At 45.4% G+C, this 71895-nt stretch overlaps 1 protein-coding gene across 2 annotated transcripts; it reads right to left on the bottom strand.

Moving 5' to 3' along the window:
* Nucleotides 1-16541: 16541 nt before the first annotated feature.
* Slc28a3 (solute carrier family 28 member 3) lies at nt 16542-71125 on the bottom strand. Of its 2 annotated transcripts, none has more exons than XM_076938902.1 (18): nt 56406-56520; nt 49404-49493; nt 45807-45892; nt 43641-43732; nt 41703-41892; nt 39183-39327; nt 36752-36865; nt 35981-36058; nt 35168-35248; nt 33606-33686; nt 31522-31647; nt 29408-29538; nt 27031-27199; nt 26115-26312; nt 22143-22224; nt 21486-21584; nt 21142-21253; nt 16542-18864 (listed from the first exon to the last, which is right to left on the bottom strand). In XM_076938902.1, exons 1-18 carry the CDS (start codon nt 56478-56480, stop codon nt 18738-18740), a joined length of 2076 nt encoding a protein of 691 aa, XP_076795017.1. In that variant the 5' UTR covers nt 56481-56520; the 3' UTR covers nt 16542-18737. The 2 variants fall into 2 exon arrangements, with proteins under 2 accessions (XP_076795017.1, XP_034366367.1); XM_034510476.2 differs by lacking the exon at nt 56406-56520 and adding an exon at nt 70724-71125 and having other exon boundaries at nt 16543-18864.
* Nucleotides 71126-71895: the final 770 nt, after the last annotated feature.

Genomic DNA, 71895 nt, shown 5'->3' with positions numbered 1-71895 from the left:
CAATTTCAGGTTTAGTTTCATGTCAAGTATACACATATATGTAACAACTTCATGTATCTATATAAAATAGAGTAGCCATAAGTTAGAGAAAATGTGATATTGGTCACATTTAGTTTAATGAATATGGTTATGTCCAGTTGCATCCATATTAATTGCCTTCTTGATACTGAATAAAATGTGTGTGTGTTGTGTTTGCTTTACTTTTTCCTGTTAGTAGACGCTATTGTAGTGCAGCAATGAACATGGAGTCCTTGATTCACTGACCCTGAGTCCTTCAAGCAAACATCTTGGAATAGAGTGGAGCATCTGGAATAGAGTGGAGCATCTGGAATAGAGTGGAGCATCTGGAATAGAGTGGAGCATCTGGAATAGAGTGGAGCATCTGGAATAGAGTGGAGCATCTGGAATAGAGTGGAGCATGTAAATTGCCCAGGAGGTCTACTTTTACTTGTTTTTTTTTGGGCGGGGGGGTGACATCTATACGATTTCTGTAGTTGATGGGATAATTTATAATCATGAACAGTATATGAGACTTCCCTTGTCTTTGCATGCTGGTCAGCTTAATGACTGTTATTTAAGCCCCCTTTTTGCCTTAAATTAATTAATAATTAATTAAATTTACATCCCGATTGAAGCTTCCCCTTTCTCCTCTCTTCCTAATCTTACCCTCTCCCTTCCCCTCCCCTTTCCCTCCCTCCATTTCCTTTCAGAGATGGGGAGTCCTCCCATGGGTATCAACCCACCTTGGCATATCAAGTTTCAGTAGAACTTCTTCTATCGATGCTAGACAAGGTGGACCAGCTAGGGGAAAGGGAGCCAAAGGCAGACAACAGAGAGAGAGAGACGGCCCCTGCTACTGCTGTTAGGGATCTGTTACTTCTGTGTAGGGGCTAGGTCCGTCTTCTGCATGCTATCTGGTTGGTGGTTCAATCTTAAACCCCGGTTTCATACTTAACCTGTACCCAGCATTTTGTTATACTGTCAGGGCTCTCAAGAAATTTCTATTCCCCTGACACAGAGATGGCATCTATGAAGTGAAAACTTAAGGGTTCTTTGGAAAATTGTTTGGATGGTGTTTTTCTAGGGCAAACATGTGAAGGAGTGAGTGTTTAGCTGAAACACAGGTGTGAAAGGCTAAGGCAGACTCATGAAGGAACATTTCACTGAAGCTGACACGGGTGAAAGGATGTTCTGCTAAAACAAGCACGTAGAAGGACACGAGATGAAGGATTCTTTGCTAATGACAAGTACGTATTGGTCCACTTTACACTGCATAGCTGAGCTGCGTTTGTCGGGACTCTGTGGAGAGAAGCATACCAAAAAGCTTTTGGTGGTGTGCTGCAGTTTCTTGCTGCTTCCATAGATTCAGGCTGACGAGGCATACTTACTGGTCTGCTCTGTGTTACTTATTTGTGCTATAGATTTTGAATCAGGATATCCCAAACATTCATAGTCTGGAAAATAATGTGTCAATTTGAAGTTATTTCCTGTATAGACCAGACTGCCACCCCTCCTAATTCAGTAGCAATTTTAGCCTGGCTAATGGGAACAACTAACTGTTCAGTGTCTCCTGATATAGTTATGATATGAAGCATAATACATTTTTTCCTGATGTATTCTAGTGAATAAATATTATAATTTTGTCCTTTAGGTCTACTTTCCAGTTTGCAGATAATATGTGTCAGCTGAGACAGACATACATGCTGAGACAAGACCCATGAAGGATATGTGATGTTTGGAGGGTATAAATAGATCGACAGACAGTGACTGGAGCTGAGCGTGGCTTGCTTGCATAGCTAAACACCTGTTGGTCTCCTCTTTGCTGCTCCTCACTTCCCTGAGAGAGGCACAGCTGAGAACTTCTCCTGGTGTCCCTCCAGGTCCCTCCTGCTGACTCGTGCCTAGGCTGAGGCCTGGCTGTCTCTGCTGGGCAGTGCCACCGCTGCTGATTTGTGTTTGCTAACCAGACTCTACCAAACTAGATTGCTGATGTATCTGTGAAGTGTTTGTAAGTGGATCGAGCTGTCGCTGCTGACCTGGGAACTGAACTGCTGATTTCCAGACAACACAGACAGGAGTTGCTCCAAAGAACCTTTCTAAACAGGTCCACTTCCCCTGTATTCTTTCTTTTCTCCTACCTCTGGGGGGTGGTGGGCTACAAGGAAGGTTAAAGGGTTTAAGAACCACCATTAAAAACGGGGTTTGGAAAAATTAAAGTTACACATCTGTACTACTGCTAAGGGTAGAAAAGTCAAATTGAGAGGATTAGTTGTGGTTTGTTGGAAGCCTGTGAGGGACAAAAATGTACCTGGAGCAGTTCGTGTGTGTATCTGCCAATCTGCGTTGGGTCCAGCATCAGACGCCTGGGTAGAAACTTCAGAGACAGCTGGTTTGCTGAACAGAGCCAAGCACTCGCGTATAAATCACAAAGTCATTCCAAGTGACTACAGCAATCAGACAGGCAACCAGGCTTTAGTGCTCAGAACGAGAGAGGAGGTCTGAGGGGTGTGCACGAAAACATACAGAGCCCAAGCGAATATTTAAGGCTTATGAAAATAAGTCCTAATTAATAGGAAACAAAGATGGCCTCCGTGGACTTTAATTCTACGGCCAGTGGGTCCCAAAGGAAACTACTCTTCCGTACTGACCTCCTCTAGTTCCAAAGAAACCACCCTGTTCTTTATGGAAGAAGCCTTTTCTGAAGGCTTAAGTGTAGATTGGAAAGGGAAGGGTGCTGGAGAAACAGCGGGGCTGCTGGGTAGGGAGCCGGTGAGTGAATGGTGAACTGTAGGGGAAATGCCCCAGTAGCTCCCCGCTCTTCTCCAGTCAGTCTGCTAACAAGGCTGTCAGACCTCACTGGACTCCAGGCTATCGACATTCTAGACAAACACTAAGCCACTGAGCTACATCCCAGGCCTGGCTGGATCTTTTACACAGAAGTTGTGGACTACTGTGTAGTTAAGGGCTATGTGCCTACCACCTATGCAATGAAGTCCCTTCCGTTCAGCACCCAGAAGAGCTCTACCACTCCATGTTTCCCATGTGGGGCCTGGGAGGCTTCTTGAGTCTCCTCTTTACCTGGTAGGGACAGGGGAAAGCTTTCAGAGGGCTGACAGCCTCATGTTTTCTCTGTGCCTTTTTCATTCTGAAGAAGCAAACAATCTAATACAGACTGTCATGGCTGACAAGGTCACTGGATCATACTCTGGCGGCCCGATGGTGTGAACACTCAAAAGAGTCTCATTTGATGTCTCAGTGTCACCTGCAAGGAGTCCTTGTCACAGAGTCCTATGCCCCGGAAGATTGGATAGATGGATGGGAAGATGGGACCAGAGCGCTTGGTTGCTGTTTGGTTCGAGTGGCAGTTTCTACCTTGCAACTGAAAATCACATAGGTACTCAGATCAGGCTCCTCTGGGGAGGATCAAGTTCGTTCCTGTTTCTGAAAGATTTGCATGTGTAAGCCTGGCATTACCACTGTGGCTTGTAAGTATTAAATAGAAGTCAGAATCCTGGATGGATCATCTCCCGTGAGGAGCTTTGCAGGATAGAGACTACAAAAGACTACTTGATGCACAGGGCTGACTTTGCTAGCTCAGACTCAAGGTTTTATCACGTGGATATGGAATGTCCTGGATGCTGTGCTATTCTGTCTGACTATGAGACTAGGTATGTTTTGCCTGTCACTCTTCCCTGTGAACTGTCCTGCCCTTGGCTGTTGGGCCCATACTTACTGGTCTGCTCTGTGTTATTTATTTATGCTGTAGATTTTGAATCAGAATATTAGTCCAAACATTCAGAGTCTAGAAAATAATTGGTCAATTTGAAGTTATTTCCTATCTGTATAGACCAGGCTGCTTCTTCTAATTCAGTAGCAATTTTAGCCTGACTGATGGGAGCAACTAACTGTTCAGTGTCTCCTGATGTATTCTAGTGAATAAATAGTATAATTTCATCCTTTAGGTATACTTTCAAGTTTGCAGATAATATGATAATGGGAGAATAAACTTGATGACAGCCTGAGGAGACAAGGAGGGAAATAATGCCAAGGGCGGGCCTTCAGCTAGACGACTGGCACACTCTCCTTTAAGGTCTACTGTTGCATGATAAAGGGTCACAGGTTGCATTTATATATGTGTATACTCATACATACATATATGTGCATACATATACATATATATATAGTGTGTGTATATACATAAATATGTGTGCACCCATGTGTGTATCAATTATAATCAGGGGAAGATGAGGCTATTGCTTTGAGAATGGGGGGGGGGTTGTGAAATGAGTTGGGGGAGGAGACTTGAAAGGGGACAAAGGGAGGGAGTGAAAGTGATGTAATTATATTTTAATGAACATGTATAAAAATAAGGCGATAAATAATAATGCTTTAGATGAAAGGCAGTTAAGGAAGATAACGGTCTTAAAGGACACATTGTCCTGGACTGAACTCTGGGTTAGCTAAAGTCAGAACTCAGGACAATGAGGAATACGTGCAAGGTATCCCCAGAAGATGAACAAACAGATACAGCCGTATGACTACGTGTAACCTATTCATATGGATAGATATATACAGAGGAAGAGTGTGGAGCCTTCCATGCAGAGATGTAATAGGAAACAAGTCGTCTTAAGTTTTCTGTCATACCAGAGGCCACTTTTTAAGTACAGAGGTAATCAGTGGGCAGCAGTGATGAAGGGGAACCTTGAAGCCAGCTCAGGGCTGTGCTCACTCACAGAGGACTGTGAACACTTCTGAGCGCACACCTCAGGAGGTTGGACACTGTGACCCGGCAGCCACACAGTCTCACTTTCAATCTGAGTCCAGATGAACAATTTAGTGTTTTTCATAATAGAACTGAATGGGCCCCGTGACTTCTTCCTGGCGATAGAGGCTGCGAGGGAGGGAGGCCGAGGACTTTCTCTTCAGGACTTGCTGAACTCTCTGGGGAAGAGCTGAACACAAGATCTTGACAGTGCTGCTGTTATCTGGTAAATTCTTTGGGCCAAGATTGTGGAATAAGGGGTAAACAGACTGTACACTTTACCCCAGGCCCAGCCAAACAACACTTGTGCCATATAACTGTCAGCAAGGCCTGTGTTCTAGCCAGTGACTGCAGTACATACACACCTGTACACACATGCACACGTGCACACACACATGTACACACATACATGAGTGTGCACACACAAACACACATGCACACATACACACACATATAGTACACACACACACACACACACACACACACACGACTCTGAAGGAAGACATTTCTACTTGTCTCTTGTATGGCTAGTTGGCATCACCTCCTCTGGTATTCAATAATGTTTATTTTGGTAATTTGTCATGGTGACGTTACAGTGAACTTTGTTTTACCATTACATCAAGATGTTAAGTGTGTTAGTTTGAACCCCACAGGGTTTTTGTATGTCTGGTAAGATCATTAGATTTGATCTGAGAAGTGGCTTTTTCTTCAGTCTTAGACAAGATCTGGGAAACCATGGAGAAACTTGTCTGTGCATGTCAAGGGTTAAGAGCAAGAGGTGGGGAGATTTGGCGGCTGTCAATAATGAAAACATTGATTAAAGAAAACATTTCTTCTGGCTGACTCGGTAAGGAGTGAGTCTCTTCTACCAGATGGTATGGTCTGGTGTTTAAACCACATGGCATCAACTCAGTGACTGACTTTTATGCCCAGTACAATAACAGTCCCAGTGACAGAGACATGTACCAGAAAAATGTACCACTAGGTAGTTTCACTGCTATGCATCACATAGAAAACTTACACAGACCCCAAGAGTGTCCTCTTGACACAGTCGACCAGATATGGAGGGGCTGGCTGCTGCCAGCTGTGGTACAGCACCTTTAGAGTTATTTAAAAACCAATCTAATTTTTAATTGTGTGTATGTGACATAAGTTTAAGTAGCCACAGTTTAGGTGGGTACATGGACTTGAACTCAGATCCCCTGGAAGAGCAGCATGTGTTCTTAACAGCTGAGCCACCTCTCTGGCCCCCAACTTTTTTTTTTTTTTTTACAGTGAAATATCTTTCGCGAGAGAGTACACTCTAAGAACTGCTGTTGTTTGACGTCATCATCAGTCACTGTACATTAAACATCATTGTGTCGCTGTGCTTGTATTTGACTTTGTGAGTGCCTCAGTGTGCAGCCATGTCGGGGTGGCTGCGGGGTTTGGGAGACGAGAGTTTTTCTGCCACATTGTATCATTTAAGAGTCCACAGATGGCCGGCATATCAGCACATAGTTTGCTCCTTTGACTACTCACCAAAATTCGCCTCTAAGGTATCCAGACATCATCCCATTCCCATACAGCGCGTCATGCCTGTGGTAGGTAGGAACACGAACTGAGGATCCCCCAGAGAAACCTCTCTCTGTGCAGCTGCATGGGAGCCTCCCTGGGGCAGCTCATTTAGAGGCCGTGGGTTTGCTGTTAGGGTTGTGATAGTCACGTGTTGGCGGGAAGCCCTCAGGGTATCCAGAGTCTCGCATTTCCCAGTTGAGGGTTGTGATCTGAGGTTCTTTTCTGAGAGGCTCAAGGCTGGATCACTTGGGAGCTTTACTCTATGGTTTGAGTGTCCCTTTTGCTGAAGCCAATGCTCCTTAGACAGTGGTGTCCGTCACACAATGTCACGACGCACAAGCTGCCACTGACGGTTTTCTTTCCCCGCCTCTGGTTTTCTGGCCGTTAGGGTAAAGAATTGTGACTTGTTAAAAGAAGATTGTAATTCCCAAGAGAGACAAAAAAAAAAAAAAAAAAAAAAAAAAAAAAAAAAAGTCTGAGCCTCCATTCTGAACTATTTGCTGAGTCATTTTAGGCAAGTTTATCTGCTACCTTGTAACAACCTCATTCAGGGGAAAAACGGGGCATTGAAACAGATAAGGCTACTATCGACTATAAAATAACATTCAGCTCTATAAGATTGTAGGAAGCTAAGATGTCGTTTAAGTTCCCTCACGTTTAAGTATTTGCCCAGAGAGAGAAAAGGGGAAAGCAGGTCTGGGATGAGGAGAGTGGTAGGAGCTGGAACCCATTTGAAGATATTTACCTCTTTGTAAGGAAACATAATACGAGAGTTCTAGGGATCCCAGAGAGTGCCACCTTCAGAGTTTCTGGATCCCTTCCTACGCTGGAAAACTGGACTCATGCAGTTAGTCACTGGTGTTGGAAGGAGACCATTGTTGAACGTGAAGGTTAGTAGTTGGGTTCCACTGTCTCGAATCTGAGCCAAACAATTAGACAGAAGAATGGTGTTTACAGGATTTTGGGCATCAACTTGACTTGGAGCCTGATATTAGTTGGAGTATATTACTTGTTATTTTGGGTGTCAGATGTCAGTTAGGCCTAAGACCAGGATAAAGGGGTGCTTCCTGGGAAGTTAGATTGCATGGCCCTCACTGGGGACAGTCTGCCCCCTTGTGGCCAGCGGTGGGCCTCGCCACTGAGCACTGTCTGTGCAGGCTGGTTGTTTCCAGCTCAGGAGCTGGTTTTTCCTTACTACAGCTTAAACCTTTGGGAACACCACCAAACTTTCGTCAGCCATGAATCATGCTTTACCATGGTTTTCGGCATCTGCCGGTGGCAGATGATTAGTCTTGGAGGCATTAAGTAACTTGCATGAGGCTACTTAGGTGACGGATAGTGGAGCTGGGGTGCGAACCCTGGCCAGCTGACTCCTCGTAACCTTTCTACCCCTAGTACATGAAATGAAGAACGAACTTTCCTCCAAGTTCACAGGGAGCACCATCAGACTTAATATAATGATACAATAGTAATTTCATAATGAGAGTATCCCCCCCCACACACACATAAGTATTTTTTTTTAAAAAATCACTATTTCAAAAATTACAGATGCTCCATCTTTCCTCGGCCCGCAAAGCTGCTGACTCAGCAGATGGCTTGGGGATAGCATCTTGACAAACACTGGGCTAGCAGGTGCTAACTGCCCTAAGTCTTATATTTCAAAGTGCAGTAAGCTTGAGGACGGTATAGATGCAGGTATTTGAAAAGATGGAGGTTTATTTTTTTTTTTTTTTTTTTTACTTCTGGGTTTTCTTTTTTTTTTATTTTTTTTTGTTTTTTTATTTTTTTTTTTTTATATTTTATTTACATTTAAGATGCCATCCCCTTTCCACATTTCCCCTCCCTAGAACACCCCTGTCCCATGCCCCCCCTTTCCTTTTTGCTTTTATACGATTTTTTAAAAAATGTTAATCAAAGGATTTATAAGTTTGGTAATGCTCAATCAGAAGTGTAACCTAATACCCAACCTAGATATAAAAACTATCTTTGACTGATGGAGACATGTGAACATCTGCCTCCATGCCCCCTCTCTCTTTCTCTCTCTCATCACCTAGCTTCTCCTCTTCTTCATCTTCTCTCCTTGTTCGAGTTTTTTTTTTTAAATACTTTATTTTCCAGGCTGTAGAGTTGCTCAGTGCCCCCTTTCCCTTACCAATCTTTGTGTGTGGCACACAAGGCCCCCGAGCCCGATGCACACAACTGAGCATGAAGTTAAAGCGTGGAGATTCCATGAGGTGCTTCTAACATTGTAGCAGCTCTGGCCTCGTGACATGCTCAGAACCAGTGGGCATGGAGAGAGCTTCCCTTCTCACCATGGCAACTGGTGCAAACTAGTCTCCCTTTCTGTTTCCAGGCAGGGACTCTATACAGAGTCAATCTGTATCCTAGCAACGGGAGGATGCTACAGTTGGCTTTGGTTCCCAAATGCCTTGGAAATAAGGTTTTTCCTCCCAACCCCTTTCCTTCTGTTGTTTCTCAGGTGGAGTCTGAAAGAAACAAGGTGGGAGGGGTTAACAGTGTTAGTGGCAGGTGTGAGTTAGGCTCAGCCAGCAGGAAATGGGAAGTGGGAGCCTGAGGGAAGGGAGTGAACTGTATTCACAGAAGCAGCTTGGGAAATAAGTCAGGGGTGAATTACAAGTTCCTCACTCTGTGGAACATCAGGATTTAAGGTACACCAACCCTACTTTGTCTGTGAGTGTGGATGATGAAGAATCGTTGTTACTGACCCCTGAAGTTTACTGAATGGACGAGTCTGTGAACCTAACGTTCTGAATTCACTTAGTCTTTAAGGCTAATTCTGTAAGCTAGGGAGATGACAGACAGACAGACAGATGACAGATGGTAGGTAGATAGGGAGATGACAGACAAGTAGATAGACTGACTGATAGATAAGCATTGGATGCTAATTAGAATAGATAGATAAGTGAAGTAGAACGTTATTATGTGCTAAAAGTGGCCTGCCTGTCTAATAGAGACATGGATGAGGTTAGAACTGAATGTTCTAGAAGATGACCTACAGACGGCTCACATAAGCAAAGAGAGAGATTCATAACCTCACTTAACTAGAGAAACATAAACTAAAGGCCCACCACAATACTTTTTTTCTTTAGTATTGGTAAAATCTTAAAAGTTCAATAAAAGACCACGCTGTTGCTGGGGGTGGCTCTCGGTTGAATCTTCGTGGAGGGCATCGTCTTTTGAAACAGTGAGTGATTGTGTCCTACATTTCAGTAGCTCCATTTCCACAATGTCTCCAAGAGGTATACTCATCCACATGAAGTTGATAGAGACCGGAGGGTGTATGAGGGTCCTCTAGACATCTACAGACAGGAATCTGCACGGATATTCTGTAGACGAGAGTATGGGGAGTCGATGCCCATCAGATATTACAGAGCCCATGGACTGAGAAGATGTCATTGCTGAGCCTAGATATCCAGAAAGGCAGAGAAGAGGCGAATGTGAGGCTGCAGACATCATAATTTCAGGGGTCTAGGGTACCCGAGATCACCTGACCAGGGGACAAGCTGAGGAACCTGGATGATTAACTGCCTTGTTCTTCTCCTTGTTAGACTGGCCAGCTGGAGATGAGGTGGTGAGGCCATTGCCCAGGAGTGTCAGCTGGTCACCCCCTCACATGACAAGCTGACTGCAGAAAGCATGACCTGGAGATTCAGTTCCTGTCGCCACTCTTCACGCTTGTACTGGGCCGGCCACGCTATGAGCTCTGGTGATCCGTGGACACGGTGACGTGTGCAGCTCTGGTGATCCACGGACACGGTGACGTGTGCAGAGGGCATTTGCTGCTGCTGTGTTTTGTGTTCATTTTGTAGAAATAAAAAAAATAGACGAGTTATAAGTAGATCATTAAAAAGACAGGTGCTATGTTCAAAATCATGAAAAAGGTCACTTTCATATTGAAAGATAATGAAAGTTATCTTTAATTTGGAAAGAGCCCAGGATGCATCGTTAAAGGACCCAGCAGGGTTGGGAGTAGTATGCATAACTGCTGCCATGGTGGACCAGCTGGTCACCCTGTGTGTGTGGTAAGCCGTGGGGGTAGGGCACCCTGTTCTGTATCTGCCATTTAATGATAAAGTTGCTAGCTCTCCCTTGGCTGGGTAAATAGATATCATGTTATCAAGGACTTGACTGCACATGGCTCACCCTGCTGCTGCCATCACAGTGGTGAGGTCTGTGTGAACTAGGACCCTTCTTGCTGAGTGAGGATTAGAACCACTCAGATCACAGGAAGAGGCTAGCCAAGTCTGCAGTGACAGCCCTGAGTTCCACGCTGACCTCCCAGCAGACGGCTCTCCTCGACAAGATGGTGGTTGATACTGCGATGATGCTTGACAGAGTTGCTGAAGCTAAAATGATTGGCAACAGGAAGGTGCAGGGTGGAGCCCCAGAGGAGTCTCAGCTGGTGTCGCTTTCAAGACCACTTTCTCTTGGGCTAAGTTTGAAATGCAGCCCAAGAAGTCTAAGGACCCTGAGATTGCCCTCTTAAATGTTGAGCTGGAGCTGAAAGCAGAGAGAGAGAGAGAGAGAGAGAGAGAGAGAGAGAGAGAGAGAGAGAGAGAATGCTGAAATCAAGAGTCCACACTGTGGAGCATTACCAGGCCCTTGTTGAGCAGAGCGGAACATTCTCTAGGACAAATTAGAGGCCATGCATCAGTCTGGAGCCAAAGTCATCTTCTCTAGACTCCCTACAGGGGATGTGGCCACCCGGTGCTTTGCTGGTGAGGACATGTTCTGTGTTGGCTTACAAAGCTGTTGTGGAAACAGCTGAGCTTCTCCTCCAGTGCAGCTGTGGTAGAACAGCACAAGAGGTTTAGGAAGTCACCTCAGTCACCTCAGAGCCTGGTCCTCACAGACCCACCCAGGATAGGTTTCTGTGAGGTAGCACTGGGCTGTGGTGTCTGGGCGGCATCTACACTATACACAGAACAGAAACATTTGTATAATCACAAGGTCAGCGGCCTTCTGACATATACCTGTATTGTTGGTAAGAAGAAGGTGTTTGAGAAATTCATTTCCAGGGCTGGAGAGATGGCTCAGTGGTTAAGAGAACTGGCTGTTCTTCCAGAGGACCTGAATTTAATTCCCAGTAACCACATGGTGGCTTACAACCATCTGCAATGGGATCTGAAGCCCTCTTCCAGTGTGTCTGAAGACAGCTACGGTGTCCTCATATACATAAAATAAATGAATAAATTTTTTAAGTTAAATTTTCTTTTTTTACTTGTTCACTTTACATCCCACTCACTGCCCCCTTCCCCAACACCCCTCCACAATCCTTTTCCATCCCCCCTCCATTCTCCTCTGAGTGGGTTGCCTCCCCCCACCCCCGGGGAAAATAAATAAATCTTTAAAAAAAAGCAAAGCGAAGAAAAGAAATTCATTTCCAGCTGGGCGGTAATGGCAGGGGCTTTTAATCCCAGCACTTGGGAGGCAGAGGTAAGAAGATCCTTGTGAGTTTGGGGCCAGCCAGGGCTACATGGTATGACTGTCTGAAAAACAGTTTAGGACTGGAGAGATGGCCAGTAGTTTAGAGCACTGGCTGCTGTTCCAAAAACCTTGATTCACTTCCTAGCAACCATCTGTAATACAGTCCCAGGGGACCAGATGCTTTCTTCTGACATCTGTGGGTACTGTATGCACATGGTGCCCAGATATACATGCAGGAAAAAAAAAAAACACATACAAATTTAAGAACATGAGAAAAGATTAACTTCATCTTCATGTTGTCTAGAGGATCAGAAAAGGGCAGAGCGACCTCCACTTGTGCTGGTTTTAATAGAATCCTGATTGGATTCTTTGTGAATTCTGCAGCAGCATTTGAGTAAACACATCCCAGAGTATCCAGCTGCAGCCTCCAGGAGCACATGCATCCTGCACCTCTCTCTACTTGGAGGACTCCATAGTCTGTTGCCATGGAAACAGTAGTCAAGTCACACTGCGACAAAGGATCTCTCCTGGGTCCGAAGGAACAAATTGTTTTCTTCTGTTTGGTTAGGTATCCATGGAAACGTGCACCTCCTGGACAATCTGCTTCCATGGTAGGCTTTGATGAATAGATGGAAGGAAAGCAAATATCTCTCTGCCTTTGAGATGCTTGTCAGTTGGGCATAGAGTTCTCTCTCTCTCTCTCTCTCTCTCTCTCTCTCTCTCTCTCTCTCTCTCTCTCCTCTCTCTTTCTTTCCCCCTCTCTCTTTCTTTCTGTCTCTCTTGCTGTCTCTGTCTCCCTTCTCTTAGTGTGGAATCTCACTGTGTAGCCCAGGCTGGCTTCCACCTCATGATCCTCCTGCCTCAGCCTTTCAGTGGGGTCACAGGCTTATAGGTTGTGTTTGACTGGATACTTCCAACAAGTCACACATGTTATAGAACTAGCCCATTTTCCAGATAAGCAAGAATCATTTTCTTTTATAATAACTGAATATCACAATTTTTAGTTGGCAGCACGCTGCCTCACAGGCTGCGTGTGGGAGGGAGGCGTAATCTGTTACAAGCAGAGCTCAGTGCGCATGCGCAGAGCTCAGTGCGCATGCGCTGGCTTTTCTATACTAGGTTCAAACACCTACTTTTCACACTTCTTTCCCTCTTCTACTAATGTTCTTGTATCATAGCCATATGAAGTCAAAAGCCAAAGGACTTTTTTTCCTCAAAGTTTATTATAAAGTGTCATTAGGTGGGAGACTTTCCTCGTCCCCTCGCACCTGGCGGGGACTTGTGACATTCTGTCTTGCTTCTTCATCACTGGTTGTCTTATTTGTTTTCTGTTCCTGTGATAAAACACTGACCAAAAGCAGTGTGGGGAGGAGGGAGGGGTTTATTTCAGCCTACAGCTCACAGTCCAGCACAGAGGGAAGCCAGGGCAAAGAGCTCAAGGAAGGAGCCTGCAAGCAGATCCTGGGTGCAGAGACCGTGGAGGAGTGCTGTTTGCTGGTTTGTGCCCCAGGGCTTGCTCAGTCTGCTTTCTTATGCACCCCAGGCTGCTTAGGGGTGACAACGCCCACAGTGGGATAGGCACACTAAGATCAATCATTAATCGGGAATATGCCCCACAAGGCTTGCCCTCATGCCAATCTGAGAGGAGCGTTTTCTCAGCAGAGACTTCCTCTTCCTGGGTGTTTTAGTTTGCGTCATATTGACGAAAATCCGATCAAGGCATGGACCTTCCTGTTTGCTTCCTGAATCCAGGATCTTTTAAATATCTCTGAAGGAAACGATAAGTAAAGAGGGTCCCCAGGTTTGAACCAACACCAGCTACTGCTGTCTTGTCTCCTGCTGTTGATATGTCGGCTGTGAAGGTCACAGACCCGTCACCCAGCTAATTTATATTGACACATGGAGGTTCATTATCAAAGGCAGACAGGGCAGGAGCGGGAGGCAGGAGCTGATGCAGAGACCATAGAAGCTGATGCTCCTCATGGCTTGCTCAACCTTTCTTATAGAACCTAGGACCACCAGCCCAGGGGATGGAGCCGCCCACGGTCGGTGGGCCCTCCCCCTTTGATCATTAATGAAGGAAACTTCACACCATCTTAGCCACAGCTAGATCTTATGGAAACATCTTCTCAACTGAAGTCCCCTCCTCTCAGATAACTTTAATTTGTGTCCAATTGACTTAAAAACCACTCAGCACGAGTATTGTTTTCTGTGTTTGCAAAATGCATAATAGCTGAGAAGGGTTGACTTGATATGAATCGATTTAGTTCTGGTAGCTTCTCGGAATGGAAACCCAGTACAGGCTACAATGAGCAGGGTTGGGAGGACTTTCTGCAGATGGCATGTTGCCACAGGACTGGTGTGATGTGAGGGAGAATATAATAGTCATCGGAAGCTTGTATGGTCTTTAGAGTAGGAAACAGAATGTAAATGTATTCATTCACTTCAAATTAAAACAAAATTAGTAGTAAGAGACTCTGAAAAGTGGCCTTTCATCAGAGGTGGAGAGACAGATGGCTCAGTGGTTAAAAGCACTTGCTCTTCTTCCTGAGTTCAGCTCTCAGCACCATCATACATGGTGGCTCACAACTGCCGATAAGTACAGTTACAGGAGATCCAGGGCCTTCTGTCTGCTGTGGGTAACAGACATGCATGTGGGACACATACATACATGTAGGAAAACACTCATACAACATCTAAAATAAAACTAAGTAAATCTTTTAAAAAAAAACATTAAAAAAGGGGGCTGGTGAGGTGGCTCAGCGGTTAAGAGCACTGACTTGCTCTTCTGGAGGTCATGAGTTCAAATCCCAGCAATCACATGGTGCCTCACAACCATTAGGGATCCGATGCCCTCTTATGGGGTGTCTGAAGACAGCTACAGTGTACTTACATATAATAAATAAATAAAAACTTAAAAAAAAAAAAACATAAAAAGTAACTTCTCTCCCGCACTGGCTCATCAGACCCCAGGGCTCACTAGAGATAGGTAATTCCTCCTCGGTTCCCACGGCCTGCCCAGCGGATGTTGTCTTTCCTGGTGAGCTGCTCTTTGTTGGCTTCAATACCTTCTTCATACATATGCCTGAGAGAGCCATCTGGGACTTGGAAGTCAGCCCCACTGGGCACGACACATCACTGCTACTTATCGTGCCCTAGCAGCCTAATTACACTACAGAAATATAAAAGCAATTAGCTGGGAATATTTGCAAAATGAATGCAGATTGGTACTCTGCATAGTAAGAGGCCTGTCACTCAGGTGTGTAGATATGTTGATTTTAACAACGGGGTGAGGAACAAAGAAAATTATCTGCATTTCATGAATCTAGTCTATTCCTGGCTGAGATGCTAAAACATCCCCAGGGCTAGAGGGTTTATTTATAAAATTAGGAAAACACTCACATTTGGAACCATAATGCCATGTGTGAAAAGGAGCTTTCAGAATAGTGGAAAATAAACCAATATAAAGACAAATCTAGGAAGCCTAAGGGTTTTTAAAAATATATTTTTTTTATTAATTCTCTGAATTAATATTATTATGTATTCACCTAATACATTTTTATTATACCTCCTCCTCGTGAGCCCTTTACTTCTGGGGTTCATGACGATCGAGGCTGCGCCTTTACCAACAGCCTTTAGTGGCTTCACACCAGCCAGCTCAGCCCCCACCCCATGACAGTCCCCGAGCCTTGGGAAAAAAGTATGATATAAATTTCCCATTTATGGCCGAGCATTCCACATACGCTTATTGTCTGCACCTTGATTAGTGCATTAACCACTGTCCAGTGCACAAGGACACTTCTCTGATGAGGTCCAGAGACACTAAGGTATGGGAGGGGGAGAGTACAGCCCTTGCTAACCTGTCCGTGCCCTGGTGAAAGGCCACACATTTAAGAATATTGGGGCAGCCCAAATTGGTCTTGGTGGGCGCAGGCATAAAGAAAGGGGAAGCTAAAGCTAGAACTGTAGACAAGAAGGGATTTTCAAAGTATTTCTCCAGATGTAAAGAGGAAGTGGAAGGTAGCATGCAAATATTTGCTGTGTCTGTAATCAGCCCCTTACATGCTTCTGTGTGTTTGTATAAACAGGAAGAAAGGTACGTGTACTGGTCAATTACCAGCGAATTCTTCTCTGTGCGCAGAGAGCTGGGGGGCTCAGAGTGGGCAGAAAGATGTTTTCTTATGTTCGTATAAAATCATTATATACGTTAGATTTTTCTATTCCAGTTTTAAACAGTGTTTTCATTATGAATGTCTATTTTTTTACAAACTAAAGAGGAAAATCTTTTCTACAAATAGTCATAACTGCTTTCCTTGAAGCAAGCTGACAGGCTCAGGGAAGAGTTAAACATTCAAAGAACCATATGACCAAAGACAAAATTTAAAAAAAATTTTTTTTTTGACAGACAGCCATGCTACATGAAGCAAGGAGGTTTGCCCAGGGATTCCCAGGAAGAAAATATACTAGGAAAAAAGCAGGAAGTTAAAAAAAGCATCAGAGAGAAGATAGAAGCTACAGAAGACAAGAAAGAACCAATGTATGAATAATTGCCACTCCCGATGTTGCTGTAATGAAACCTTAAGGCTTATGAAGGCACACAAATGAATTTTCCTAAAGTATAAAGACTGAGAAAGATTGATATAAATAATAAAAAATTAGAAATACCTTGATCTGTTTACTTCAGGGACAAATAATCCTTTGGACATGCAGCCTCTCCTCCCACACCACCAACCATAAAGCAAAAACAACACGTTAGTCCAACATTTATACATAAATTATTTTTAATTGCTCTTGTGAGTGATCAGAAGGAAGACAGAATACATCATCTAAGGTATCGTGTAGCCCTTCCCCAGATGAGTCACTGTTTGGCTCAGGTTTTCCTCAGTGTGGTCTCTGCATCGTTGATACTGACTTCATTAAGTGAGTTCTGCTGATACCCCGAGAACATCCACGACCAGTGAGCATTCACGATGCTGGTGTCTTGCTGATTGACAGGAGAGGGAGCCATTGGCAGTGAAAGCCATCCTCACCTCAGTGGACATTGAGTTTCCTTCATGGTTGGCCCTTACATGGCTTTTTGACTGAGGAATAACATTTTGCAGTCTTATCATCAGGAATATAACAAAATTGCACATCAACAGGTTTATTCATACAGTCCGCCCTGTGACAGAGACTTGGGTGTCAGGCACCTTGATAGTCTGTTGAATCACTCCTTCAAAGTTTTCTCTTGTGACAGGGTAGTTCATTTATGGCCACGGACACCTTCTTGTCTCAGAACTTACTCTGGCTCACAGCACAGAGTGGAAATGAAGAGTGTTATTACCCTGTAGACGTTTTGCTGTTGCTGCTTGGAGACACACTCTGGCTATGTACCCTGTGCTGGGTTTGAGCTCATAGTCTTCCTGTCTCGGCTGCCAAGAGCTGGGGAATAGGAGTGTGCCACCAAATCTGGCTCTTTGCAGAAAATTTAAGAGCTGTCAGACTGTTTCTGCATGTTTCCATAAGGTTAGCCCATATAGAGGCTGCTTCTTTAGCTAGGAGACTGAAAACAGACACGATTAAGCCTCAAATCAGCAATGCAGAGACTCAGGGATGATAAATGAGAAAATACGTGACTACAGAGTGCCCAGCCCCAAACCGGACATTTATATCAACTTCCTCATGGCACAGGAGATAGCACCCAAGATGGGGAAGAAAGAACGGAGAGCCAGGGACTGGGGAAGAGCTGTGAGAAGCTGACTTCTGGACAGGACTCTGCACGCATGAGCCCACTGTAGAAATGCAAACTTGTACAAGATCAAGCCAATGGCGCTAGGCGACATGTGGCAGGCAACCCTAGACTCAGTGAGTTACGAAACACAGAGGAGAGGGCACAAAGAGGAGGTGGAGACAAGCTGAGGGGTGTCGAGGAGGGTGGGGCAGTGTGAATTGGGGGTAGGTTCGATCAAAGTACATTATACACATGTGCAAAATTACCAAAGAACCAATAAAATCTATTCATTCAAAAAGTACAATATTAACTTTAAAAAGATGGGGGACAACTGCTTACAAGTCTCTGAGGTTGACGAGACTTACAATCTTGAAGCCGAGCATTTCAAACACATCCATAAAAGATTTGAAAGATGTTGAAGTTAGCGGGCAGTCTTTACAACACAGGTTTATAGAAGCTGGCTGCTTACAAGTCTCTACCTTTACGGACTTAAGTATTGGTGTCCACATGGTCTGTGTGTTTTTCCGAAGGACTCTTGATTGATGAGAAACTTCTGGAGGGTAGCCAATGAATGGGTCATTGCAGAATAGCCCTCATTCACCTGAGACTCAAGTTGAAGGTATTTCAGACGACCTTGAGTGAGGGTAGGATGATCTCGCCTGAGATGTGTTGAAATCACACTGCTCTGGAATACTTGAAACACCATATGATGGGACAGCTGAGCCCAACTATTGGGAACTACCATACACACACACACACACACACACACACACACACACACACACACATCTATCTATCTATCTATCTATCTATCTATCTATCTATCTATCTATCTATCTGACCCAGTTGCTGGGAACTACCATATATATGGTACATGTATATATATGAATATATATGGTATAAATATATGATTATGTGTGTACATATGTGTGTATATATACAGACATATGTATGTATATATGTGTATGTATATATACACATATATTTTTTCATGAAATGCCTTGAAAATATAAAGTCAGAAAATATCGTTGAGGCTTAGGATCACACCTCAGCTTGAGACATCGTCCTAGCAGTTCTGTATGGAGAGAGGGTGGGCTAAGGAGAGAAAGGAGAAGGGAGACGCCGTAGCTCAGGAGGATTCACTCCTGACTTTGTTCCCCCTTTGCCATTAAGTCTGAGTCCATGACAGAGTTATCTATCCCCTCTGGAGCAGGAAATCCAGCATCCACCTGCAGAATCCCACTGGATATATGACTGAGATCATGGTATATTAGGAATCCAATTGCAGTTCAGCGTTGATGGTTTCAGCAGGTTGCAGCAGCTCTTCAAAGCAGAGAGGCTGAAGTTTCCTCCTGGGATGACATCATTTGGTCCCTTGGCAACAGTGCTGGTGGAGGCAGAAGGAACTCATTAGCTGGGCCTTAGAAAGGAGCAGGAGGGAGTAGACAAGGGTGCGCTAGAAATGGTACAGGAGAGGAAGCTGATTCCCTTGTTTCTGGTCTAGATAGGTGGGTTTAAGACAGAGACTCCTGAGGGTTAGTTTCTGGTTTTCAAATTCTGGGTGGCCTTGAGGATGCCCCTATTTCTTTCAGAATAGCAATGACAGGGTAGAACTAATTCTTACAAAACAAAACAAAAAAAGCACTTGTACACTGGCTGAAGAGATGACTAAGCAGTTAAGAGCACTGGCTGTCCTGGAGGACCCAGGTTCAATTCCCTCGACCCACAGAGCAGCTCACAACTGTCTGTAACTCCAATCCTGGGGGGATCTGGTGCCCTCTTCTGACCTCTATGGGCACTGCATGCACTGAGTGCACAGAAGTACATGCTTATACATACTTAATAAAACAAACCCAAAATTTCAAAAAATATTAACTTGTACATGAATAAGAACAGGTGGAGCGAGGGCACTGATTTTTCAGATAGAAACCAGAGGGTGGAGAAGGCTCTCAGGGATCACCGGTAGCCCAGCCACTTACCCACCCTTGCCTTCTGCCATGCTGACAGGGACACCTTGACTCTTTGAAAAATGATGCAGTTAAAAAACAAAACAAGGGACTGGAGAGATGGCTCAGTGCTTAAGAGCACTGACTGCACTTCCAGAGGTCCTGAGTTCAAATCCCAGCAACCATACGGTGGCTCACAACCATCTGTAATAAGATCTGATGCCCTCTTCTGGTGTGTCTGAAGACAGCTACAGTGTACTCATATATAATTAATAAATAAATCTTTAAAAAAAACCCAAACAACAACAAAACAAAAAACAACTTCCACGAGGTCACTGAGGCTGTTCCCACAGAACCAGTCTCTACTCTACGTCCTTTGCCATGGAACAAGCCAACTTTGCAGGTGAAAATTAGTGTCAGGCAATGGAGGGTGACCTATGACCTATCACAACTACACTGGCTTAAGCTCGAACATGCTGTACGAAAGGGGAGTTACAGATCAGACAGGTCTGCAGGTTGGGGCAGTGGGGTCTGCTGCTATCCGCCAATGGATGGACGGACGGATGGAAGGACGGAAGGAAGGCAATTCCTAGGGAAGCATGGTTGTGTTTACAAATTGTCTTTTTTTTTCTTCAGTTTTGTCTGCTATGCTACAAGTTCTCTGTGGTCTTGACTGCTATCTGAGTCCTCTCCCTGCCCCTGGGTAGAGATGGGACATTGTAAACTGCCCAGAAAACCTTAACATCTTTATCTGTCGAAAGGCTTTCTGTGAAGAACAAAGCATTGTCCTGGATTTAAACAGACCTGCCAATCACCTGGACAGGAAAACACTCCCCAGGAAAGGACTTTTAAACAATAGCACAAATACAAAGGTTCTCTAAACATGTAGGTTGGCCATGGTCCACTGCTGTCTCTTGAGGCTGCTTCGCTTTGCTCTGTAATAAACATTACGTTGCATATCTCACAGAGGTCACCAGGACCGGCGTCCGAGGTGAGCCCAGAGCGAGGTTCTAGCAGCAGTAATTAAAGACGACTCATGAGCAGCCTAGGAGAGTGTTTTAGTTTCTAGTTATCTAGTAATATCTGAAAAGTTAAGATGCAAGGTTGTCAGAAATACCGTGAATTTTCTCCCATGACGAACAGTTAAGCGGGTATTGAAAACAAGCGGGTGTGGTCTTCATGCTGGGATTGTACTATGGCTGTTTGCTCCAAATACACTGTCTGCCTGTCTGCTCACCATCATGGAGCAGAGGTAGGCTTGTCCCAGTACTCATGGCAACCAAATAAATGAACTAATACCAGGATAGCCAGGCCTATATGGCAATGGTAAGGGGGTAATTAGCATTCTCTACAAGAAGATGGGTGAGGAAGGTTGAGAGGCCTTACCCTGGGATTACGCCTACTGCTTCCTACCTCTCAACTGCATGTGACCTTGGAAGGATCTAGAATATTCAGCAGATAGAAGGGTAGCTGGACGTGGGACTCTATGATGCATCTTCACCAAGTCATCACTGTTGTGTAAGATTTTTCACTGATACACCCAATTTGGGGGCTACCCATACTTCTATAAGGAAGCCCAGTAGTCTCACTGGTTCACCAAGCAGGGCTGTAAGGAACTGTCGGCTCCCTATCTGGGGTAAACAAATATTTGTTCCCATCTCCCCCAGGAAAAGCACACACAGTTAGATCTGATCATTACAAAGAGACCATAAGACTACCTGTTGAACAGATTTTGGCAACAGGACACCACTTCGGTGGTGTTGCTGAGTACTTTGCTGTTCTCTAGAACGTGATGGCAGTTGATATCCACTGGGGTGTCAGAGAGGATGCCTGGAAAGGAACAGAGTGCCGTTTGTTGTCATAATTTAACGAGGTCCCAGATCTCCCCTTCTGTTCTCAGCCTCTCCATCTCATCCCACACATCTCGCTCCACGGCGTGCCGAGCCCGGCTCTGACTCTCAGCTTTCTGCTGCAGCATATGCTGCATATGCAGCCTGGAAGCCTGCCTCCCTGAAAGCTTCCATCCCATGGGCACCCAGGACAAGAGGAATGGATGGCGTACCTGCGATGCAGGCTGTCATGAAGCAGGCAATGGTGCCAGCAATCAGGGCTCTCATGGCTCCAGAGGCAATGTCTCGCTTTCTGGATGGAGCTATGGATGCTGGAGGAGAAAGAGGCATTTGAGATTAGGTTGGTTAGAGACCCAAATCTGTAGCTTCTGATAATTCTTTGGTGACTGAAATTCTTTGGTCAGTTGAAAAGAGACAAGCTAAAAGATAAACTGAAGGGACCTGCAGAGCACTGAGAACACAGGAAGCCAATGGGTTACCAGGAAGAATCAATCAGTGAGATGATGTCTAAATTAGCTTCCCCCATCTATGTCCATTCCCAAGGCAGACATCAATAATCGATGGCAGCATCTTCTACAGTGAACTTATATGGGCCCCAGCCTTCCCCTTTAGATGACTGTTATAAATCTATGGGTATTGGCAGCAAATGGCCAATGCTATCATTGGCGTAGGAGAAGTGTGTGCTTGTACGTGTTTGTCCTGAGCTCTTGAGTGTCCGTAGGAAAACTGAATTCCAGAGCAGGGATAAAACATGGACCCTAGAGAACTCAACTACCACTGTAGAGGAGCCATTTTCCCCGACACAGCATTAGAGCAGGAGGGACTTGCAAAAGTCACGTCTGGGGTTGAGGAGTGTCCTTTTCACTTACTAAGTCCGCCGATCACTATTCCTAGGGAACCAAAATTGGCAAAACCACAGAGGGCGTAAGTTGCAATGGTTTCAGAGCGAATCTGTAAGCAAGCATAAAACACCGATCTGTACACGATCTGACCCATCTTCAGAAATCCAACATCCCAACCAGGCTTCACTGGCTACAGAACTGATGTCAATGAATAGGCACACACTGTTGACTATCAAATAACCATTGGTGATTCCCCTGTGCTCTTAGAATTTGAGGGGCATCAGAAAGAGGAATGTATGTTTAAGGAACACTTCACAACAGACTAGGAGTTAGCACGTTGACATTGAAAAGTGCTACTTCCCGCTCACTAATCACTTGTAATATTGCATGTGACTTGATCACCTGCTGTATTATACCAAGCATAGTGCTAGTTGCTGAAGATGAGAAGTTGGTCCCAGCAAGTACTTACATGATGTTTGTCTGACAAAGGACTTACTTAGCATATATAAAGAGCTGCTATAATTCAACAATTAGACGACTGCCTGGGTTTTAGATACACTGCTACAAAAAATATACAAGTGGGCAATAAGAGTATGAAAAGATGCTCAACATTTGTCACCAGGAAAGTGCCAACCGCTACACAGAGATCCAAAATAAATCTTTCTTAAGTTGATTTATTTTAGGTATTTTGTCAGTTAACGAAAGAACTAAAATAAAAAAAGAACTGACTGTATAGCATATATACCAAGTCTGTCCAGGATGTAAAGCATCTGGGCTGCTAACGCATTGCCTGCTGTTATGAATGCTACACATTCCTGGTGAACCCAGCAGAGTCAACACCATTTGCCTAAAAGCTGCCGTGGTGAACCCTCACAACGGTTCCACATGAACCTTTGATTTATCGCACAGATTTTGTAACAAAAATGAAAACTGATTAATACATCTATAGTGGGAAAAATGGTCATCAGTTGCCTATAGGTCTTTGCAGGGTATGGGGGGGTGTGGGACAGGTCAGAGGGCATTGTCTTTTAAGGGCCATGAGGGAAGTTAGTTATATCAGTAAACAGGAAACTCTGGGCTATCACCGAGCTTTCTGGCAATCGGCCATCCTGCAAGCCTGCCTTTGTTCTTCAGCCGAGACAATCCAGAAGAATGTGAGGGTGCTCACTTGGAAATGTAAGAGTGGGTGTCCTTTCTCAGACAACGAGAAGACAGCTAGTTAGTGGAGCCGGAGGGCTCTGCTCCTACTTATAGGGGGAGGGGCTACACTTCAGGGGGCACAGCCTGAGAAGTGTTGCTTGGGGTGAAGGATTGAGTCCAGAAGTTTCTGCAGATTCAGTGGGCACATCCAGTCTGGCGAAGGTATGGCTCAGGTCAGGCTGAAGGCTGCTCTGAGTTACTCCACATTGTATAAAACAGTGGGTTTCCAGACTGACCCTGGTCCTGAGAGGCGCCTGGACATACCAGAAATGATGTAGCACCCAACCCAGACTCCATAGGAGACACTTGACACCTCAACGGGCACAGCGCACTAAGCTATGACCTGACAGGGACGCAGGGGTTGGAGGGGAGATGTGTGCAGTCATGGCTGTGCATGGTTTAGTCAGAAGTAGAAAAGGAGGCTGGGCCGCCACCGCCACTCTCTTTTGCCCCCAGTGTAAATGATTGTCCAGTGGAACAAGACAGGCTGAGCTAGGAAGATAATGGTCTCCTGTGTGTGAGCCAAGATGCTCAAAAATTTGGAGTAACTCGCTTTTCCCACTGCGACTCAACAACAGCAGAGGCTGCTGGTTGTTTCCACATGCACCCTGTATGCCTGCCTTCGGCTGGGCTCACTCCCAGACGAGATCATCTCTACAGCTGGGGTCTCTTCCTTCCCAACAGGCTTTTCAGAGAACCAGTTAGTATTGCCAGAACTGGCAGCTTGCTCCACTCATTAACAAAAGTGCACTTTCTCCTGGCAATGGGAAGCAGAAAACATGTCAGTTAATTTAGCCTATTGTTTGCTTTGGGCAGGGAAACAAACTGGTTTAGGTGGCATCCAAACAATAAAGACAGTTGGCCAAGTCCCACTGTTATGTTTCCTGAAAGATGAACAGCGAGAGCAGAAAACCCACAAGGTCTATTCCTCGCAGATTTGTGGGGTCCAGTGCCTTCCGACCACAAAATCATTCATGTGCAGATTCTCTTGGGGGAGTGACCTCACTTATAATATCCATATGTTTGGTCTTTGGGAGTCCAGAGGGTCAGTGGTGACCTCTGGGGTGAGTATCTCAATACTGGGCAATGTGCTTCAAAGCCGGGGACATTAACTCCAAATGGGTCATTTCAGAGAGGGGCAGGGATGGTTAGAAATGTCTATCTCTGAGTTTCTTTATGAGACAGTTCTGATCTTTAGAGGGAGATGAATTGGAGATTCAGCTACAAATATGTCTTCACCCAAGTTAAGTTCCTCAGTCCATCACAGCCTAAGGAGACATGAGTTCCTCTTTGCATGATTACAGGGGGACTGCCTCAAGGCTTCTGATCACAGACATAAGCATTTCATTTCTGCCCTCCCTTACACAGTAGCAATTGTGCCTCGTTATCTTTTGAGGATGAAGAGGTTCAGAATGATATGCAGTCAGTTTCTTAGAGCTCATGCTGCTTGAGGAGGCCTCCATGATCAGCTGTTGGCTCCAAGAAGGTAGGACCTGCCATATCTGGTCCCTGAATGTCCTCCAAAGACCTCTGTATGGATGGTGGGAGGTGACAGAATCTTCAGGAGGTGTGACAGCTAATCTTTTCAACTTGATACATCCTTACCTGGGAAGACAGACCCTCAACTGAAGAATTGTCTACATGAGTTGGCTTGCACCACATTTATTTTTTTCATTGCTTATTGATTTAGGGAGGCTCAGCCCACTGTGGGCGGTACCATTCCTATGCAGGTGAGCCTGGGCTGTGTAAAAAAATGGTAGCTGAATGTGAGCCTATGAGCAAGCCGGTAAACCATGTTCCTCCTTGGTCTCTTTCTCCATGTTCCTTCTCTTGGCTTCTCTCAATGATAAACTTTTCTCTAAGTATAAATTGAAATAAACCTTTTCTTTCCCAAGTTGCTTTTGATCATGGTGTTTATCATAGCAACAAGGAAGCAAACTAGGACAGGAAGTCAAGCCCAGGAAAGGACCACTTGAGGGGGATATTGGGACTCTGTCCCCTCCTCTTCCTTTCTACTCCCCAGCTGTTGTGTGGTGAATAGCCTTACACTGCTATATGCATCCACCTTGATGAACTGGTTTGTACAGGAAGCAACAAAGCCAGTGGATCATGAGCTGAAATCATGAGCTCAGATGAACCTTCCTCATCTTACATTGCTTACCTTGGGTGACTAGCACAGGGCCTGTGATGGCCTCTGTGCTGTTGCCTTAGGCAAGAAGAATCTGATAAATCTCTGTGCACTGATGTCCTAGCTCATGTGACCCTAGGTCCGTGTCTACTTCAGTTTTTAAGATTCCCTCATTCTCTCCCCCCTTTCTCTCTGTCTCCACACAAATATCACATAGTCAAGATAATGTGACTGACGATTATGCTGTGCTCGCCAGGAGCTCTACAGAGCAAGGGTTTGGATTGTTCTGTCCTGCCATCACTCGAGTTCCAAACAGACAGAAGAACAAGTTACAATGTATCTATGTGATAAGAATTATATGTACCTACATATACTGCTGCACACCAAGTTACAATATACCTATGTGATAATTACACATATCAACATTGCTGCACACCAAGTCACAGTGTATCTGTGTGACAAGAATTACACCTACTGATATATAGAACATAGTCATAAAGAATTATACATGCCAACATACATTGTCACAGTGCATCTATGTGGTAAGAATTATATGACATACAGAATATAGATATAAAGAATTATACATACCGAAATATATTGTCACAGTGTATCTATCTGATGAAGAATTATGTGACATACAGAATATAGACATAAAGAACTATACGTACTGACATATACTGCTGCACGCCATTCACAAATTTGGGTCCAGCTGCTTTCCTCAAGTTGATTAACTTTGAGAGGTGGTCATAGGCCACAAATTCATTGAAGAATGTCTTGTAACCTATGAGTTTGGCGACCATAAAGCTGTCTTGCCAGTCAACTCCCATCATGAAAGAGAAGGGCATGAAGATGTAGGAGCAGATGAGCTGCAGGGACAGAGGTGGTGACATTCATTAAACTGAAATTGCCTTGAATTCTGCCACACCCCTTCAGTGACAGGGTTGTTCCTGCTCTTCCGGGTGCAAGAAACCCGTTACGTTCAATTGCCCATCTTTATGTTTCAGGGGTGTATGGCTGGTCCTCAACAGATTGGTGTTAAGGCTTGATTCCCATGTAGTGATGTCAAAAGGCACATGACTCTTAAAATCTATGAGTGTCCAACTAATTTGAGTGTTTAAAGAAGGTCAGCGGCTCGGTGCCCCCCCCCCCCCCCGTTCATTTTGAATGTGCCCTTTTCTCTTGTCTATGATGCAAAGTTAAATAAACCTTTTATCGTTATAAGCTTCCCCATCCAATGTTCTGTTACAGCACAGGAAGCAGAGTAGAGCAGGAACTGGGTTGGAATTGGGTCATTGGAAGTAGCTTATATTTTTGGGAAGAGGTCAGGAAAGAATGACTGCTTTGGGGGAAAGGGGAGGGTGACAGAAGACAGGACAGGAGTGGGTGGCGATTTAGATGCTGCATGAGAGAGCACAATATAGCTGACCAGGAAAGGCTCACTCTGTAGCCCATGCTGGCCTTGAGCTCATGGCAATCCGATCTCAGCCTCCTAAGTGGTGGGGTTAAAACGTGAGCCACCATACCTGGCTTCTAAACTTACTTTTAAACAAAGGTAGTCAGAAACAAAACAAGGAAGAATCATACCTCAAAACTCAGTTCTGGGTAGTCAAACATACTTCCGAACCAAGACAGGGCGGAGTTCACAAAGGAAAGCAAGGCCAGGAAAGCGATCAGATTCGCAGCAATGTTTGCCACCAGGGGAATGGATGAGGATGCACCCTGCGTGGCCGCCTCCAGGAGATTCCGTGAGTCACTTCATCAAAAAATGGGAATTGTACAATTACCAGGGAGTATCTGTGGTGATTTGCATATGCTCAGCCCAGGGAATGGCACTATTTGAACGCGTGGCCTTGTTGAAGTAGGTGTGGCCTTGTTGAAGTAGGTGTGGCCTTGTTGAAGTAGGTGTGGCCTTGTTGGAGTGGGTGTGCCCTTGTGGAGTGGGTGTGCCCTTGTTGGAGTGGGTGTGCCCTTGTGGAGTGGGTTTTAATATCCTAGTCCTAGCTGTCTGGAAGTGAGTCTTACGTTAGCAGCCTTCAGATGAAGACGTAGAACTCTCAGCTCTCCTCCTGCACTATGCCTGCCTGGACGCTGCCATGCTCCTGTCTTCATGATACTGGACTGAAAGTCTCTGATCTTGTAAGCCAGCCCCAATGAAATGTTGCCCTTATAAGAGTTGCCTTAGTCATGGTATCTGTTCACAGCAGTAAAACCCTAAGACAGTATCTCTGGATCTACAGCACAGAAATGGCCTAATCAGAGTTGCCCAGTTAGAGGTGAACCCTTAGGCACATGCCTTGGTCAAAGTACTCAGTCTCTTACAGCCTTAGAATTTGATGGGCTTATGACTGTTGATGCTTAGCTGTGGGGCTATGGGAGCCCACTCTTACGGTACCTTTCTCTTGGTGGAGGGTAAATCCTGGGCTCCAGGGGCTAAGCATCTATTCCTACCTCTAATCCATTGGGTATATTTATAATAAAAAACCAAGAAATGACAAAAGTGTATACATTTAAAAACTATTTATCAAAAGTAGCTACCTACCAGGGATCGTTGACAAAATTTCCAGGCACTACTGACTAGTTAAAAAGAAGTCCATATCAATGTCACTTCATTAAATCTGAATCCCACAGTGTGCTCTTCTCTGATCTCCCATGAACCCTTCTCATCTGAGAGGTCTATCCCTAAAATCTATCTAACCCCACCTCCATTTTTTTTTTTTAACTATTTCCCTACACAGCTGCATCCTTACATAACATACCTGACACCAAGCAAATCTTCATGGTTTCTGACTCTGTAAGTGGAATCTTCAGGATGCTCTGTCCCCCATCCCAACTATCTAGACCAAAAGTGTCTCCTAGTTTGGTGTTTGGAATGGTTGCATAAACCATAACAGCAAGTCTTGTGGGAGAAGGGGCAAGGATTAAAATATAACAGTGATATTAACTGATATTTCATGTGTACCTAACACACAAAGCCTGAGGTATAATTTTATACAATATTTTGAATGTTTATTTATTTGCTATTCCTGTGTGTTAGCATGATGTGTATGTGGTGTATGTGCCGGAGTCACAGGACAACTTCTCCCACCTTTATGTGGACTCCTGGGCTCAAATGCAGGCCTCCAAGCTTGTATGGTGAGTGGCCTTAGCTGCTGAGTCCTCCTGTCTCCTCAGACAATATTTTAATAAATTGTGTATACAACAAAGCTGAGTGGCCTGGATTTTTCGCTTGTGGCATTGAGACAGAACTAAGAAACGTCTCAGGTTTCAGAGCAGTTTTGATTTTAGGTTTCTGGGCTTCAGATGCCCACCTTTTACCTAATCCTTCTGACAAGCCGTCTTCACACTCCACTCCCAGTTATGAGTATTTCCATGTAAATAAGGCCTGGAGTTCAGACGTGTGTTCGTTAAATTATGTGATATAACGAGACACTTATATCTTACACGTCTTACTCCTGTGGTCCCTCTGCAATTTTTAAATTTCTTTTGCACAGAGCAGAAGAAAATGAAGCCACCTTTTTATTCCATGAGGGATCTTGGAAACGGCCATTCTGAACTTCCCAATACTCTTAAAGCAGGCCTCAGTGAACAGTGCATGCATTTATCAAGAAGCACTTTTTTTTAAACATTTAATTACATATGTGAGTACACTGACACACCAGAAGAGGGCACCAGATCCCATTACAGATGGTTGTGAGCCACCATGTGGTTGCTGCGAATTGAACTCAGAACCTCTGGAAGAGCAGTGGGTGCTCTTAACCACTGAGCCACCTCTCCAGGCCGTAAGAAGCACTCTTAAAGGAACTCTTAAGAAAGGCTTTCATGAGTCTTAAAGGAGGAGTTTGTTTTGTTTCCTAGGCAAAAATCTAAGAGCTCACTGGGAAATTAAATGCAATGCATCCTAAGGCCACAGCTGGCTTTGCCTTCTCCCGACCTGTACTGTTGTTAAGTAGGCAGCACCTACCCATTTTCCATTTTCATGGCATTCTTGAGGGTTATTTTGGGTTTCTCTGTTTCAGGCCAAAAGAGTTTGGCCACAGCCAGGGCTGCAGGCGCGGACATGACAGAGGCTGTCAGCAAGTGCGTGGATGACACCTGCAGAAGAAGAAGGGAGGAGCTGACTCTGAGCCAGAGGCTTGGAAGAACACCATTCCCAGTATGCCCAGTCAGAGGACAAGACAGGAATTCATGTCACCTGACTACCCCCTCGGGGGAAGCACAAAGCCTAAATCTGGTTATCCAGGATGAGAATTAATCCTACATTGTAGGAACTTTCAAAGGTTTCTCAACCCCTCTCTCTCTGAGGGTCCAGCTGGTCCCTACACCCTATTTGTCACATCCTCAGCTCAGATGTGGGTATGCAAGGTAGGAGCACGTCCCTTGTGGAGAGATGGATAGTCCCCACTCTTCCCCGCTTGGAACCATTCCTGTCTTTACACAGCATGAACCCACCCACTGTCCCTTTACCCTGTAGGCCATGTCTACACACTACTTCTTACCCACTCTCGTATTTTGGATTATTCTGGATTTGTTTAACTACTGTGATGGCTAATCTTTTTTTTTTTTTTTTTTTGGTTTTTTGAGACAGGGTTTCTCTGTGGTGACCATCTGTGACAGCATCCCTATCTACAGTGGGACAGGTGACCATCTGTGACAGCATTTCTACCTACAGTGGGGCAGGTTCCCTGTGGGGAGCTGACAGAAGGTGGCTATCATCCTTGCAGCCGTATACCCTGACAACAGACTTGTTTGCAATAGCCTACAACAGCTGAGCACACTCTGATAACATTTTGATTAGATACCCAGGATTTTCCCTTGGGTGTGTGAGACTTAAAGGTGTGATTTAGAGATAAGACCTAAGGGCATGACTTAAGGGTGTGACTTAGAGGCGTGGCTTAGAAGTGAGACATATAAAAGGCGAGAGGCAGACAGAAGAAATTATTATTATTAGGTAGTAGGCACTTGGCACTTGGAGGAAGAACTTGGAAGTAGTAGTAGGCACTTGAGACTTGAGACTGGCAACTAGGAATTAGACACTTGTACTTGAGTCTAGGAACTTTGAAGAAGAACTTGGAACTAGGGACTAGGAACTAGGGACTAGGAACTTAAGACTTGGGACTTGGACTAGGAAGACAGACTGAATAAATGGGATTGAATCACACTCTGTCTGGTCTCCATTCCTCGAGTCTGTCCTCACTCTCTCTCTTGCTGAACCCCGACCCATGGACCGGAGAAGCTTGGGGCAGTACAGGCTCTAACAACTTAGCCCCCAAGGCTTTTGGCAGTGCAGGTTCCAACACTGATAGAGAAGTCCGAAACATTTTGGCGCCCAACGTGGGTCAGCTCGGGCTGTGTTCCCCACAGTGGGGGCCACAGCATTCCCCAGCCTCAAAAACTGACCACTTTTAGAACTGGCTCTGCATTAGAATTTGGGTTTGTCAAAAATATTGATGGCCAGGTCTCATTTCATGAAATTCTTGTTGAATCACTCATGGGTGTGGGCCAGAGAATTAGAACCTTTAACAGGTTTCCTGTGAACACAAACAGCCCCTTTCCAGGTGGCCCTAATGAGAAGGTTTGAGAACCACTGCTCTGGGTCACAACTCCTTTCCCAAGGGTCAGGAATTAACTTGGTTGGCTGAACTATTCAACACACACGAAACAAAAGCACAGGGTTGTCTAGTTTCCAACAAAGCCTTCCACAAAAACCCAGCAGGGTCTGGATTTAGCTCATTAGCCATAGTTTGCAGACCCTTGGTTTGGACCATCTTTGCTCATGTCAATAAGGTTCTGGTTTTCTACACACACAGATTGAAGTTTTTAGGCAAAATAACCTTGTCATGGAACTTGACTGTGCTGTGGTTAGATATAATTATACAAAGGTGGCCGGAATATGGACTCAGAGCTCTCAAATTCCCTGGGGTCGCTACGTTCAAATGCCAAAGCCACAGTGGGCCACTTTTGTCATGCTCAGAAGGGTAGCATGTTCTCCGTGTCACTTCCAGTCAAGACGAAATCAGAAATAAATAGGAAGCGGGAGATTGAATTGACTTTGACTTATGTTCCAAATCTTCTTACCCCAAAAGAGATGTATGCACCCAACACACTTCCAGCAATGGTGGCAAAACCAGCTGTCATGATGGTGTGGAGTTCCGACTTGGTGACGTGTGGTAAATATGGTTGCACCAGTAGTGGAGACTCTGTCTGGAGACAAACATCAAGCATTACCCTTTAAAGTTAGAGTGACTCTCAGACCATGTACTGCAGACACCGGACCTCTGGAAATGCAAAGTCTCCAACTGGAATCATAAGCTCTAAAGGTGCCCCCCCCCCCATCTGTGCTTTGACAGCTTTCCAGTTAGTTCTGGTACTGACTCCTTGGGGTCTCTGCATTGAGACACCAAAGTGAACTCTTGATCAGTGTGCATTTGTAGTCCTGGGTAAATTTGTAATGTGTGATGCTGTTCAAACAGTCCCCAACCCAGCTCTAGGCTGGATGCTATGAGAACTTGGAATGCTCTCCTGAGGGTTAGCTGAGTAATTCCACCCGGCTGTCTGGCCTTATAGATGTGATTTCCAAATTGCTGTGACTTTGCATCTTCCAAGCTGACCTTGACAGACTCACACATGTTTGGTGGAAATAGAGCCCACTATAGACAAAGAATGGGAGAGGCACCCATAGGCTCTTTCGTAGTGGCCAGGGTGTAATGGAACAGGCTTGAGTCTCATTAGGGAGGGCAGACAGCATGAAATGTGGGGCTCTCCACCAATAATAAGAACACTTTGGGTATATTAACTATCAAATTGAGTGCCACAGACACATGCGTGTAATCTTACAGTTTTCTGCTCATTATTTCTAATTGTTCTGTGAGATTGAATGTGTTGAGCCTCAATTTATAGACTGAATGGGAGCCCAGTGTGTGAGGCCTTTTACTCTGCAGGTACCAGCAATCATCTAGAGATGGTGCCTTAATTAGTCCTGAGAGATTTTATGACTATAATTATTATAATTTCAACTCCTAGGGAAGGGAGCATTACCACTGTACACACCAAAGACTGCTTCAGGCTACAGAGCCAGCCTTACCAAGAAGGCTCAGCCTGCCTCCAGCAGTTGTAAGCCTGGGATTTGGGGTCATGTGTTAGTCTATGGTGTGAGTTTGGCTTTGAGTCCACTTTCTTTGGGCATTATTGCTGGCAGCACTGCCCCGTGGCCTCATTGGGCGATTCCATCTTCCCTGAAGCTACGTGTCCCTCAAGTTGTATGGCTCATTGCATTTCTGACCCATGCGTTCCTTAGGGTTGTTCCAGTTTTGAGGAGTCACATTTCTTTGCTTGCATGGACCCCAAGCAAAAAAGTATGTATCCACCCAGTGGGTTAGGGAAGCAACTCAGTAACCTAAAGCTTATCTGTCTCGAGAAGAAAAGCATCTGAAAACATTTCTGCAGGCTCAGGAGAGGCAGGCAGCTAGACAAGGCTGAATAAGGCATGTGTCTGTGCCTGTAGGATTCTTAGTGGGTGGCTTTTCTTTGTCTCTCTCACTGTCACAGGCATTGCCGTGACGCATGTGAGGTACCCTATCTACAGCTTGAAGACAGTGAAGTCATTTGAGTGGAATACTGCTAGCTGCTGCAGAGCTGACCAAAGGCCCCAATAACGGAGAGAAGGTTTCTGGAGAATGTATTTATGAGATGCCCTGTGACTTGACAAAATAATGATGTTCTTTCTCTGAGTTTTCAATAACTCAGATTCATACTAACATAACCTCCCTCCCCCACCTTGTCCCCTTTTTCTGGACACACACGCACACACATGCTCACATGTATGCAGGCACACGTACACACACATTCATGCATGCACACACATGCATGCACATATATGTGCACACAGGCATGCATAGGCATACATGCATGTTCACATGTATGCACACACATACACATATGAACACATGTGCACACATGCACATATGTGCACACATGTGCACACATAACCTCACATGTATGCATGCACATGAACACATAGTACTAGGGAATTCTTATTTTATACTCTTTACTCTACCCTAAAGAAATAATGCATCCACAAAGTCCTCGTCACCTGTTTTGGAAAGACAGCATCCCCATCTGCAAGCGTTTTGCTTTGCTTGCTTTCTGTTATTACAACTTACTTGCCCAATAAATATGTTGCCAGCAGCAACTACAGACTCAATGGGAGATGACCCCATAGTGACAAGCATTAGCCACCCGACCTACAAGGAAGAAAAGGACAAAGTCAGCAAAGAACCATTTACACAGCGAAGACTTAAAGGTCAGCTGAAAATCTAGTCTGTGTTAGGACACGAGTCTTGCATGGCTGTTGTCAGGATGGTGACAGGGACAAACATACAGGAAATTCATCCAACCCACAGAGCTGATTGGTCAAGTCTTCCTACTTGAGTCTAAGGCTGCATCATTGTATCTACATTTGAGCAAAAGAGAAATGAGTTTCTATAGATGAAATAAAAGTGATGAATAAATCATTACTACCTCTGACAGAAAGCTTTTCTGTGGTCCAAGAGCGACTATGAGCAACAGACCTGAATAATCCATCTATTTTTGGCTCTTTGGGGCAAATGCTATCACTCCCTGTATTGTAGAAGAGGCGACAAAGGCACAGAGTGGTTACTTTGTTAAAAGCCTGCCCACTCAGGAATACTAAGATGGACATGGTGTTTTTCCTACTTAACTCAAATGAGCATGGTTTGGGGGGGGTCCCTTTTGTGATGGCTTTGTGGGACTAGCTGAGACCTAGGGAGGTTCCCAAATGTCTACATATTAAAGGTCTGCTCCTCAGCCTCAGTGTTATTAGGAGGTGGTAGCCTTTAAAGGGTGGAGTCTGAAGGGCAGTCAGAAGTTGTAGGAAGGCACCCTTGAAAAGGATCTGGGGCCTGGTTTTGCTTTCTAAGCTTGTGTTTTGCCTGACGCTCCTGCCTTACTTCTATTAATGTATGTGGATGCTTTTGTGTGGCTGTAGGCCACGTATATGTGGATGCTTTTGTGTGGCTGTAGACCACGTGTATGTGGATGCTTTTGTGTGGCTGTAGGTCACGTGTATGTGGATGCTTTTGTGTGGCTGTAGGCCACCTGTATGGAGGTGCCTACAAAGCCAGAAGAGGACGTCAGCGGAGCTGATTTCGAGCCACGGGTTGTGAGTTCTGAACTCAGGTAGAACAGAAAGTGTTCTTAGCAGCTGAGCCCTCTCTCTAGCCAACTTGTGCTACAATGAAGGTGAGAACTGAATGGTTGGGGAAGCAAGAATATGCCTAACTTGCTTTTGAAAATATCTTAGGCCTATATAACTCTCTCCAGAGCAGAAGCAACTTCTTGTTTCTGTTTCCATACTACCTGTGAGGCCTGGAGAACCTTGGGTACCCCACGGGAAGCAGCGGCCACAGAGCACTGCCGCTTCACTGGGCAGGCTTCTGACCTCTGTCCCCTCACTGCGGAAGTAACTTCTGTGGTTTCACAGAGATATCCATTGGGTTGCAAATCAAAGTCCCTTTGGAGGTTCCTGAGGTAAACTTCTTGCTATGGACACTTGCAGGATCACGGGTTGGGATCCAAGGACTTAGATGGGGGTAGAGGAGAATCTTTGTAGAGAGACGGGTATGGTGTGAATGAATCAAAGGTGTTAGGACTTTGAGCCTGAAGTAACTCTGCATGGTCCACAGAGCGCCTCGTATCCCAGTACCTTTCTGATGATCCACTGCATCAGTCCCAGATAGTAAAGCATGGACATCACAGTGCTGAAGAAAACCACAATGGGCAGGATCTGTGGGCGGGGCACAAGCATGGCCACTGGTCAGTGCAATCAGTACTGTGAGCTTCCTGTAAGCTCCCCTCCTCCCGCCTCCTTTCTGTTCCTAGGACAGCATCACAGAAGTGAAGTCCCTCTGAATGGAAGACTGAACCATCCATCTAGCCCCTGCCCCCTTGAAAGCCTCCAACTCTATTGCGTTGGTTTGAGTGTGTCTCCAGAAGTTCACATGGTGGATATTTAAGTATCTCTCAAACACAATGGTGGTGGTGTCTTCGGACATAGTCAAGGTTAGAGGAAGTCATGGGCTGGAGAGATGGCTCAGAGGTTAAGAACACTGGTTGCTCCTGCAGAGGACCTGGGTCAGTCCCCAGCACCGACATGTCAGCTCACAATTGCCTGTACCTCCAGTCTGATGAGGTCTAAAGCTCTCTTTTGGCCTCTGTGGCTGTTGCACGTGTGTGATGTATATACATATATACAAACTCATACCCACTAAATAAGATCAATCAAGAAAAAAGATTAAATGTAGTCATTGAAATGAGCTATCCATAACAGACATTATGGGTCCCTCAGGGTCGCCAGAGCCTGCCCCTGCCCTACCTCACCCTTCCCCACTCTTCCCTAGCTGACTGGTCAGAGGCAAGATGCCAGGACAATTTGTGCAAGATCTAATCTAGAAAATGTCTCAGTGTTAGGGTTCTTTTCATTTTAACAGGCGGACATAGAAAAGGAGTCTGGACTTACCTTAAATGCAAAGAAATGGTCTGTATACTTTGCCCCGAAGACAAACATAGCTCCAGCATCAGTGTACCCCAGAAAAGTCTGAGTTTGAGAGAGAGAGAGAGAGAGAGAGAGAGAGAGAGAGAGAGAGAGAGAGCTCGTTACACCGTTACACACCATGAGCCACAGGAAGGACCCGAGGCCCCAAAAAGAAGATGGGGAGGTGCTAGCAAAGTCATTAGGCAGCCTTGGGAAGTTACGAACGCCATGGATCTCTGTTTAAGTCATCCCTACAGGTGGACTTCCTGCCATTTCTGACATTCGGTCTGACCTGTACTGTGGTTGTTGGCTCCAATAAGCCATAGGTGCCATATGAGGATGCCCTTAGTTACCACTAGATGCAGAGAGAGGCTCTTTCTCTGTTTGAGGGAGCCATCTCAGAAGTGTGGTACCACTTGGGCAGGATGATGGGATGGAGGATAAAGATGGGGTCCAGTGAATGACACAGCTAGCGGGTAGTAGCAGGCTTAATTGGCTACATAGATGAACGTATTTGACAGACGCAGCAAGCCTAATTTGTGCCATGGAATTAAAATTAAGGTACAGTATTACAGATAAACTATCCACATTTAAAATACCCTGAGAGCTACATCCAAATATTAAAAGTACAAGAAAAGCAAAGAATTTTTTGTTTTGTTTTGAGTCAAGGTCTCATGAGCCTCAGGTGGTAGCCAAGGCTGATTTTGAACTCCTGACCTTCCTGTCAGCTCACCAGTTCTCATCTGACCTGCTTACCTGAACTTGTCTCCCCATCCAATCAAAAGCAACAAATCCAGGCCTAGTCCTTAGAATTAAGAGGCCAAGAAGAAACTGTAGTCCAATTCCCCAAAAGACAGGCCTCCAGTAAACCTGTGGAGAAAGATGGAGACCGTAAAATATCATGCTAACCTGAACACTGTAATGCTGCTTAAATGAGCAAAACATACAGTAACATTGGGTGCTCGGGGGCTAAGCTTTCAGAAATTGCAACAGACCCCTACGGATTGTAGTTACCTTGTTAGGAAGTTAATGGTGACCATAGACTGCCAAGGGGACATTGCTCCCTTGGGAGCATTCTCACATGTCCCTGGGGAAGCCGAAGCATAATTTGTTCTTTGACAATTTCATACGTGTGTGTGTGTGTGTGTGTGTGTGTGTGTGTGTAATCACGCTGATTACTCTCCCTCCCTATCCTTGCTTATCTCCCTCCCAGCCCTGCCTACCCTCCTTATTCTTACAAATCTCTTTCTCAGATTTCTGCTTGTTTTGTTCCATAAACAGGGTCCTCTGTGTACCTGGGGCTTTGGAGCTATCCATTGGAGTCTGGTGGTTTTGGCAATGGGTGCACAGCAGAAGACAAGGACTCTGCCCTGCCCAGAATTTATCAGTAGTTGGTCATAATCCAATAGTAAGAGATAGGACCCCGTGATTGTTGATTTTAGTCAGGAACTTGACATATCTCTAACTATCTGGGTCTCAATGAAGGGTTATCTAGACCAGGTCTAGACCTGTTGTTGCATTTGTTAAAGATTATCTTTATTACATGAAGTGGGATGATTGTGGACTGTGGGCGGCACCATTCCCTACACGGGGCAGTATAAGAGTGGAGAAGGGAACTGAGTTCAAGTGCTAGTGCACCAATCATCACACTCTGCTCTGGACTGGGAATAACATGCCTCCATGATTCATGCTCTAACCACTTTAATTTACCCATGGTGATGGACTACACCTTGGAATCACGGACAAATGAGCCTTTTCTTCCTTAAGCTGGTTTTATCAGGGTATTTTATCAAAGCATCAGGAAGTGAAACTAGACAGGCCCTATACAAGTAAACTCCACACAGGGTTGTATTCTATGCTTTTCTTCTGCTCTTCCACGGTGCTCTCTGAGCCTTAAAGGAGATGCTGTAAATGCCTGACTTAGGGCTGGGTGCTTAGCCATCGCTCTTCCTCAGCACCTCGGGCAGTAGCAAATCTCTGCATTCACCACCCACACACACTGACCACAAGGAGAGACCTCAGAGAACGTTTAGATAGACCCATACTGTTAAAAAATTCAGGGGTACGCTCACTCTTTATAAACCCTGGTGGAAAAGCTGAGAAGGTAATATAACCCAAAAGTCCTGATGAGTGACCTGGACTCAGAGAGTCGCCTTCAAAGCACTTGGTCATATTGCAAATGTTATGTGTACGGTTACTTCTCCACCCAGAACGTGGGAAGGTAGAAATTGATTTTTCTGTGCTCAAAGGTTGTTTATCTGACAATTTATAAGTGAATTGGATGAAATTTGGCTCAGTCGAGGGCTCTTGTTCTACAAATAAAGGAAGCCCATGACCTCGAGTGCAGGCCCAAGAGAGGTACTGTCATCTGCGTTTAATCTCAGAGCAGAAACGAGTGGCTAAGAACTCAGGGTTGATAGAATGGAGATGTTGATCCGAGCAGGGCAAATAATTTCCATTGCATTAGGTCAAGTTGGTCTTGTTGAATGCTTTTTCTGTGGGTCAGCCTCTTAGCCAGAAGGGACTGCTACAGCTTGTCATCATGAGTGGCAGACAGTAGCTTCAGTCTCAGAATTCATACCCATCATGGTTTGTAGGCTGATAAAATGGAGATGGGGAGAGAAAGAGAACTCGATGCAAAGGGCAAGAGTGTAACAGGACAGATCTGAGGATGAAAAAGCCCGAATCAAAAGGGAATTTCATAAAACACAGGAAAGCTGGAAATGTAGCTTGGTGGAAGATTTCATTAGCATATGCAAAGCCCTGTGTCAGTCTGCAGTCCCCCCCACCCCCAACTGCACTTGTTTAGAATCTCAGCACTTAGGAAGAAGGAGGGTCAGAAGTTCGAGGTCATCCTTTAGCAAGTTTGAGACCAGCCTGGGATGTATAAGTTCCTATGTCCAAACTAAAACAGAGCAGCACTGGGTATAAAACACTAGTGACCGACCATCTGGGAATATGGGTCAAAGGAGTGACCCTTCCTGTGTGTTTGTAATGGAACCCCGAGTGCACACCAGGGATGTTTTACTTGTGCAACTGGAAATCACTAGGAATGAAACAGCTCCCGCCAAGCACCCTCACACCTTGAGGACCCGCACGAGGTGGACATTTTACATAGTTAGATTCCTTCACAGGGACTGTTCTAAAGTCTTGGTTTCCCCTCCTCCTGTGGCCAGTCTGTACTTACTCTGGTCGGATGTTTGGAAAACAGAAACAACAGGATAAGGTACATGACGAGTCCACCAAAGGATACCAAGTGCTGTTGGCCCAGCTTGGCAGTGTCGAGAGCCAGCCAGAGAATAACCACCAGGATCAGTGAGCTCCAGATCACCCTGTGAAGACAGAAGGGGGGAGCTGTGTCTTTTATTGTGCCAACTTGGATATTGTAACGAGGCTTAAAGTAACAAAGGAAAACCACTAACGAGAAGACACACTCCAGAACCAAGAAGCCATGCTTCAGACAGCTGTGGCCTTAGTGACAACACTTCAGACAGCTGTGGCCTTGGTGACATATGTCCCTCTTACCTCCCAGCTCCCACCCTCTCAAGTCCAAGATGCACATGAGTGTCCGAGAGGAGAGTGGGTGGGTGTCTGTCTATACAGGGATGCCTGGCCTCTGTTTAAAGGATCTTTGAGAGATACCTCAGTCTTCTTCTCTGTCTTTTTGGGGATGGTATTTTCTTCACGAGAGGATATATTTCCTATAATTGGGGACCTCAACAGAGTTAAATCAGACTGTAGGTTCTATCTTTCCAAGTCTAGTGGACACGATAGGCTGATTCACGGTTTCGATGGCTCAGTGTGTGTTGGGGTGGGGGGCGCTGTGTGGTGGTGCTTTGCACTATCCTGATGAACTGGACTGAAGGTGGGTGAAGTGTCCAGGGTAAACCATGTGTTTCTCAGTGGAGAGAACCAGCCCTGTGTACTACTCAATAGGACTATCTCTAAGGAGAGGAGAGCCCACAGTGAGAGGCCAAAAAAGCCCTATGGGCTGTTGTAAGATGTGGGTTCCCTCAAGGGGGAGTCAGGTCCCCAGGGAGCCAGCTCCTGTTCCAAGAACAGGAAGCCCCTCCCTAAGTCAGAGCTATCCTTGCCCTCATCTTGGTACTGGCTTTGAGGCAAGTCTAGAGTCAGGACAGGTACAAGAAAACATGATACATTTGGCTGAGTTTTCTCTAGCCAGGGATGGATGGAACATCTCAAGCTGAAACTAGGCTTGTGGTCATTGGATCATTATCTGAGAGTAAGCAGAGAAGTCATAAGATTTTTACATTCTTGTACAACATAGAAGATAGATATTTCCACTAAATAAAATTGAATGCGGGAAGGGAAAAAGTCATAATTTTAATATACCGCTCACAGATAAACCATGTGCTTTAGCGTCAAGGGGATTTTTAGAGATTTAGGTTTTTGTTTCTTTGGTTGGTTTTGTTTTTTTGAGACAGAGCTTATCTCTGTATCCCTGGCTATTCTAGAACTTACTTTGTAGAGCAGGCTGGCTTTGAACGTCTGCCTGTCTCTGCCACTTGAGTGCTAGGGTTAAAGGACCACGCTATCACTGTCTGGCAGGATCAAGGTTCTCAGAGGCAAGTGGAATAGGCAGGAATTAGAGGAAATGAAAACTGAATCTGAAAATGATTGAATCCAATAGTCAACCAATAAATGCAAATAATGTGATACCAGTTGGCCTAACTTAGTAAAAAAAAAAAACTTATGTTCATCGTGCATCAAAAATACGCACACAAACACACAAACACACACTCACACACACATACACACACACACACACACACACACACACACACAAAACCCAAACAAAACTGAGCTATCATTCCATCTTGGTCTTTATTTCCTGTTTGAAAAATATAAACAGACTACTAATAATAAATAAGTGAAATAAAACATATTCAAGATCAAATATAGCTCATGATTTCCATTTTGTAGATGAATTTAATGAGATTATGCATACCTATATAAAAAGAAAGAAGTTAGAGAAAAACACAAGCTCACACTGCCAGCAACCTTTGCTGTCTTGTAATTATGAACCCATCTTTATAAGTCAGTTATAAGTCAGCACTGAAACCAGATGGCATATTGTGCTGTTCTCTACCTGGGGCAGGACAGACATTACTAATTGATAATGATCTTCCTGCACTGACAAGGTAAGACGACAGACATTACTAATTGATAATGATCTTCACGCACTGACAAGGTGAGAAGACAGACATTACTAATTGATAATGATCTTCCTGCACTGACAATGTGAGAAGACAGACATTACTAATTGATAATGATCTTCCTGCACTGACAAGGTAAGAAGACAGACACTACTAATTGATAATGATCTTCATGTACTGACAAGGTAAGAAGAGCTAAAGCCATCCCTGCATGACTAAAACACTGTGTTGTCCTATGTTCTTGTCCTATATGTAAGTATCTAGGTGTCTTTGTAACACAGACATGCAGATGAGCAGATTGTCTGGACTTTTACCAGCACCTGAGTTGTGACACTTGAATAATTTTTAAGTGATTCATTATCTTATTCTGGTCTCATTTCTCATTTGTAAAATGGAGACACTATAACGAATTGCTTTTGAGGTTATTTCTAATATCAATCAATGAGGATGGGATTTTAGAGCACATTTTTGGAACAGCGTTGGAGAAAGCCAACATCCCACCCCTGCAGTAGGTGAAAAGTGGAATTTACCATTTCAGCCAGAACCAATGCCTGTCAAGAAGCCTTCTGCCAGGAGACAGGAAATCATCTATTCGCTGCTCATATTTGGCCATCAAGTGATCCCAGATGACGAAGAAGATGATCACCAAGGTGATCGCAAAAAGAGGAAGAGCTCTGTGGAAGTTTAATGCACAGGCTGCAATCACCAGGGCCAGGAAACCTGTCCAGGAGGCAAATTCAGATGCTTGTTATCACCAGACCAGTGGATCTGGGCTTCCAGCCTCCATCTGACGTGGGCAAGGGGAGGCTGGGTCAGGCACTAGTTGGATGCAGGGGTGCTCTGTGTGGGTGCCAACTTCTCTAGCTTAGCCTTCTGCCTATCTCTCCAAGTGTATGTCTGTCTCTCTCTCTCTCTCTCTCTCTCTCTCTCTCTCTCTCTCTCTCCCTCATTCCCCCTCTCTCCCCCCACTTTCTTTCCTTCTTTCTTTCACTTAAGTACCTTCTAAGCTCTTGAATCCTGATATTTAGTACCCATGGCTGGATTTGAAGAACACCATCTAGGATAAGAATACCAGGTATGGTAGTACACACATTTAATCCCAGCACTTGGGAGACAGAGATTGGCATATCTCTGTGAGTTCAAGGCCAGCCTGGTCTACATAGTGAGTTCCAGGACACCAGGAGCTATACAGTCACCCTATCTCCAGAGAGAGAGAGAGAGAGAGAGAGAGAGAGAGAGAGAGAGAGAGAGAGAAGTTTCTTATTCTAAAGAGTTAGCAAACAATAGTCTGCAGGTTAGGTCTGGCCTGTCACTAGGGAGGTGGCAAGCTCAGGACATTTGCTTGTGTGAACTTATATCCTCTAGTCAAGCAGAATTGCACTGCAGACAGGCCTTTCTACTTACATACTATCTGAGATTATATTTTTGTTACAATGGCAACTTTGAAGGTCCAATATGGCCAGACCTGAGACTCTGTGGCCTACTAGAGGGAAGATGGCCAAGCCTTGCTGTTCCTGTTCCAGCTGTTGAATATCAGTACAACTCTTGGCTTTGGTGGTACAGCCTTCTCATTCAAACGTCTATGGGCTTGAGTGGGAAGGTTCACATTTTATACTTTTTTTTTTTTTGTTTAAACAATGGGCTTTGAAGCCCTTTGCTTTGGGAATAAAAAAAAAAAAAAGAAAAGAAAAGAAAAGAAAAAAGAAAAATCAGGGTACATTCTTGTGCCCCTGTAGGCCAGAGGACAAGTCCTCTTATCCTATATTCACTCCCACAACTAACATTTGCTTGTATCATTGGGAAGTCTGCCAGTTGCCCAAGTAGTCTGGATTTGCATTAGCCAAGGTGTTTTCTTTCCATGAGCCCCACAAGTAGGGTGATGGTATGGTTTGAATGTATCCCTCTGGAGTTTGTGTGTTGGAAACTTAATCCCCACATCCTATCCGTATGGTGATAGGAGCAGAGGTGGGGCTTTGAGGAGGTAATTGCGATTGGATAAGGTTCTGAGGATGGGGCCGCCATGTTACTAGGGATTTCATAAAAGGAGAAATAGAGACATGGGTTAGCCTGTGCTATCTAGTGCTTCAAAGACACCTCCTCCACCCCCACTGTGTTTGATGGAGTAGAAGGGCCCTTGCCGGTGCTGGCGCCTTGGTCTTGGACCTTCCCCTGTTCCAGGACCTGAATAAGCATCTGTGATTGTGCCTGCAGTATTCAGTTATAGCAACAGGAAACAGACTAAGACAGTAAGTAACTTAAAAAAGAAATTATTGGTTGGCCTCGTAAACAAGGCAGGGAAGCAGGTTTGTGTAGATTTTCCTTCCAGAGTTTTTTGATTGACTTCACCCATGCTCCGTGTGAGTCTGTGAGGCCCAGGGGAAGGGAAGATTTCTTTCTTTCCACAGAAAGTAACTCTTGAAAGATCCCAAGGAAAGACAACAGTCTTCCCACTGCACTTTGGTATTTACCGGTCAGTAAAATGGCCCAGATGGTGCGTTGGAGAACGACTCTGTGCTTTCTATAAAACTCACAAATTGTATCATACTTTCTTTCCAAGAACCTGCAACATAAAAAGCAAACAGGTCACAGAGGTGAATACCCCAACATGAAGTACCAGGCGTGTGAAACCTGGGTCTGGCCACATAAAGCAGGAACAAACAGGTTTCTGGAGCTATGTCCCAAAGCATAAATGAACGTTCACTGTGGCCGGACACTGGTCAGGACTTGGATTGGCCACCAAATGAGTGTGTCAAGCTCTGAGGGAGAGAACAGTGACTAACCAATAAACCACAGGAAGGGTAGGGCTTCTGAGTGGAAGGCCTCAGAGTGTATCACATATACAATACATTGTTACCATGGGAATCATTCACGACTAAGAGGATGTGTAAGAATGTGCTGAGAATCTGAAACACTATCCTAGGAGATACTAGGAAAATCAGAGTGTGGTAAAGACTAAGTTTCTTGGAGTCTAATTCAGAAAAAGAAAAATCACTAACACATTATCCTCAGTTGAGGAGACACTGTTTTGGTTTGTTTTGAAAGCAGCCATGTTTACCATGGCTGTTAATAGAACTTCATCTGCTGTGCATTGGTTTCTTCAGCGAGAAAATGTGTAATTCATTGCAGCAATCTGGCCCTATGAAGCAAAGTCACTGCATAGACTTGCTTAGTTTGGTTGTCCGGGCTGAACAAACTCAATCCACTGGTGATTGATTCAGTGTTGTGACCATTAGTGAAATCTCGGGACACATGATGCTCCAGAGACCTTCTCAGCCCTGAGCCAGAGCTTCATAAAGTAAAATGAAGGATGGATCCTGGCAGACGTCCATGAGGTATTCACATGTCAAGACCTCTCAGCCCCAATTCTGATTTTTGAGAGACATTATTCTGATGCCGAAGAATAAAAGTTCTTCAGGGACTGGGCATGCTCAGTGAGGCGTGCACACCATTCCTGAAGACCTGGGTGTGCTTCTTGGCACCCACATGGTGGCTCACAATCATCTACAGTGCTAGTTCCAGGGAATCCAATGGTCTCTTCTGGCTTCCACTGGCACCAGGCATATACATGGTACACAGACATACGTACAGGTAAAACACACATACACTAAAAACAAACAAACAAACAACCCCCCCAAAACAAAGATAAATCTTTAAAAAGTTCTTTAGAGATATAGAAATTTAAGTAAAAATTTACATAAGAATTTAGAAAATGGACATGTATATTATGATATGATATCAGAGTGAAATTCCAGGCTCTTTGCTCTCAAGTAGACTGCTCTTCATTTTATTAACCCCAAATCAAGATAGTAATATTGCTTCACCTGGGTATGATGGCTCACCCTTATAGCCCCAGCATTTGAGAGCAAGCACGAAGATAGTAAGGGCAAATTCAAAGTCAGCCTGGGCTGGCTAGCACACTCTGCCAGACACACCTGCTGGCTCTCCTGTCTTAGCAAATGTAAAAACTTGGAATAATTCAAGGCCATATGATAATAAAGGCAACAATTTATAAAATTTTTATAACACATCCTTATTTTGTATGTATATGTGTGGACACATATACTTGATAGCCAAGTGCCTTTATGGTCTGAGCTGTCTCCCTGGACCAGTTTTCTGAGCTTTAATGTGGGTTTTGAGAAATCAATTGCTATTGATAGATATGGGGAAGATAAATTGACTCCTTAGGTATGGATTGGAGCTGTTAGTAGGTAATGTATACCTTTAATGAGAAGACTGTCCTGGGCGAATGTAAAATAAATTCGAGGTTCTGAGAGCAACATCGCTTCAAACTGACCACATCCTTCACCCTAAAAGGCCATTGCTTTTTCCAAGTGGTGCTGGGGGGTGGGTGGCACTGGGGGGTGGGTGGCACTGGGGGGTGGGTGGCACTGGGGGGTGGGTGGCACTGGGGGTGGGTGGCACTGAGGGGTGGGTGGCACTGGGGGGGTGGCACTGAGGGGTGGGTGGTACTGGGGGTGGGTGGCACTGGGGGGTGGGTGGCACTGGGGGGTGGTGACAGTTTCTAATGAGGCATAGTAAAATTTAGGAACAGAAGAGAATAAAACAAAAAGACAAACATGGGTTAAACCACACACGGGGTAAATGAGGCTGCGCCACTGGCGTAAGAACTGTACCCTTTCTGATGCTCGTCTTCACTGTCATCCTCCATGTCTTCTTTGTTTCCGGGAGGCTCCTGCTCAATTGTGATCTGCCTGTCATCCTGGAGATTAAACATTGGAGCAAAGACAATAATGAGAACCTGGGTGTTACAAACTCTGGATTCAGGAAAGGAATATTTAACACTCCCTCTCTTAAATTATTATGCAAGGAACGGCTCCCCCTTTTCTACTGCATGGACAGTTTTGTTTTTTCTTTTATAATTACAAGAAATTTGGGGCCACACTTATGTTCTCTTTCCTCCCAGAGAAGCTTTGGCAGTCCCATCACCACCTTTCGGCATTGTTTTTTTTTTTTTTTTTTTTTTTTTTTGGAAAGGGAACGTGTTTGTTTGTTCCAGTTTCTGCTGCCATCAATCAACACCAGACACCATCTCTGCTTCTTTTTGGAAAGGACTAAGTGAAGTTCACAGCAAGAGCTATATAATTCTCCTTTACACCAAACCAGCCCATTTCCAGAGCCTGAGACCCAACTGAGGCTTGGCCTGCAGGTATGAACACCTGCCTCATCCTTCAAGAGCTGACAGACTCCCCTGGGACTTACATTCTTTCAACTGGGAGCCTTGCCCTTGCCCTGACAACTTAAGTGCCTGTGTTAGAGTCACTTTTCATGGACAATTTTTCTCCAGGACCAGTATGAGCTCTCTCCCAAACATTCATGACCTATCCTGTTTCCAGACTAGCCCCCTCTCTCAATCCCACAATTCTTCAGCTGGTGAAGTTGGCATTGTACATAGCTGGGGAGTGTTCAGGTGCATTGGCTCTGAACACTCCTGGAGCTCGGCTTATGTTCTCCACCATATACAGAATGACCCTTGATCATCTGCGCTTAAAACATCTGACCCCAAAAGATACCAAAGATGTCACATAGCATTTCAAAGACAGACGCTATTCTTTCTGCCTTTGGTCACCTGTGTTTTCCACAGTGGTCCTCAAGAATTAGGAAGGCTGAGTCCAAGGTCTAGACACCACAGTCAGGGGCAGAGGAGGGTCTGCCACTTATGTCTTCTTTTAAAAATAGATTTACTTATTTTTATTTTATGTGTATAAATGCTTTGCTTGCATGTGTTTGTGCCATGTGCATGCAGTGCCCACAGGGGCCCAAAGCGGGTCTCAGATCCTGTGGAGCCCAGTTGTAGATGGTTGTGAGCTGTCGTGTGGGCTCTGGGAATGGCAAGAAGATCCTCAGTAAGAGCAGCCAGTGTTCCTAACTGCTGAGCAATCATTCATCTTACTTGGCATATAACTTGGCCAGCAATTTGTAAATATTTAATTTAGATGATTGTGATATTCTGTTTTCAATATGTCCCAAGCTACCTGTCACCTATGGGATGAGTCTCTCTCTCTCTTTCTTTCTTTCTTTCTCTCTTTCTTTCTTTTTCTTTTTTCTTTTTATCCTCCTCCTCCTTCTTCTGATTTATTTATTTATTATGTATACATTGTTCTGCTTGCATGTATACCTGCAGCCCAGAAAAGGGCATCAGATCCCATTACAGATGGTTGTGAACCGTTGCTGTGAATTGAACTCAGGACCTCTGGAAGAGCAGTCAGTGCTCTTAACTGCTGAGCCATCTCTCCAGTCTATTGCAAGACAATTTAAAAAGCAAACCTTTGAGAGCAATTGCAGCAAAATAAGCTGTAAACATGGAAATTCCCCAAATATCCTCACATGGCTCATCCTCTCCCACATCCTCCACCTGAGTGGTCCATTTGTTACTTCCGATGAACCGACTACACTGACGATCACACAAATCCCATACTTTACCTCCAGGGTTATGACGACTGTTCTTGGTCATCAGCTTATCACATCTAGCAACCCAAGTGGCTCTGTATACCATGAGGGATTTTTTTCTTAATTAAATTATTTGAAGTAGGAAGGCCCACGTTTAATCTGAATCTTCGGAAGTGGGAAGATCCTCCTTAAATGTGGGCTACACCTTCTGCTGGCAGGCTATGAAAAGGGCATGGAAGAAGGAAGCTTGCTCTGTGCCTGCTTGTTCTTCCTGTCTCTGGCAAATCCATTCCTTCACCGGCATTAGAGCCCACTTCTTCAGGATTCCAGTGTATACAGGAGGCCAGCTGAGACATTCAGCCTCCTGGACTAAAGGACTACTGGGTTCTCGGACTTTCATTAATAAACAGCATCGTTGGATCAGAGCCTGTAATCCATCCTAATACGCCTCCACCTCCATATACTCACTTTATAAGTTCTATCCCTGTAGAGAACCCTAATACAAGGCTCGTTTTCTAGTGTGTTCAAACCTATGTTTGGATCTTCACCTCTGTAGGGTTGTACAGAGTCCTGCTGCTCACCCTACTTCCTCTCTAAGCCCTGGAAACCACTCTCTTCATCCCTCTAAGGTTTTGCCTTTTTTTCTCAGGATGATGCTACTGGCGTGGTGCACGGTGTCCCCATCTTAAACTGGATTCTTTCACTCCGTAATATGCACGTATGGGTTCCTTTAGTCACGTTTATGACTTCCTTGTTTGCTTCTTTCCAGCTATGAAAAATATCGCACTGTCTGGTCTGACTGTGGTTTTTCAGTTTTACCTGGGGGCATCTAGGAAGCTTCCAGTGCTTTCTGATTATGAATAAAAGCTGCTGTAAGCATGGTTTTCATGTGGACTAGGTTGGTTGCCAGAGAACACTCATTGTACAAACACTGCACGATATATTAAGTGAGATAAAGAATAAGTCGGCCAGTGTGATCCCGATAGCGATAACACAAGACTGTGTCTGCATAAACATGGGCCATGCTCCAAGGGACACGATTTTTTCTCCTTCCACCTCAACTTTCATCTTCCAGTTTTTGCTGCAATAATTTCCCTAGTTTTAGGTACTCTTTAGGATGGCTTTTCAAAGGGTGGCCCACACGAGCAATTACTTGTTTTGTTTTTTCCAGCAGCAGAAGAAATTCTGCCTAAATCTAATATATAAATGAAGCAACATGGAGCTCCTTGCCAGATGTGGTGGTCCACATCTGTAATCCCACCACTTGGGATACTGAAGCCGGGGGATCAGGAATTTGAGGTCATCCTCAGCTGCATATTGAATTTGAAGCTAACTTGGGTCACAGGAGACCCTGTCCCTTCCAAACAAACAATTAAAAGAAACCCAACAACAATAAAATAAAAACAACTCCCCTCCTCCCCCACCAGAGCTCCCAAGACCTGTGCAAGCTAAGGTCCTCTAAAGGATTCAGGCTTGATGAAACCAAGGGAGGGGCACCTCGCTCGCCTCTCTCGCCTTAGCATCCTGGTACTTTTTGTCTTTGACAGGAGGGTCCACGCCAGGCTAGCCCCGACTCCCGCCTCTGCCCCTGAGAAGCTGGAGCTACAAAGACGAAGGTCCATGCCGGCCTAAGACTAGCCCTTTTGCCTTGAGATGATTTCCCTTTCGGGGAAGTCTGAGGCTGGTCTGCAAAAGTGAAATCTCATCGTGAGGGTACATGTGCTTTCTCTCCGGCTCTAAGACACACTAACCACACGTCATTCACAGGCAGTGCAGTTTCTCCATGGTAACAGGTCCTAGATCACCCTCCACACCTGCCCTACCTGTTTGGCATGTCCTTGTTCCCCGCTCTGTACAACTCTGTTCCTGACTGTACTGTTTCCCGGAATGTTCTGCTGTTCAAGGTCTTCATCCTAGGGGGAAAAAAAAACAGAGTGAAAAACACAACGTCAGAGCCCAACACAAGTATCCTTCCGCAAAGATTCACGGAAGAGTCCAAAAGAGTAACAGAAGCCGAGACTCCGTGTCCAGATGAGGCACCCGGTTCAAGGAACTGCCAGGGAATCAGGGGCCCAAGGAAACAGATGAATCTTGCTTTGTTTTGCTCTGATGGGAACAATCCATGTGCTGTACGTGGAGAAGGGACAGTGGCTTCCCACCTTAGGCCCCGATGACTCACTGTAAATACTCGCAGCCTGTACCAGGTTGGGGTCCTGACATTTCAGCTGGGCAGATCAGTCACCCCTCAGGAAGGCAGATCCACCTTTAAGCCATGCTCAATCGCTAGAAGAAATAATTATCCCTTAAATGAGATAATGCACTTCCCAGAATTCCTGGCCCCAGCGCGGGCGCATGCAGAGCTTCAGCGCCGCAGTTTCAAGTCTGAATAAATTTGAGAAGCAGCAAAACTCTGCCTTTTTTTTTTTTTTTTTTTTTTTTTTTTGTGCATCTGCCCATGATTTTCCTAGCATGTCTAGCTTCTTTCTCAGAGGTTCCCTTCTGGCAGAGTGGCTCCTTGCCCACATGCTGCTCAGCTCGAAGCTGCCATGGCTGCTTCTCTCTCTTCCGGGTAGATGCTGAGAGTTACGGTTTGTTCTCCTGGGGTTTTAATGTTAAACTCTAATAAAATCATCCTTGTGGATCTGTTCTTAAGTGACTCTCCTTCTCCCTCCCCCTCCCTCCTCCCTCCTTTCTTTTCTTCCTTGCTTCTTTTCTCTCCCTTTCTTTCTTCCTCTTCCCCCTTCCTGCTCCTGCCTCTTCCTCTGTTATTTTGAAGCCTGGACTCACTGTGTGGCCCTGGCTGGCCTTGAACTAACAGAGATCTGACAGCCTGTCTCCCGAGTCCTGGATTAAAGGCATGCACCACCACTCCCATATTTAAATTCTTGTAAGGAGATTAAGACTGCAAGAGGGTATCCCATCTCCCTGTAACCTGTAGTACCTCTGATGGGGCTCCTCAGAGTTCTTGGTAGTGGTATGGGAGGAAATGTATGTTTATACAGAGAAGGGAAAGAGGGTGGAATCATGGCTGTTGTAGCCCTGGGCACTCGACTTCTCTCCTGTGTTCATGGATTCTTACATTTTCCTTAGTGCTAAGTTGAAAACAACAGGACCCGGGATGAGTGAATAAACCAGGATCTCTAATTACACGTGCGACCCTCAGCAGGTCATATCACCCTGAACTTCAGGCATCTATTCACATAGCAATGTGCTCTTCCTGGCTCACTGCAGAACCCTGAGATTTTCTCACTGGTAGAGCAAGCTTCAGCGCTTCAGTGCTCTCTCTCTCTCTCTCTCTCTCTCTCTCTCTCTCTCTCTCTCTCTCTCTCTCTCTCTCTCTCTCTCTCTGTCTGTCTTTTAAGCTGTAGCCTTCTGATGCCCCCTACTGGCAGCACATGAAACCTTTGCTGAAGGAATGAGCCGGGTTTTAAGTCAGTGAATGTGGAGAGTGCTATTGTATTTGCAGCTGGAGTACACGCTGTTTTGCATGCTCACAGAGGACACCTGGATGTGTTTCCCCTGTGTTCTTGATTGTTCTGTCCAGTGGACTCACTGCCTGGTCTTTGTATTTCCAGGAAGAAAAACAGCTCCAGGACTTAAAATAGTAATAGGGGTTATTGTGGGTGTGGGTGGGTGGGTGGTAAACAGCCAGCTTTTCTCTTTCTCTGTAAGTCGGAACTGTGGGCCTGTAAAGAAGCTTCTAACCACTTATTAACCAACATTTATCCTATTTATTAAGCAGATTACTGACACCTTTGTACCTAACACCTTATAGGTGCCTGTTCTCAGGGTAAAACCTCTCAGGACACCAGAGTGGGAGAGTCTGGGAACCACACGTATGTTTCTAAGCAATGAAGTGGGGGGCTAAACCACTCATATGCATAAAAATAAAATTTAAAAAGATGTTAAAACATATTTCTGATAGAGTGTATGTACATCGTATTAACAGTTTAAAATAAAACTCTGAGGTTGGGGAAAGTTAATGTATTGTGGGAATTCTCTCTGCTTGGTCCCTGGGAGTGTAGTGAGCTGTGCTTTCCTCAAGCCCATGCTGAAGTCTCCCCCTCCATCCCCTGCTTAATGCACCTATAAATTAAGAAGTAGTTATATTTTAAAAAATCCCAGCTGGGAGGCAGAGACAGGTGGTTCTCTGTGAGTTCAAGGCCAGCCTGGTCTACAAAGTAAGTTCCAGGACAGCCAGTGCTTCATAGCTAACTCCTATCTCAAAAATCTATTTATTTGTTTAGTATTTTATTTTAGGTGTGGGTGCTTTACCTACATGTATATGTCTGCAGTTCCCAGAGAGGCCAGGAGAGGGCACCAGATCCATGGAACTGGAGGTGCTCAGAACCTAATGGCTCCTCTGCATGGGCAGCCATCGCTCTTAACCTCTGAGCCATCTCTTTAGCCCCCTAAGGAACAATTATAAGTGGACAAATCTGTGAGCATAGGAGCCCCTTCGCCTTAGCTGTGCATTGGGAAGTCTTGGTTTTGCCTCTGGAGCCATCCATACTATAGTCTAATAGACTAGGCGTCCAGGAGCTGAGGCTCCAGCCTTGTGCTCACTAACATTGTAATCACTTAGATTCTTAAACAGTAAGTGAACGGTTGGGACATTCTGCTTAGTTTTCTAAAATCCTATTTCATGGTTTCTCTAACAGGGTCTCTTTTTCCCACTGGGATTCATAGGTCCTGGTTATATTTACATGAACTGCAGTTTCTAACACCAATGTGTTGCTGTGCAGTGTCCACTTGGGGGCTCCACTCCATCCGAGTTGTTGGGACAGCAGCTGAGGTGACCCCTTAAACTCCACTTTGATTTCAGCAAGCTCTTTGAGCAGGACCTGCTTAGGAATTGACATACTAACGTGCCTGGCAGCTAGCCTGGCCTTAGTAGACTGCGTCGTCACCAGCAGCTTTGGGTTCCAGTTCCCACGTACAATATGTGAGTCCAGGCTTCAAAATGTGTAAAGATGGAGATCTCAGGGGAAGCTCCTATCTCTGGTCAAAAGAATGGAATCCAGGGGGCCAGAGAGATGGCTCAGTGGTTATGAACACTGGCTGTTCTTACAGAGAACTGGGATCAGTTCCCAGTATCCACATGGTGCCTCACAACCATCTATAACTCCAGTTCTGATACTCTCTTCTGGATTTCATCAGCACCAGGCAGGTATGTGTGCACAGACATACAAGAAGGCAAACATTCATGCACTTTAAATTAAACTGAATTAAATTATATTATAAACGGGCTAGAGAGATGGCTTAGAGGTTAAGAGCACTGGCTGCTCTTCCAGAGGTCCTGAGTTCAATTCCCGGCAACCACATGGTGGCTCACAACCATCTAAAGAGGTCTGGTGTCCTTTTCTGGCCTGCAGTCGTACATGCAGAGAGAACATTGTATACATAATAAATAAATCTTTTAAAAAATATTATAAACAAGCAATCTGGCCTTGGTGAAGAACCAACATACTGACCTGCCCTAAAGAAGAGCATGCCATATACTACCTATAGTTCTCTCCCGTAAGCTGATCCACCTGCCTGAGCCAATCACCTTGCTAGAACACCCCAACAATGTATCCAACCGCCTGAGCCAATCAGCTTGCTAGAACACCCCAACAATGTATTTGAAAAGTGTGTTTGATTATGACTGGGTTTGCTTTGCTACTATAAAAACTTCATGGAACCGTTACAGTGTTTGGGACAACCTAATCTCTGTCCCTAGGCTGTGGCTCCAGAATAAACCACCCTTCCCCTTTTTGGTGAGAGCTGGTTTGCTTATTTGTGTTTGTCTTTCCCTCCCATCTGTCTGCGCTATTCCAAATGCCACTGCCATGGGAAACAAACACAAACAAGTACTGGAGAATGTGGTAACCTCAAGAAACCAACGAAACCTAACCAAGCCCGGTGTGAGTTCAGCTTGACCGGAGCTGGCATCACCAAGGAGATGAGCTTCCAGGCATAGCTGTGGAGATGATGTTGGCCAGGTTAGCTGAGGTGGGAAGACCCACAGGAAGAGAGGGCAACGCTGCTCTCTGAACTGCAGGAGAGAAAGAAGTGAGCTGACCACCAGCATTCAAGTTCCTGACAGTGGGTGCCATGTGATCATGTGACCATCTTCTGCTTCAAGCCCTTGCTGCCTTGATGTCCCCACCACTGGGAGTACCAGAGTTAAGTCCTTTCTTCTCTAAACTTCAGGGTTTTTTTGTTTTTGTTTTTTTTGTTTTGTTTTGTTTTGTTTTTTTGAGATGGGGCCTCTGTGTAGCTCTGACTGTCCTAGAACTGAATGAGTAGGCCAGACTGGCCTTGAACTCGGGCCTCCCTGTTGGGATTAAAGGCGTGTGCCACCAATAGGCCTAAACAGCTTTTGTCTGAGTATTCTATCATAAGTGACAGGAAAAGGAATTAGTGTAAAAGATATCTCAGGACTCATGAAAAAAAAAAAAAAGAACTGCAAACAACATACTTATTGTTGAACTGAGGTGTGCTGTTGCTTTTCTGGTGACTATGGAGAAATCAGCCACTCTTGGGAACCCAAAAGGACCTCCAGACTGACCGGCTAGGGCAAGGCTAGACGTGATGGTTGTGGGCATGCACGCGTGTGGGCAGTAGTGTGGCTTTCAGCATGCGGAAGTGGGTAGGACGAAGGCCAGACACTGGTCAGGGCCCTTTAAACCTTTGACCTTCTCTTGACCTATGAGGAACCGTAGTCTCTCCCACATTCTCCACAGGAAGAGACTCAACAACCACTAACATGACATCTAAGAGCTGATAGTGCAGAAGAGGCAGATCCTGAACTCTTCAGAGCAGTTAGAGAGCTAACTTACTCTAGTAAGCCCTTCACTGCCCCGAGGAGGTGGAGAGGAACCGTCTCCGCACAGAGCGACTTAGACCCTTGGCGAGCCTGGGGGATGACAACCATGTCCCCTTGGCCAGAAAAGGAGGCTGAGTTAAGTAACTGTGGGTTGGCAAACCCTCCTACCCTTTCCTGCTTTTTGCAATGTCCACACCTCTGACTGGGCTGGAACCTCTCCCTGTTTCCTCATTCTTCCTCAGAAGGCCCACTCAGCTCTGGAGAAACTGAAGCTAATTATGGAGTGAAATCTGTCCTCACTGAGTTTACTGATTGATATCAGTGTCTTGCCTTGTTCTTTCTGGGAAAAACAAAACAAAACAAAACAAAAACATCCAAAGTGCTGAACCCAGCCTCTCTACTGACTGCTTCTTAGATGTTGCCCGGATGTAGCTGGAGGCTCACTTACTGCATAGACCACTAACTTGTCTTTCTTTCTTTTTTCCTTCCTTCCTTCCTTCCGTCCTTCCTTCCTTCCGTCCTTCCTTCCTTCCTTCCTTCCGTCCGTCCTCTCTCTCTTTTCCTTCCTTCCTTCCTTCCTTCCTTCCTTCCTTCCTTCCTTCCTTCCTTCCTTCCTTTCTTTCAGTATAGGACAATTATAAAAGGATGATAACCAAGATTCAGACAATAGAATAGAGTAGGTGTAAATTAAGCATTCCACTTCAACATGGAAAAACAAAACCTAACTAGCCAATCACTATTGTTATTTTAAACTTGGTGAAGGCAACAGTGTATCAGTCATGTTGGTTAGGGAGCAACAAGAGCTTTTGACTTTCAGAAATAAAGGATCTGGACCAGTGGCTGTGCTGCTGCTGTCTGCAAGCGCCGCACTAGACTATAACTTCAAACCCAAATAAATCTTCACACAGAGACTCACACAGGAGTGCTGTTTTAATATCCTAAACAATATAGAAGTATACACGAGATACCACTTTGGATGAAGAGGAGGCACACGAGGTGAATTTATGCGTTCAGTTATGTCAGAAGCACACACAGATGGTATATCTCTGCTTGCTGATGAACACACAACTCCTCCTTCTTTCCGATTACCTTAAAACTTGCTGTTGCCAGGTAATGCATTAAACAAAACCCATTAGCAAATAATTTGCAACTTTTACTATGTGTCAAGGATATATTTAATTCTCTTTCATTTAATTAGTGTAGAAATGAGTCATTTTAAAACTTAAGGACGCATACAGTAACCCTTGAGGATTTCAGCTACAGAATCCTGTGCCCATGTTAGCATGCTGGTTTAGCCCAAGAATTAAAATAAGAGCTAGAAATGTCTTAGCAGTTAAGAGCACTTACTGCTCATGCAGAGGACCTAAGGCAGGCCCCAGGACCCACATGATAGCTCACGAGTGTCTGTTAACATCGGTTCCAGCCTTTTTCTGGACTCCTCGGGTACTACATGCATGCGGTACACATACATGCAGGCAAAAACACTCATGCACACAAAATAAAAATAGATTTTAAAAACTTAAAATATTATTTTCAGAGAGGAATATGAGATTGGTTTGTAACTAACCATCTTATATTTTAAATCTGTAAAAATCTAGCATGTTGTTAGAACATACTGAGATATAGTAAGACCTATATTTTCCCAAATTAATATATTGAGAACATAGAACCATAATTCTACAATAAATCAGTTTACTTTTTTTTTTTTTAAAAAAAAGCAAACAAGTGAGCTTTTGGGTTCACTTGTACATTTATAAATGGGAAAATTTATAATGCAGACTTCACACATTAATATTACTTAATTGCTGGGCATGGTGGCACATGCCTTTAATGCTAGGACTTAGGAAGCAGAAACAGGTAGAGGCCAGCTTAGTCTACATAGTGAGTTCCAGGACAGCCAGAGCTGCATAAATCAGCCAGCCAACCAAACCAAACCAATCCAAACCAAACCAAACCACCCAAACAAACCAAGCAATCAACCAAAAACCAAAACCAAAACCAAACAACAACAAACCTTAGGTCTGAGGAACCGCCGAGAGAGTGAGTGGTTCAGAGCGCTTGCTGTGCTTACAAAGGACCCAACTTCCATTCCAAGCAACCGCACAGTGGCTCACAACATTCAAGCTCTAGGGGACCTGACGCCCTCTTCTGGCCTCTGTGGGCACCTGCACTCATGTGACATAGGCTCACACAAACACACATAACACATATGAATAAAAAGTTAAAACACAGCTAGCCCTGGTGGCACACATTTTTTAATCCCAGTACTCAGGAGGCAGAACCAGGTGACTTTTTAAGGCCTCTCAGGGCTATATAGTGAGACCTTGTCTCAAACAATGAACAAAATAAATAAATAAAAGAACCTGTATTCACCTTAGCAGGTGTCGTAGTAAGAGTCACGACTGCTGTGATGAAACACCACGGCCAAAACCAACTTAGGGAGGAAAGGTTTGTTTGGCTGCCACTTCTACATCAGGATAAGAATTCAAGCAGGGCAGGAACCTGAGGTCAGGGCTGACACAGAGGCTGAGGAGGAGTGCTCTCACTGGTTTGCTCAACCTGCTTTCTTATGGAGCCCAGAACCAGAGCGAGGTGTGGCCTCACTCACAATAGGCTCGGCTTTGTACCATGAATCACTAATTAAGAAAATGCCTCCGGCTCAGTCTTCTGGAGGCAGTTTCTCAATGGAGGTTCCCTCCTCTCGATGACTCTTGCTTGTGTCAGGTTGACATAGACCAGCCAGCATGGCGAGGTTACCAGGAAAAGTAGCATTGTGTGGCAAAGTGTTGCCACTGAACACCTCACCTTATAGATCCATTGTTATTCTATAAAGTCTGACCTTACAGAAAGACACAACTACGTTAGTCTGTTTCTTACAAAGTGTGCTCATGACAACAATCCCCTGCCTGCCTCCTCCTCTCAAGTGCTGCGACAACAGTAGGCATTGCCATGCCTGGCTCTTCCATTCTTTTAAGGTTGGTTGACTTTTGTGCCCATAATTTGTGTTGGATTGTACATGATTTCTGCCTGATTCTAACTTCCAGTGTGATTTAGCCTGGTCTGGTTGATGTAAAGGAAGATATTCCCATGAGGACTTCTAAGATGCATTCTGAAGGGAGAGGACTAGAGAAGTCTATAAGCATCAAGCAGCTGATTCTGAGAGCAATAGTGTCTGGCCAGGCCTCTCTCTCTCCATGCAAGCCACGGTGTGATTCTCCACATGTAACTGCTGAACCTCTTTTCTGTGGTCTGAATATGTGCCCCAACTTTGCTGTAGTCTGAATGTGTGCCTCAGAGTTCATGTGCTAGAAACTTACTGCTTAATGCAAAGAGTTGAGAGCTGGGACCTTTAGGAGATAACCAGGGATCTAGTGATAAACGGATTATGTCCTTATTGCCACAGTGGGTTCCTTACTAAGACAGTGGCTTGGTAATTATTATTGTTTGCTCTCTGTTACTGTGATAAAACACTGAAAGCAACTTGGGGAGGAAAGGGTTTATTTGGTTTATATGTCCTGATCGCAGTCCATCATGGAGGAAGGCAGAAGCAGAATCTCATGGCAGAGACCACAGAAGATCAACGCTTGCTTGCCATGGCTTACTCAGCCTACTTTCTTATTCCAGTTGCCCAGGGGTAGCACTGTCTACAGTGCACTGGGTCCTCTGACTTCAGTCATTAGTCAAGGAAAATGTCCCACAGACTTGCCTGCAGGGCAGCTTAACTCCTCAGTGAAGAGTCCCTTCCCAGGTGACTCTTATCAGCGTCAAGTGGACAAAAACCTAACAAACATGATGCTAACTCCGAGGGGTGCTCTCCTGACAAACATGATGCTAACTCCGAGGGGTGCTCCCCTGCTTTCTCTCCTGTCTCTGTCACAGAGGCCCATGACCCCAATTCCCAGCTTCCAGAACTGTGAGAAATTTCTTTTCCTTTTAGCCTGGTCCCTATTCCTTTATTATTTTAACCCAGTCTCTGTTGTTTTAGTATAGCAGGAAATGGGCTTACAGTCTTTCCTCTGTGCACTTCAATATTTGCACTGTTATTAATTCTTTTTGTCCTGAGGCCAAGACTCTATAGCTAGGCACCTTTCCTCGCTGAAAAAGCCAGCCTTTTCTTTGAGCTTACAGCTTTCACGTCTATTTCCTTGTCTTAGATTCACTCCCTACACTCCTGAGTTTCAATGTTTTCTGTGTCCCTAAATCCAGTTTTTGCTATACAAGGCCAAGTCCTCTTTAAAATGGCCTTGTCCTGTTCCCCGCCCACCTGAGGGCTATCACGGTGAGTATTTTCTCCTGGCTTCAGATCGTCCTCTTTCCCTTGCTCTTCTGCCAGGGCCCTTCTCCTCAGCCCAGAATGTTCCAGAAGTGTCCCAAGCTCCTTCCTAAGCATCATCCCCATTCATCCCCCCAACAACTAACAACTGTGCACCTGCGGGATCGGCACCTGTGGATAGGTGAAGGAATGGTTCCTCTGGCCAGGGGGTTCTGGCACCATAAATTAGACATTTGATTACTTAATTATCATTTCGATGACAATTATCAAGACACTCAAGGTGCCTGTTCATGTCTTCCTCCTCCTCTCCCTCATGGTATTGGGATTAAACCCAGGGTGCTGTGCTTTTGAAGCAAGAGCCCCTCCAATGAGCTGTACCCCAAACCTCAAGATGCCATGTCATAGGCTACTTTGAATGAACTTGGCTGGGTCTGTAATTTCAGAATCATAACTTGTTTTTCATGTGAAACAGGCACCAGCAAATCACTAGATGTCGAGGAGAGAGAAAGTAAATGAGGGCTCCTGAGTGACTGGCTACATGTGGGTTTTCTCGTTTATAATTGTCCTTCTGGTCTGCCACACCCAGCCATGGAGAGGAGTCTTTTGCTGTAAGGCTCCTGATCATGCTTGAGATTAGGAATGCTTATAGGCCATCTAATCCTCTCTCTCTCTCTCTCTCTCTCTCTCTCTCTCTCTCTCTCTCTCTCTCTCTCTTTCTTAACAGAGTCTTATACCATAGCCTAGGGTTTTGACCTTCCTGGTAGTAGAGAAGATATTTTAAAGAGAGATACTTTTGCTATCAGACTATCTCACAGAATTTAAAATACTCCAGGAATCTCATGCTGGGGGTGGGGAAGCCCAACGCTAGCCTGAGTGGGAAGAGGTTTCATACAGTTCTGATAACAGATAATCATGCTTGACTGACCAGAGCAGACCCAGGGAAGGTCATGAGTGTTGGTCAGGAACACATCTTGGCTAGGGGTGTTTAATTACAGCCCCCCCCCTTGCTTATACGTACACCTCCTATGGATGGCCTTGAAGATGACACACTTCTTCCTCTTTCCAATAAATCTCCTTTCTCTGCTGGTCACCGTTTATCTTTAACTGGTGCACTGAGGACAGGCAGCTGAATCTAACTGTTTGGGCCTGGCAGAGTCCAGGCTAGACCCTAAAAACTCCTGTAACAGGATGGGCCATGAACACACCATCCCCCCATCTCTGCCTCCCAGGTGCTGAGGCCCCAGGTATGCATTGTCTGTGCAATGCCTTAGTGATTTGCTTCAGTGAGAGATGGAGATAAGATGTCATGGGTGGGTACAGCTGGTGCCAAGGGACAGGGGTAGTCATCACTGATGCTCCTGGCCCGTAACTTCCTCCTGAAACAGGCAGTAAACCATGCAAATTACGGTTGCTTCTGTAATGATTAACACAGGATTACAACTTGGTTTGAGGCTAGATCTGTCTATATAGCAAGTTCTAGACCAGCTGGGGCTACATAGTCTCGGTTTCTTTGTCTCTGTCTCTCCTCTCTCTTCCCCATCCCCCTCCTCTTTCAAAAACGAACAACAAACACACATCCTAAGTTGGGGCCTACTTGCATTGTGTATTCAGTGACACTGAGTTCAAGTTACATCTGGAACAGTTCTTTTGTGAGGGATTTCTAGATTAACTTGGCCGTCAAGTACTCACACATCAAAGGGTTGCTGATTAAATAGATACAGACTAAACAGAGACACATGCAATACACTTAGATACACGTTAGGAAAAACATTTGCCTAAATAGTAAGTAGACAGAAACGAGCATGCCGCGGTTTGCTTCAGATGTCAACTCTACACACCTGGGAAAAGGGACCATCAACAAAGAAAGTGTCTCACGAACATGGCCACAAGCTAATCGGATGGAGGCAAATTTTCAGTCAAGTTCCCTCTCCCTGGGTAATGCCATCTACTCAGGAGGCTGGGGCAGAGGGTTGTACATTCAAGGCCTGCACTGTTACCTCATTAGGATTTGGTTTCACATTAAAAGGGAAAGGCAGATCTTAGTGGCAGAGCGTTTGTGAGCGCCTAGACCCAAAGCTCAGTATCGTGTGTGTTTGGGGGGGGGATGCCATGTGGGGAACCTGGGACGGCGTCTTTCCCTGCTTCACGTTAGCAGACCCCAGTATTTGATATAAGAGGCGCGTGACTTCATACTCAGACTTCTGACTTGCTTTCTTCTGAACCCAAACAGCACGTACTAAGTGGTGTGAGATCATCGCTGAGGTCTGCGCTTTCCACTCACCGTCCAGGAGCACCGTGGCAAGGGGCGGGGCCTCTACTGCCCCAGGGGCTCCCGCTTCGGGGCTTCGTTCTTGCATAGGACTATGATGCGGGCATTCATTGAACTATTTTTTTTTAACTTTTAAAATTATTTTATTAATTTCATGTTATGTATGAGTATTTTGCCTGCGTGTATGTATGTTTGTGCACCATGTGTGTGCCCGGTGTCTGCAGAGGTCAGAAGAGGGCATCAGATAACCCTGGAAACGGAATGATGGATGCGAGCTACCACGTGGGTGCTGAAAACCGAACACACATCTCCTCCAAGAGCGAAAAGTGCCCTTAAACACCGAGCCGTCTCTCCAGCCCTCACCTATTCTTTCTTAAGAATTTATTTGTATTCTTAATTGCATATGTGTGGGGATCTGCCTGTGGGGATGTGCACATCAGTGTGGGTGCCATCAGAGGCCGGCGGAGTTGGATATCCTGGCACTGGAGGTTAGTGTGACCCTGGTCCTCTTCCTCTGGAGGTTCCTGCTCTTAACTGCTGAGACTTCATTTGGATAAGAATCAAGAAGAGAAGTTAGGAAACTTGTCTGAGTGGTGTGTACTTGTGTGTGTGTGTGCGCACACGTGAGTGCGTGTGTGTGTGTGTGTGTGTGTGTGTATGTGTGTGTGTGTGTTGTGGTGTGTGTATCTGTACATGTGTATGCATGCTTATGTGTCTGTACATCTGTGTATGTGCGTGTTGGGAGTGTGTGTATCTGTGTGTTTGTGTGTGTGTGTGTGTGTGCGTGCGCGTGCGCGCGTGAACGCACATGTACTTGTGTATGTGTGTAGTAGGGTGCAGATCCACATATCCTGACTCAAGTCTGCCTGCATAATCTCTGCTTTTCCTGCCTTACTTAGAGTGTGGCTTTTCTCTTTCCTATCTGTGGTGGTTCCTGTTCCAGAAGTTTATCACTGTCTTCCCATTGGCAAGAGGCCACTTGTGAGATCCAGCCAAGGTCTCTGCCACACTGAGGACAGTCAGCACCTGGAGCACTGAAGGCAGGCTTTCCTGCCCCCTGGGCTGCCCTGGCTTTGCTCTCTCAGGTCTTTCTTCCTCCTCTCTGACATGAGGGCCCATGCTTTGCTGTAGAATGAGGAAGTGGCCACGTGGGCCAAGAGGAAGTGGAGCATTTGGTGGCTCCTGAGACAGTGGTGACCCTCGTCTCTCCCTTCTTCCCTGCTGGATCTGCTACAGCTCACCAAACACCCTTTGTCCCCCTGCCTTACCTGTACAGGCCAGGGACTTGGCAGCTTTTCCTTTCAAAGCTTCCTGGCCCTACAAACAAGGCCAGGGTTCCCTAACTTCCTCTTTTCAAGCATTCCTAACACAACAAGATCTGATAGAAACTCTGAATTTGGTTACTTTAATTAAATGTTTAAGCAGGGTGTGGTGTGGTGCATGCCTTTAAGTCTGATGGGTTGTGGGGGGTGGGGGGAGCAGCCAGAAGACAGAGGCAGGCAGATCTGAGTTCAAGGCCAGCCTGGTCTACAGAGCTAGTTCTAGGACAGCCAGGCCACACAGAGTTGCAAAGCTCACAAAACTCTAAAATGATAAATCTGAAAGGGAAAGCCGGGGGGTTACTGGGTCACAACTTCACAGCCCCCGTGGCTTTGCTATTCTCCCAAAGATAGGGAGGTAAGGATAGCATGTGACTCAGGGCCCACATGGTCAGGGATTTGCCCATCTCGGCCCCTTTTAGGGCTGTGGTTGACACTTTCTCATGGCCTAGAGCGCTCACCTCACATTAGCAGGCTGCTTTCTGATCATAGTTCATGGAGGATTCATACCATTATTTTAGATTTAACTATCCTTGAGCTTGCTAGTTTATTCTAGAACGTTCTTGAGTGCACAGAATACAGAAACTCAATTTTCATTATTTTACCGATTTTTAGAATTGTAGGGCCAGGATCTTGTAGTGAGCAGGTACACGGAGATACATTGGCAGACATGGGTTATATTCCTGTCTACCTCCCTTTTCTACTCTGTCCATCTCCAGTTTCTTGCACCTCCTACCTTCCCATTCCAGTGCCGACTCTTCTTCATAAAATACAACATAGAGAATAACTTGGGCAGCAGCATCCCGTGCTCAGTGTTTTCCTTCTGTCTAGCCTGGGATATTTGCTCAGTACAGTTTGTGGATTGAATGAAAAAAATTAAAGTGTATATAAAATGTTCACGGGCACAGGTGAAAAGCAACTCCCTGACTTCCCAGGCAAGATGAGGGCGCCTTCTATGCCAGGAGTAGATTTTGCACACACTGAGTGTTACTACTTTGTCACTGTTTGGTGACAGTCAAACAGTGGCCTTTTGTTTGTGGCTCCTAGTCTGAAGGCTGGCACAGGGTCCAGGCTCGATAAACCTCTGTTGAATTTATAGGTCACACTTTAAGTTACACAGTTCTGGCTCTTGGGAGCAAAGTAAAACAAAAACAAAGGTTTGAGGGCTGGAGAGTGGTTCAGTAAGTGCAAGAACGGTTCTTGTAGAGGCCTGGGGTTTCCTGCCTAGCATCCATGTGATGGGCCAGCCTGCCTCTGTCTTAAAGTGAAAAACCGTGTTGTTATAAAGTCAGAATAAGTTCTTTTCTGTTTGCTGCACAATTCAAGTTGAACTGAAACTAGGCCTTTAGGAGTGGGCGCCAGGCAAATGCTCTTCCAAGCCCACAGGTTTTGAAGAGCCTCAGAAATCCTGGGACTATGACACATAGCATGCGGCCAAGAAGACTGATTACAAACAGCCAATAACAACAGAATGTTCAGGAGGGGGAAACAAATTCATTGCAGGTCTCAAAGACAGAAACAAAATAACCAAAACCCTAACTACGAGGAGGTAATTAATTTTTATAAACTGCCACATTATATTTTAGAAAAGCTCAATTTTAAATAAAAAATTGTGAGACACACAAATAGATGTGATAGCTCGTACCAAAAAGCAGTGGGCAGGAATGCCGGGAAGGACTGAATGTCAGACTTAGTCAGCAAACACATTACAGTATCTGTTTTAAATGTGTTCAGGAAGCTGAAGGAAATCAGGCATTGAGAAAGCCTAGAATCTCTGCTAGAATAATACCCAACTAGAGAATACTGATGGAGAGCTGTGGAGAGCTGGGGGTACAGCTCAGGTGGAAGAGTTTTCTCAGCAGGCTTCAAGTCCTGGGTTCCAGCGCCAACATCTCATAAACCGGTGTGAGCGCCACACTGGAAATTCCAGCTCAGGGCAGGATTCAGGGATGAGGCTGAGAGAGGAGGTTCAAGGCTACCCTTAGCTGCATAGAAAATTCAAAGGCAGCTTGGGCTACATGAGACCTTGTATCCTAGAAAGGGGGAGAGGGAACTATCTAAAAATTTATGGCTGGCTATGATGACACATGTCTTTAGTCCCAGCATTTGGAGGTAGAGGCAGGTGGGTTTCTGAGTTTGAGGCCAGCTTAATCCACATCATGAGTTTCAGACCACTCAGAGTTTCATAGTGACACCCTGTCTCTTCTGGCTAGATTTGTGTTAATTTGGCACAAGCTGGAGTCACTGATGAGGAAAGAGTCTCAATTAAAAAAATACCTCCAATAATCAGGTTTTGGTAAGCCTGTGGGACATTTTCTCAATTAGAAATTGATGTGGGAGAGGCCAGGCATTGTGAGTGGTACCACCCCTGGGGTAGTGGTCCTGGGTTCTGTAAGAAAGCAAGCTGAGCAAGTCATGAGGAGCAAACCAGTGGTCAGTACCCGACCACAGCTTCCATATCGGCTCCTGCCTCCAGGCTCCTGCACAGGCTGAGTTCCTGTCCTGGCTTCCTTCCATGATGAACAGTGATGTGGAAATGTGAGCTGAATAAACCCTTTCCTCCCCAACTTGCTTTTGGCCATGATCTTTTATCAATAGCAATAGTAACCCTAAGTAAGAAACTGTCTTAAAATAAATTTAAAAACAGGGCTGGAGAGATGGCTCAGTGGTTAAGAGCACTGACTGCTCTTCCAGAGGTCCTGCGTTCAAATCCCAGCAACCACATGATGGCTCACAGCCATCTGTAATGAGATCTGATGCCCTCATATGGGTGTCTGAAGACAGCTATAGTGTACTTACATATAATAAATAACTAAATAAATAACTAAACAAACAAACCTTTGTGCTGGAGTGAGAGGGAGAAGGGAAAGGGAAAAATACATTAAAAACAAATACATACAACTTATAAGACAAAGATAGAGTAGTGGCTAGCTCAACAGTTAAGAGCTGTCTGCTCTCCCAGCACCCGCATAGTAACTCCAATTCGAGGGGGTCTAACACTCTCTTCTGGCCTCGGAGGACAGCAGGCATGTACGTGGTATACAGACATACATACAGCATACACATAAACGAAGTCATAAAAAGATCTTCCATCAATGACCTAACCTTTCACAGAAAGAAACTGGGAAAAAAACAGCAAACTGAATTGGATGGATGGAGGATGCTGAGGAGGTAAGGGCTGGTGGCTGCTGACAAGCAAGTAAGACACAGAGGCAGAGAAATCCAAGATCAGAATGAGGACACTAAAGCCACAATAGAGTACATCGATAAAACCAAACAATGGCGATTTCAAAAGAACAAAATTGGCAGCTGTTTAATAGTCTGACAAAGAAAAACAAATAGGAAGAAAAAAAGAAGGTACCTAGACTTACAAATGCAAGTGTGGGTGTCGATAGGACATAGAAACATTGTGTCAAGGGAAACAGTGACCAATGGCATCGGGGTGGACAGCCTGCCCTGTGTCCCCAAGGAGCAGGAGGCTGGTCTCTGAAGGAATCACTTCGGGAGTGTTTGAACCAAGGACTAAGCTCTTCCTGAGGGGCGCGTCATGGATGTGATTCTGATTTTAATCTCTTTGCCCTTTTCCCCCAGATGTAAGTTAGCAAAGGCACACTCATGCCTATTTTAGGAAACAGTTGACACTTAAAAAAACCTTTCTTTACCAACATAAATAAATAACGGGACAGGAAGACGAGAGTGGACAGGCTGACATGTTTTAGTGGCAGGGAGGGGGTGGGGAAGGGGGTGTGGGGTCATTATCAAGAGACATTATGTGTATGTTTGAAACTGTTGAAGATTGAATAAAAATATTAATAAACATCACATCCTTTACTGGAAGTCACTGGGCAGAGGCAGGAGGATCCCTGAGTTCCAGGCCAGCCTGGTCTACAAATTGAGTTCTAGAAGGACAGCCAGGGCTACAGAGAGAAACCCCTATCTTGAAAAACAAAGAGAGAAACAAACAACCCCCCCAACCCCCAAACAAACAAACAACAATAGCAAGTCACTGTCCTGCATTTTATGTGTCTTAATTCCTGTGTGGGAAGGGGAAAGGTAGCTGCAGTCAGCTTGTCCTGAGCTTTGAGAGCCCCCCCATGTGACCCCTTATGGGGATGCCCTTCCTCCCCATCCCTGGGATTCCACCCAACCGTGAGCTCATCTACACCTGCTTCCCAGCAGCCCTCATCCCTGACAGGACTTCTCCTGTGGCCTCTCCAGTGTGATCTCCGCTGAGCAGGCTTCCTAAACCGGCCTGGCCGGGTCCCCAGCCCATTCATTGAGTCATTCAGCCAGTGCTCTGTGTGCAGACTCAAGGTGAATTACCTGACTCTGGTCCTGCTCCAAGCTTTGCCTAAGTGGGTCCCACCCAACTGACTTTTTGTTTGTGTTTTGGCATTGTCTGTGGTGCTGGGCATGGAAGTCCAGCCCTTGTGTGTGTCAGGCAAGCCTTCAACCCCTGAACCATATGGCAGTCCATGTAGCCCAGGCTGGCCTCAAACTCAATGATTCTCCTGCCTCAGCCTCTGAGTGTAGGGATTATGGACAGGCACAATCGTACCTGGCTCAGCTGACTTCAGAGCAGTTGTAGGGTCTGAGGGTCACCTGTGCAGGACAAAGGACAAGTTGCTAGAGTCCCTTTTCTTCTACCACAGACGGAACCATCACCAAGCTTGGCAGGAGCCATCTTTTCTGCTGAGCCATCTCTCTAGCCCCTCCACCGAGCTCTCTGCTGTTAGGGTTAGATCTTTCAGCTCACAAAGGGAGACTGTTTACACTGGCAACTGGCTTTTGTACTTTTTGCTTACCACATCTCTCTTGAGTCCAGAGGCTGGTCTACACTGTCTAGGTTTGTGGAAAGAGGATTTTTGCACCACAACAAAATTGCCTAACAACAACAAAACTGGTTGGTTTGCTGTATTGATTGATAATTGTAGAACTGTATTGATTGATAATTTTGGAACAATTGTATTGCTTCACACTCACCAGACTGGCGGAACTTAGAAAGCCATCTGAGAACTGATGAAACTGTAGAGGAAAAACAAGACCTCACGCCCTTCCGATGGGTCTAAACTGGCATGGACATGTAGGAAACCAGTTTGGCATTATTAGTGGACGTTCTGGGCTCTGAAGCAGGCTTCTTCAGCATGCATGAAGTCTCATCGTTGACCCCATGACGCTTAATTCAGGCATAGTGGCCTACACACCCCTCATCCCAGCATCCTCAAGTACATGGAGAATCAGAAGCTAGCCTGGGCTACATGAGACCCTGCCTCAAAACAAAACACCAGGGTAGCAACCATAAAAGCACAGCTATATTTCAGTGCCCCAGAGACTCCAGAGCTAAGCACAACCTGGAGTAAACTGTCTCTGGTGTTCCAGGAGGATGTGAGTGTGCCCAATCCTACAGTAGTTTTAGAAGCTCCAAGAAAATCCCCAGCCTGACAACTCCATGTCCGTTCACATTAATATGTACGGGACAGAAACCTTGTTGATGCAACTTTGGGAAACTGAAGAGTCGTCTGTAACATCACAGCAAAATCTTAGAACTTTTGTCTTCTTTTTTTTTTTTGGGGGGGGCTTTTTCGAGACAGGGTTTCTCTGTGTAGTCCTGGCTGTCCTGGAACTCACTCTGTAGACCAGGCTGGCCTCGAACTCAGAAATCCGCCTGCCTCTGCCTCCCAAGTGCTGGGATTAAAGGCGTGCGCCACCACCGCCCGGCAACTTTTGTCTTCATTCTGCCTAATTCTGTATGTTTGAAGACAGACAAAGGATGTGTCTTGTGCATCTGGCTATAGGATTTAAAAGCAGCACAGGTGCTGTATGGTATTCATAGCTGGAGGTTGAGGATACAGCAAGCGGGGCAGAGTTAGCCTGCGATGATCAGCTGTGTGGGGCTGGACCGTGAGGACTGTGGTGTGGGGTCCTCTCCACTTCTCTGCTTTGACTGATGCTGTGACTCTCTTCTATTCAATCCTGCCTGACTCTGCTCAGCTCTCTCGGTGAGTGGCTCTCTCTGCTTCCTTCCCCCAATCCTCTATCTTCCTCATTCTCTAAGCCTCCCTGGTGGATTTACATGTTGATGGAGACACTTGGAATCCCAGCTGACAGGCCGCAAGCCGAACTCACTCCTTGCCCTGTGCCTGCCTTTCTCTTGGATGTCCTTGCTAGACAAGAGGAGTGTCTTCCAAGCTGACATCCTGGACTAGAAAACTTCACTTTCCTTAGCTGAGGCACCAAATGCTACTGCACCTCAGGAACACGTATGTGCGTGCTACACACACTTCTTTACGGCGTGGTGTATTCACACATTGGATTTTCTCAACAGCCCTGACAGAGATAGAATTCTGATCCTATCTGACACAAAAACCAGAAGTTCAGAGGGAACATCTCTCACACCCTATCCCCACCCTGACTCTTCAGCCTGGAGCAAGCATCTCATTCCCTGGCTCCACACACAGTCATCCTTCAACAAGGTCACAGGAGGCATCTGTAACAAGATGGAGACTTCCTCTTAAGTGTCATCCACCTTTTGGGGTGCCATCCTCCTCCTCCACACCCTGTACGCCTGCCTCACCTCTCCTGCAGACATATTCCCCTCTCTTATGCCCCTAAGCCTATGGAGTCTGTTGTCTCTCTTGCTCCACTGACCGCTTCTCTCCTCAGCAGGCAACCCCACCTGAAGCCTTACTAGACTCATGGTACCCTCATGGCTCCCTAGTGGGTTCAGCTCCAACTCCAGACTAATCATTTTCTGCTGTTTCTTCCTGTGGATCTCTGCTTTGCTCTGCTTCTTGAGGGCAAAAGCTATGGCTATCTCCTTGAACTGACTTTCCTTCCCTCTTAGTGAGGGCCATCATAGTAAGGGGGAGGGGGGCACCTAATGATTCTGCCCTGGTAAAACAAGCTTTGGAAAGAGTAGCTTGAACTCTGCTTGTCGGGGATAGTGTCTGGGCCATGGTAGACTGCTGGGCTTGGCTTGCCAGCTAATAACCTTGAAACTTGCTATGTCCTGCTGTGACAGAGCAGCAGGGTTTAAATAAATGGAATCCTGACTGCACAGTCTGTCTGTGTGGCCAGCTGCTGGTGAGGAAGACCTCCTCAGATCCCCCTTCACCCTAAATCACTTCCGTGTTCATTTTGACTGTATCCCACACCAACCCTGATTTCCTTCTGAATGGCAGCTCTCACGTCTGAGGTGTCCCTGTCCCCCACCTCATGCTTATGAGGGGGAGTCAGGCTATGCCAGCTTTCAAGTAAGCCAGTGTCACATTAGAATGTGTTGAGCAGAAGACATTGAAGAGAAAGCAGCCTCCATACTCCTGGTCTTCCTAATGAAGCCCACAGATTTCCCTCCCATCGTGCACCCCAGGGAAGAGGTGTCAGTGGAGACAAGTCTGCACGGAGAAACCTCGAGACTATGACCCTTAACTTCCACTAACTCTCCAACCATTTCTTATCACCTTGCATTAATTTATTGGGACCCTAAAGCCCCAGCCCCTTTGTCTGATCTGCTTGCCTCTCCACACTACACTAGTGGTACGGTGCACATGCCCTGGAGTTCACTTCTGTGGACGGGTTGCCTTTTTGTGAGACACCATGCTAGTGAAATTTAAAACGCTAGTAGAGATTACACACTCCCCACCTCCCGTCAACCTGTCTTTTATCAGTTTAATTTCCTTATACCTATAAACTATGGGATAGGCGCCATTGTGACTAAAGTCGAGTAATGGTGAAGGAGACCAGGCTCACACAGGTGCTTTTGCTTGCCCCTTCTTGTGTTATCATTTAAAAGTTGTGTTCTGCCCATTAAGTGTCCAGGAAACCCGAGGGTAGCTGAGCCTTTCCTATCTTTTCAAAGCTCTTATGTTGCATGTCAAATAAGGAGCAACTCAAATCCAGGTTCCGGGCAGGGCAGGCAGGGTATTACAGCTCAGGGACTGGCCTCCCTCACGGGCCACCTGTGGCACCCAGCCCTGAAACTAGGTGCATTAATCATTCCGCAGTCTTGGCTGGGGATATAAGTAAGTAAGTAGGCTATCCTGAGCAGGATTCTGGACTGCATTCCACCCGGGCGGTGGAGAACCCATTCAAGCTTCTGCAGCCTCCACTGGGGGGGCTGAGGCGCCTGCCCTTTCCCCTGCCCAGGTCTTGGGGATGGAACCTGAGGATAAATCCTGAAACTTGCTGTGAGTCCAGGGGCAAGAAAGGGAGAGGAAGGCAGCTTGTTTCCCGATAGAGGAGGGCAGTCCAGATCAAGACTAGACTTTGAAAGAGACTTTTCAGGTTTACCAACCCAGACGAGTCCAAGTCAAAAAAAAAAAAAAAAAAAAAAAAAAAAGAATGGGCTTAAAGCGTACCCATAAAAGAATTAACATTCTTGCTGCAGCTCAGAGAGCCCACGGCGGCTCTTGTTACTAAGCTTGCCAGATGTGAAGACAATGGGTTACTTGGTCCCCTTTAGCCCTGCTCACCTGGAAGGCTTCGTTGCTGCGGCCCTGGTCACTGGGGGTTGCTGGCCTCAGTTCCAGGCTCATCTTGCTCTTGTTGGGCTCCGAATTCTTTCCCGGGTCTGACCTGGACATCCTCTGCCCGAGAGAGAGCAAGCACCACCTCTGCTATGTCAGAGGGCCACCTGCTACCTCAGTTTGGAAACCTTTCCAATACCCTTTTAAATGACTTGAGCTGGAACCTGGTTGGGGTGGGGCAGGAGGGGCGGGTAGGAGGGCGGGGTGAGGCCTCTTTTTTGAGCACGCCTGCCCCTTCCTCTTTCCAGGGATGCCCAGCATAGACTTCTCATCGCAGTTCTCTCTGTAGTCCTTTGCAAAATCGCCTGCTTTCTGTGGATGGTGTTGGGGGCTAGGCAGGTGTTGCTGCATCTGTGCCAGGCGTGTGAAAGGTACCGTATGCATGACTTTGTATTCGGACTGGAGAAACTTGAGATCTCACTGGAAAGACAATACAAGGATGAGAATCAGGTGCAGGTCTGGCATGCAAAGCCTTTCACTGCCCCCCACCCCCCATTCACCCCGAGGATCCCAAAACCCCAAGAACAAACAGAGTTGCAGAGATGGGACAGGCCGGTCGCATGTGTGGAAAGAGGCTGTTCACTCCCTAACTGTACTTCGTAGTATTTTAAATGAACCACTCACTGGTTCAGCCCCTTCTTCTTCCTCCTTCCTGTCCCTTCCTCCCCCTCCCTTCCCCTCCCCTTCCTTCATCATTATTACCATCTTGTAGCTTCTCATTAGTGAAGAACTAGAATTATAAAGTTTAATACTGGGAGACAGTATACATAAAAACAGGGGAAACCCTCTTCCTACAGGTCATATCTGGATGATGGTTTTATGAATGGTTGCTAAAGTGACCATTGTATTTTGCCGAATTTTCAGTGAAGCTCATGGCTTCTATTTTCACTACTAGACCCCGGATAACACTTACAAGTTCATCCGAACCTATAGTGTGGGTTCAAATATGGCTTTCCCCGTCTCAAGTCATCGAACTACAACACAGGAGCTAAATCCAACCCGCTGCCCGTTTTTGTATGGCTTAAGAGCTAAGAGTATGTTTTGGGTTATCGGATAAATCAAAAAAATAAATAAATAAAGGGGTGAATACTTCATTTTTTAAAAAAAAATTAAGTTAA

Source organism: Arvicanthis niloticus, chromosome 8 (assembly GCF_011762505.2).
Source record: "Arvicanthis niloticus isolate mArvNil1 chromosome 8, mArvNil1.pat.X, whole genome shotgun sequence".
NCBI classification, from domain to species: domain Eukaryota; kingdom Metazoa; phylum Chordata; class Mammalia; order Rodentia; family Muridae; genus Arvicanthis; species Arvicanthis niloticus.
This window is presented reverse-complemented; position numbering and strand designations above follow the sequence as displayed.

Excerpts from the sequence above, each read along its gene's own strand:
- Slc28a3 (XM_034510476.2), bottom strand. The coding sequence starts at position 70,834 with ATGTCCAGGTCAGACCCGGGAAAGAATTCGGAGCCCAACAAGAGCAAG. Across the intron at positions 31,648-33,605 it reads GCAACATATTTATTGGGCAA|ACAGAGTCTCCACTACTGGT; the intron begins GTAAGTTGTAAT and ends GTTTGTCTCCAG. Across the intron at positions 21,254-21,485 it reads CATGACAGCCTGCATCGCAG|GCATCCTCTCTGACACCCCA; the intron begins GTACGCCATCCA and ends GTTCCTTTCCAG.